General features: G+C 37.0%; 3 protein-coding genes across 3 annotated transcripts in view; 2 read left to right on the top strand and 1 right to left on the bottom strand.

Moving 5' to 3' along the window:
* LOC140168571 (cysteine and glycine-rich protein 1-like) overlaps positions 1-2,385 on the top strand; it is a 49,231-nt gene extending 46,846 nt beyond the window's left edge. Inside the window, exon 6 of the mRNA XM_072191972.1 lies at positions 1-2,385. This exon is cut by the window's left edge and continues 2,888 nt beyond it. The gene's annotated coding sequence lies outside the window, so the exon portion shown is untranslated.
* A 10,584-nt stretch (positions 2,386-12,969) lies between these two features.
* On the top strand, positions 12,970-30,067 carry LOC140167786 (lymphocyte antigen 75-like). Its single transcript, XM_072191078.1, has 9 exons — positions 12,970-13,002; positions 14,502-14,649; positions 15,070-15,530; positions 18,121-18,298; positions 20,908-20,991; positions 21,240-21,302; positions 28,302-28,407; positions 29,228-29,319; positions 29,823-30,067. Exons 1-9 carry the CDS (start codon positions 12,970-12,972, stop codon positions 30,029-30,031), a joined length of 1,374 nt encoding a protein of 457 aa, XP_072047179.1. The 3' UTR covers positions 30,032-30,067.
* Positions 30,068-34,645: 4,578 nt separating this feature from the next.
* Positions 34,646-71,560, bottom strand: LOC140167784 (uncharacterized). Its single transcript, XM_072191077.1, has 12 exons — positions 71,544-71,560; positions 70,598-70,653; positions 69,025-69,100; positions 67,283-67,422; positions 65,661-65,752; positions 54,945-55,004; positions 52,839-52,905; positions 51,752-51,827; positions 49,998-50,137; positions 48,376-48,467; positions 38,732-38,798; positions 34,646-35,096 (listed from the first exon to the last, which is right to left on the bottom strand). The coding sequence occupies exons 1-12, from the start codon at positions 71,558-71,560 to the stop codon at positions 35,074-35,076; spliced, it is 906 nt and encodes a 301-aa protein (XP_072047178.1). The 3' UTR covers positions 34,646-35,073.
* Positions 71,561-72,089: the final 529 nt, after the last annotated feature.

Below are 72,089 nucleotides of genomic sequence, written 5' to 3'. Positions count from 1 at the left end.
TCCCAAATTATGAATATAAATATGTAAACAGTAAACTTACATAAAATTTGATATAGAAACACCAAACGTTTCTGAAATGTTAAGGTGCTATTTGAGGTAGTGGTGACGATATTGAAAGTAAGGACATTAATAATGCTTTGTATGTGGTTTTAAGGTATAAACTTGATGTTTTAGTCAAAGGAGTGTTTAATTGATACGGCTTTCTTTTGATTAATTACTTCATAGTTTTTATTATCTTAAAATGCACATACTTCAGGAGAGAGTGATTTACTAGATATAAGTGTGGTGTATTTCATTTTATGTGTGATATTTGTGTTATGTTTTGTTTTTCAAATATAGTAATGTTTATGATGTTGTACAATCAAGTCTTTAGGCGATTTTGATAGTCTGATTGTGTGAGTGTGTTCTACCAAATAAATTATTGTTAAATATAATATAATGAAGAAACAATTAAACCAATTTGTGTAATGTGCGAAATGAAGTTGTCCAGAAGAAAACAAACTTAAATAAATTGTGTCAAACTTAAAAAAAGAATCTATATTTAAACTCAAGGTTATTTCAATGCTCAGCAATGGCACATACACAATGTATTTCCAGATTTTGATTGTCATTAATTTATGTTTAATGTTAACAGAATCGTATCGTCATTAGATCTTCATTCAGCGAAATATGTAGATCTACGCATAATTTAAATTAATTATGACTGAAGATATTATAATGTGAACAAGTTCATGGTCATGTATGTTTGTAGTAACTTTGTAGTTTCTGTGGACGTTAGAGCACAATTAATTTGGTCATTGGTAACAAACTTTCACTTGTATTCTACAATTGGTCAACTTATATTGGATTATTCTCATTACTATAAATGAATAATTTGATAGCAAATTATAATACACATGTATTGTGTTTTCTCGGAATGTTGACGCAAATTCCAAAAATCCAACTAATTTTGCTCCAATGTCCTTGTTGTTTAGGCATATAATTGTGTCTTTTATATATGGTGTTCTTTGAATAAATTTGATATTATTCCTTCTTTTCCACATAGAGTGTAAAACGCTGTACACAATCCACAATAAGTGTCGCTGGAGAATAAACTGTTATGTAGAAATTAGGTCAATATTCCACAAAGTTATTGTTGTGCATTAGATTTTACATATAAGTTCAATTATTTTACAATATGTTGTTATTTATTAGGTTTAAAATACTACGCTATATCTGCTATACAAAAACATATCTAATGATTATATAATTATATAGATTGTTAGAATTTTATCGTATTAGAATTTTAGCATATTCACCACAGAGTGCCTTATGAATATGTGTAGCATAGTAATAAGACATGGATGACTTAGGAGATGCTTAGTTTGCTTTCAAAATGGGCTGTTCCAGTTGAAATCCTTACACCCCATATGGAAGTCTTAACCATAATCTCCCACACAGGGGATGTGAATTTCAAATGGAGTCGCCTAGTCGGGTAATCTCATTTGAAATTCACACTCTCTGTGTGATCAAGATAATATCTTCCATATGAATTGTATGGATTTGAACTGGAATAGTCCAATATTTTCAAATAGTAAGAGGCATTAGTCACAATGTAGATTTGATTTCATAAACATCACAAAAGTCACTATCCTTTTTAAGGCCACATTTCCAAACACAGCAATTATGCAAGACTGCATCCCTTCCCAAGTAGAAAGGTAGTATTTAACAAATGTGTACATCCATATCAAAAGGATTGCCGACTGCTATTATGTGTCACTTTTTACATAATAGCTAGGAATAAATACCAGATTCATCTAAAGTGGAGGCCACTTCAAATCATCCCCAAGTCACATGGTGTAGGAATACAGAAAACATTCCTAAACAGGACATGGAAATGGTTTGAAGTGACCTCCACTTGAGATGAGTCTGGTATTTATTCCTAGCTGTAAAGTAATGGTCAACAATGTATACTTTTATATACTTATCTTCATTATTTTTAGAGATGGAATAAAAAACAATATCTTAATTACTGCCTTAAGGGAGGTATACAGGTATAAGTAAGCAACATAGCAGATACTACATGTTGGTTTAAGAGGCAGGTATTATGAATCTCTGCTTCCAAAGTGTATTGCAGTATCTGCCAGACATTAACAAAGCAGATACTGTGCATTTACTTTGAAGCAGAGAAGCTGTTAGGCTACCAGATTGTTTTCTTACACCTGGTTATAGTGCACTTTTACTAAATGGCTTCCAACATATCATCCATGCAATTTATATCTATGCAGTAAATTTGATATCTATGCAAAAGAGAATAGAGATAATTTTATATGACTAGTTGGCATGCTGTGCTGTAGGCTAGAAACAAGTAACTGTCAATAAAATATTGCATTTGTTGATAGTTAAGTCACGTCTTTATGTGTATTTTATCATGGTGTCATGTCAGGTGGTTTCCTAGGAGCATGGAAGAAAGAGATGAGAAGGAACCACAACGACTTCGATCGGCCAAGTTTTAATCCACTTATCTATTGACGCATGAAAAGAAAAGCTATCAATGGTACTTACTTTCATGTATGATCCATTTACCGCGATCGATGCTTGGCGAAAAAAATTAAAAAAAAAAACTATAACAAACCCATCCAAGAACAAACAAACGCTACCCAGAAGTAAGATTATGGAATTTCACTGATGCTCTGAACATGTATAGTAGCTTTGTTTTGGGATCTACAGTCAAACTGTTTTCTTGATCGTGTTGTGTAGAAAATGTCCTTTAACACATCGAAAAGGTCATCAAAATCGGCCGTTGTGGTTCCTTCTTATCTCTTTCTTCCATGCTAGGAGTGTGGTCCGATTTTTTTTGTCAAGTTCTGTTATTTATCAGACATGAGGTCCTATCATAAAAACATTGTTTTCCAACTTTTGAGTTGTAATACTCCAGCAGTTTGATTTGCAAAAATGTGTTTAACAATGCGCCATGTAATAGTACATGCTTCCGGTTGTGGTTACCATAATTTGCCCAATTTTGTTCACACATCTAAACGAACCATGTCAGGCATTCAATTTTACTGTGTTTATAAGCTTTATTCTAATACCGACATCTCAGTTTTGATAGGAAAAATGGAAGAGACAGTTTGGGATATTATTGCCTAATGATTTATAACAAGTTGAAAAAAGATCAAATTGATCACTGGCTTCCAGTTCCCGGGCCAGTTCCTTTTCCATAGTGCTTTGTTTCTTCATTTAAAAAACGCTCTCAAAGTCTGTATTATTATTATCATCATAATAGCTCATACATATTTCATAAACATCGCATATTAAAAAATTGGCATGTTTGGTTTATCCAGCATCGACTGCACTGATTGTATGTTAACTATGGTTTCAAAATGTTTAATTTGGGCCGTTGGCACACCAATGTTTGATCAAAATCTCAATTTTTGAATGTGTTGGTGTAACAGGTGGGACCTTCTTCAGATTATGCTCTCAAGAAAGTTGATATTTTTTTCTTAACTCGCTAAAAAAATGGTACCCAAGCAATAATGTTGTTATTCTATATTATAGTAGTGTCTATTTTGGACATGAGTTTATAAAATTATAAAAACATACTGATGATAATTATAAATAGCTCCAATGTAATTAAAGGAGGATTTCGTGATCCTAGCATCCTCTTTTTAAGGCATTTTTCAGTACATATCCACGAAAAAAGCCTATTCCCAAAATTTCAGTTGCTTCCGATTTTTGCGTTTGCGAGTTATGCATGATTATGTGTATTACACTGCTCCATAGACAATGCGTTGTAATTTCGTTCTGGTGCACCAGAACGAAATTCAAATTTCACGATATCTTTGCAAAACTAATTAATCTGCAAGAAATATTTTGTACATAAACATTATGTAGCCAGAGGTTTCCAGTGATATAAAAATCTCAACTTTTTTTGAGAAAAGTGGGGGATGAGGCTGTGGATCACGAAATGCCCCTTTAAGTGATATAAAAAGTTTTTTTTTAAAATAAATTCATATATTTGCCACCATCTTGGATTTTATACCCTTAGCCCGTTTTTACAAAATAGCACCTTAATTTTAATCAAAGACAGAAGAATTTAACAAACATTCTGCACAAAATTACATATCAGCGTACACTACATACGTTGATATAATGGATTACAATACAGGAGAGAGGCCAGGCCCGTGATTTGTTTGTGTTGTTGAACATAATTGTTTCAAAAGTGCTTCTGAACACTCTGATGAGCTCTGATGTGCGGCTTGTACATAAGAGTGTTCAGAAGCACTCAAGTCCGGAGAATCTTTTTTGCTATGTTGCCAAATTTGTAACCCGCATGTTCTATTCCATTTAATATTCTTATTTTTTAGCCCCCACATATATGTGGGGCTTATGTTATCATCCAAATGGTTGCCTGGATGTTTCTTTGTTTGTTTCTTTGTTTGGCTGTCGGGCAGAAGCAAATTATTGAATCCACTCTGCAGCTCCAACGCAATCACCGATTAACTTTATTATTATGTCTTCAGAATCTTGGCTCCTATACTTTGTACATAACCTGGCTGTCCGATAAATTTGTGTATCGGTCCCCTGGAGCTACAGGGTTTTTGTGTATCGGTCTGTAACCTCTTCATAGAGTGCACAGTTCATATATGCAGAAGTAACCATGTATGTCTATTTAGGTGTGATTTTTTTGCAATGCCATGACCAAAAATCACATTTTTGACCAAAAATCACATTTTTGACCAAAAATCACATTTTGGACCAAAAATCACAATTTTTGGCCAAAATCACTTTTTTGACCAAAAATCACATTTTGACAAAAAATCACATTTTGGACCAAAAATCACATTTTGGACCAAAAATCACAATTGTTGGCCAAAATCACTTTTTTGACCAAAAATCACATTTTGACAAAAAATCACATTTTGACCCAAAATTACATTTTTGACCCAAAATTACATTTTTGACCCAAAATCACAGTTTTGACCCAAAATCACATTTTTGACCAAAAGTCATGTTTTTTACTAAAAATCATGTTTTTGACCAAAAAAGATTCTGAAGACATAATAATGATAAAATTGGACGGATACTTTCACATGATACCTGAATTTATCGATCTTGCTAGAGTTTTCAAATATCACGCTCGACTTTGTCTCGCGTGATATTTGAAAACTCAAGCTCGACCGATAAATTCAGGTATCACACTCAATCCGTCCAATTTTATATCAAACTTGGTACGGTGATAGGATATATGATAATGTATAGTTTTGTGTTATTTCATTTGCATATTTATGAATATTAATGAACTCATTTGCATATTTTACCTTTCATTAATCCACTCTGCAGCTTAAACGCAATCACTGATCAACTTCATTATTATGTCTTCAGAATCTTGCATCCTATACCTTTGTACATAACCTGGCTGTCTGATCGATTTGTGTATCGGTCACCTGGAGCTACAGGGTTTTTTCATATCTGTAGCCTCTTCATAGAGTGCATAGTTCATATACTTTATGTGTAAAAGTCTCTTTTGGTGTGATTTTTTTTTGTAAATGTGACAAGCCATGACCAAAAAAATCATATTTTTGACCAAAAATCATATTTTTGACCAAAAATATGATTTTTGACCAAAAATCACATTTTGGACCAAAATTCACATTTTTGACCAAAAATCAAATTTTTGACCAAAAATCAAATTTTGACCAAAAATCACATACCAGGCATTTTGGACCAAAACCAAAAATACATTTTTGACCAAAAAACACATTTTTGACCAAAAATCATATTTTTGACAAAAAATCACATTTTTGTCCAAAAATCACATTTTTCACCAAATATTACATTTTTGACTAAAAAAATCATGTCGAAAATCATTTTTGACCAAGAGTCGCATTTTTGGCCAAAAATCACATTGACCAAAAATCATGTTTTTTTACTAAAAATCATGTTTTTGAAAAAAAAAAAAGATTCTGAAGACATAATAATGATAAAATGGACGGATACTTTCGCATGATACCTGAATTTATCGATCTCGATAGAGTTTTCAAATATCACGCTCGACTTCGCCTCCTCGCATGATATTTGAAAACTCTAGCTCGACCGATAAATTCAGGTATCACACTCAATCCGTCCAATTTTATATCATTATTATGTCTTCAGAATCTGGCATCCTATACTTTGTGCATAACCTGGCTGTCTGATCAATTTGTGTATCGGTCCCCTGGAGCTACAGGGTTTTTGTGTATCGGTCTGTAACCTCTTCATAGAGTGCACAGTTCATATACTTTATATATGCAGAAGTCACCATGTATGTCTATTTAGGGGTGATTTTTTTGCCATGCCATGACCAAAAATCACTTTTTTGACAAAAAATCACATTTTTGACCAAAAATCACATTTTTGACCAAACATCGCATTTTTGACCAAAAATCACACATTTGACCAAACACATTTCTGAAAAGAAATCACATTTTTAAGCAAAATCATGTTTTGACCAAAAATCATGTTTTTTACTAAAAATCATGTTTTTAACCAAAATATATTCTGAAGACATCATACTGATAAAATTGGACGCATACATTCGCATGATACCTTAATTTATCGATCTCGCTTGAGTTTTCAAATATCACGCGAGACGAATATTTGAAAACTCAAGCGCTCGACCGATAAATTCAGGTATCACACTCAATCCGTCCAATTTTATATCAAACTTGGTACGGTGATATGATATGATGGCGTGATGTGCTGTATAGTTTTGTGTCATGTAATTTTGCATATTTATGAATATTAATGAGCTCATTTGTATATTTTGCCTACATTGTCTTTAATCCACTGTGCAGCTTAAATGCACTCACCGATCAACTTCAATATTATGTTTTCAGGGTTATTAGGAGTTAAGAAAACCTAATAATGATAATATTGGATGGCTTATTTCACATGATACCATAACATATCGGATTCGTCATACAAATATCGAACTCGCCGTTGGCTCGTCCGATATGTTATGGTATCATGCTCAGCCATCCAATATTATATCAAACTTGGTACAGTGATAGAATATGATGGCATGATGTGCTGTATAGTTTTATGTCATGTTATTTGCAGTTATGAGTATTAATGAGCTCATTTGCATATTTTGCCTACATTTTCATTAATCCACTCTGCAGCTTTATCACAATCATGGATCAACTTCAAACTTGGTATGGTGATTGCATATGAATATTAATGACTTCAATTGTATATTTCTTTTTGTATTTACCAACCTTTGTTGTGGGGGCCACCTTAATTACGAACCGCATAGTTCTAGTTTTATACAAAAAAAATACATTTTGACTTGCTATTTCTTTGAAATTAATTGGCAGTAGAATATGATACAGGGCTGTCAACTCTCACGCATTGGCCGTGAGTCTCACGCATTGGGTCACTTTCTCACGGTCTCACGCCAAGGTAGTATAATCTTACGCCAAGGTAGTAAAGCTCACGCAAAAAGCTGGAAAATGAGTAAAATCTCACGCATCGTCATGAATAATTTGTTGCAACTATTGATACATGACATGACACATGGATTATTTATATTTGTGAACAAAATCATCACTTCATAGTAGATTTTCGAGTGAAAATGTAATTTTGAATTTATTTTTAAATGTCTTTTTTAGATAAACCGGCCCCGGATACGGTGGCTAAATTCCGGTTTTGCAGATGCCAAAGCAATGGAATGGCTTCCAAATATTAAAAGGTTCGATTTTTGGATGTCCCTCACTTCCCCTAAATAAAGGCATGCGTACAGGCTTTGACCCCATTTGTTCCCGAAGATTCCACATTTATCTTGTTTCCCACCCAAATGCCCATATTTGCTCCCAAGACCTAAAGTTCTTACTCCTTTACCCAAAAAATCTTGTAGAAAAAGAATATACATATTAAACACGTTTGAAAACTTGATGCAAAACATTCTATTACAAAGTATGTGCTTTTGCACAAAATTTTTGTCAAAATTTTCATAAAAACGTCAGTATAAAAAATATTTTCATGACGTTCACATAACCCGACACTTAATTGTTATTACATGTAAACGGTTTTGACCAAAACCAAAACGCGTTTAGGGCCCTATATAACGTTTTAAAAATATTTTTGTGTTTGCTGGGTACTCACGATGCCCGTTTATAACTTTTCGAAGTTCAATTAAGGGCTGGGGTATGAACGTTTGGACAGTATTTATTTTGGGACATTAGAGCACATCAGACATATCGAATTGCATTCTGAATACGAAGAATGTCATTCTGATATCAAATAATTTTGTTTTTTGAAATTCGCAATTTAATACACATTTTATGGCAAATCATTAAAATTGATATTTTTGATATTTAACAGTACTCGAAGTAAACTTTATAAATCTGATGATTTATACTTAACGTGTATGTAGGTGGGATGAAATGCCGACGATCAATTGAAAATTTTGACCTTTTTTGTATTGAAGATATGGATTTTTTTCCCAAAACACCAAAAAAATTAGGTCTTTTTGGGAAAAAAAATCTATATCTTCAATATGAAAGGTCAAAATTTTCAATTGACCGTCGGCTTTTTCCTCCCTGCTACATACACTTTAAGAATATATCATTAGATTTATATAATTTACTTCGAGGACTGTTATTTATCAAAAATTTGAAAAATATCACATTTTTATAATTTGTCATAAATTTTGTATTATATTGTGATTTTCAAAAATGAAAATTATTTGATATCAGAAAGACATGCTTCGTATTCAGAATGCAATTCGATAGGTCTGAGGTGCTCTCATGTCCCACAAAAATACTGTCGAAACGCAATAAACGCTCATTTTAGATCCCTTAAGAGCAGATTCGCGTTGTGTAAAAATAGTAGTCGGGTACTGTGTTACAAACTGGTTAAGTATCTAGACCATCTGGATACATATACTGACAAGATCGCCATTATCAAGATGCATCCAAAGATTCGTCTAATTTTAATTTTAGATCAATTGTCATAAAAGGTCACAACCAACGCACTGCAGGGTTTATTGTTCTATTGTGTCTGATTAGAGCGCTGACATATTGGAAAATGTTAACAATCAATATTCATGAGAGTGTACATTCAATGTCTAATTTTCGAAATTGGGTGACTTGTGAGCTCTTAAGTTTAGCAGGTGTGAAAAACATCTGACTGGGTGTTTTAATACGTAACGCATTATTTAAAGGTTTGGGCATCATTGAGTGGCCGCCTAGTGCTTTTATGTGTTTAGTTTCTAAAATAATTTTCTTTATTCATTCCTTTCTTTCCCTTATGCCTTCACTTTGGGGGTCTGACAAAAACAACATATTACATCAACAACGTCGGGAATATATTGATGCTGCGACGACGTTTTACGTGATGTAGGCCTAAAGGGCGTAAATTATGCTAGCATAATTTAAGCGGGAATATCAGGCATAATTTGAACAATTTGTTTCGATATCCTCTTGCAAAGCGATATCACTAAGTTCGCGGAGTGGCCTCCAGACTAAACCAAATCATTTATTAGGTTCAGTATCTACTTTTAATATCCATGATTGTGGTCGAGTAATTTTTTAGTACACCGACCGACCTACCTCCGTGAGTGATTTCATTTATAGCACTTATAACACAGTGATGATACAGATCTCCTCATACCTCGCATACCATTGACATTGGAGACGTTAAAGAGATAAAAGCAAAAGGGAAAACAACATGAACACATAACATGGTACATACGATATGTGATGAGGGATGAGGATGATACGGGGGTGAACTATCGGAGGAAAGTGCTTTAACAGCATCAGTGATAACTTCGGGTTCCGAGCGAGCCCAAGACTAAGGTCTTCTGGAGTATTTTTAGTCTTTAAAAGTGGACCCGACAAATTCTACACTACACTGTTAAAACGATTTGCTTAAAATACATGTTTAAAATATTTCTAGCTTTTATCTAATAAAATTTACATAAAGTTTGGTAAAGTTGACATCAATTCTTAAAAATCGGTCTACTCTCCCTATATACCAGCTGTTTTTGGGAGCATGATTTCAGTAGACGAGTTGTATCTACACAACCTCTGTTGACATACCACGATATGCCTTGAGTAGCTAGCATGGTCAAACCAAGAGAGCATTAAAATAATTTAAAAGGGAAGGAAATCTTAACTAGAAGGCTATATATTTGTACACAAATACGGCTATACCCGCATGTTATCGGTGTACCCAAACTTACAGTCCTTATTTGCTGAATAAAGAAATGGTAAAAAGTCGACCAATTGGGCAGAAAATGTGTAAATGTGTAAAATGTGTAAAAAGTCCAAGTCACAAGCTTTACTTGAATGTAGGTTGCACTGTCGTAGCACTTAAAATAAAGAAATTGTAAAAAGTCCCCTCCCAGGGGAGTTGTCTCTCTTACTCTCTATAGGTTGCTGTTGTCAGTATCTCTTACTCACAGTGAGGCTATGTAATATGATTAGGGGAAAACTATTACAGAGTGAGTATGTAAATTAAATGGAACAGACATTTCAGAGGGAGTATGTAAATTATACGGAACAGCCTTTTTGGGGCCATTTCAGAGGGAGTATGTAAATTAAATGGAACAGTCAATGGGTATGTAATTTAACTGGAACAGCCTTAACGCTTCACGCTGGTATTTTCAATTATGATGTAATACGATCTGTCTGTTTAGTCCTACGTGTGTGGGGTGGATGGGTGTGTGGGTGTTATAATTCTCAGGTGCTATCTGTGTACATATTCTGAGCCCGGAAGCTGCTTTCTTTGATGAGAAACGGCCCGCCCTTTGTTTTAACATTTGGGCCCTGGGGCCCATAATATTTGACTTATGAGGCCCATGTACATAATTATGTTGACGTATAATTCTCTAGTGCTATCAGTAGACTCAGTGGCCACTGTAGCTACTTTATTTACTGAGTAACGGCCGGCCCTATGTTTTAGCGTTTGGGGCCCTGGGGCCAATATTATGTGATATATGGGGCTCATATGTACATATAACAATGTGATTCTCAGGTGCAATCCAATCTGTGTACAAACTCTGAGCCCTGAAGCTGCTTTTTTTTGATGAGAAACGGCCGGCCCTTTGTTTTAACATTTGGGGCCCTGGGGCCCATAATATTTGACTTATGGGGCTCATGTACATATGTTGAAGTATAATTCTCAAGTGCTATCAGTAAACTCAAGCTAGGCATTGTAGCTGCTTTATTTACTGAGTAACGGCCGGCCCTATGTTTTAGCGTTTGGGGCCCTGGGGCCCATATTATGTGACATAGGGGGTTATATATACATATGATAATATAATAATAAATACCTATATGTGTACCAAATCTGAACCCTGTAGCTACTTTATTTGCTGAGAAACAGCCGGCCCTTTGTTTTAATATTTGGGCCCCTGGGGCCCCTAGCCTTGTACATCTGGGGCCAAAATGGGAAAAAGGCACATCTACAAGTGGCCTTGTAGCTTTAGAGCTAGCCTTGTCAATATGTTGCGCCTTATTTTTAACATTTGGGGCCCTGGGGCCCATAATATATGATATATGGGGCTCATGTATACTTGTATTTATGGAGTACCCATGGGGCTATCAGTGTACCAACTCAGGGCATGATTTGTGTTTTTACCCTTCGACCCCTGGGGCCCGTGACCTTTTACCTCTGGGGCCGAGATGGGCAAAAGGCACATCTACGGGGTAGGGCCCATAAGTATACCACATATGGGCCCTGTGGCCCTTGTAGTTTTAGCGCTAGCTTTGACAGAATGATGTGTTTGATGGACGGAGGAGGAGGAGGAGAAGAAACCACAGGATGGGAAGATACCCGTCCATGCTTCGCATGCGGGTATAAATATACCCGTCCATGCTTCGCATGCGGGTATAATTGACAAAATCAAGGAAGGCCATATATCTTTTGAAGTAACCGAGCGAAGCTACATCTCCTTAAACCAATCTTATTCATGTTTCTAAGGCACAACGTCGAATTTGGTCCAATAGCGCTATCGGTGGCCCGATAGGTGGCTCGTTCTATCGATCAGACCCTGGTGATGTAATCAATTGTATCAAACATAATAATTAACATTGGCATAGCTCCATTTGAATAAAACACGTAACGAGTGCGGGAGCCCTTAGTTAAGTCACGTAGTAGGTTTCTTTCTTTTTCTTTTCCTTGTTCACAATTATATGATTATTACTGTGAATACATTCTTACTTTCACCGTTTTTAATAGTGAATAAAATATGAATCCCAAACATGGAAATGTTTTGTTTATGGTCACGTCTGTTTCCTCAAATCTGGGAGTCATTTTCAATTGTCTGAATCACGATTGAAATAAATCGATATGAATGCCAATAAAGCTGGTAAATACGATGGCGCGTGTGTGTGCAACTTGTTTCATTTTTTGTTCACACCATGTACCAATTAATTAAATTGGTGTTGCTATAAATACCGGGGTAATTAGTGCCATTTCAATGATAAAAACACGGTAACTAGATCACGAAAATATTGTAAATTGTAACTAATTGCTATCGTGAAATTAGTAATGATTTTACATGTTTTAAGCTTGCATTATAATTCGCGAGGTTTCTCATAATAGGCGTTGCCAAGGTAGGAAAACGTACACTATATGATTATGATCTGCATCAGCTTAATTTATTGCTTGGTCCTTATGTACTATGCACATAACACAATATCACATATTTAAATTCGAATATTATTTACATTTAGATAAACTGTATTACCTAACGAATTTATGAACTTCAACAAGGCTCACAATGGTGAAGAGCAGAAGAATGATTTTGAATATAGCTATTTTAATTATTGTTTCGCTACTATCGACATCTCCTGGTGTATCACTACAAACCTTCTGTTGTTCTACAGCTAAACGATGGCTCTTCAACCCCGGGGCTATCTCACACATGAACAATAAAGCGCTGCCTTCGGAATACGTTATTAGACGTTATCAAGTTTATGGACTATTTGGTTGTGCCGAGATATGTCAGTCAATGTCAATGTGTTCATCGTTTGGGTATGACTACGCGCCGAAACAATGCCTATTGTATTCCAATACAAGTTTACAAGTAGCTTTAAAAAACGTGACAGGCATACAATATTTTGATAGAGACGCGTTTGTATTGAAGGTAAGTATAATAGGCTATACGTAAGATTATTTTACTTTTTTGGTCGGTTTTACCGCAGACCTTTCGCCCTATAACCTCTAATCGTAATACAATTAGTGATATGGAACCTTAGAACTAGCGAACCTTATTCTAAATTAGCGATATCGAACCTTAGAGATAGCGGGATTCTGATCTCCATAGACTTTACACAACACATTAGTGATAGCGAACCTTAGAGATAGCGAACCTTAGAGATAGCGGTCCATAGAGATAGAGGGATGTCCCCCCAAAACCAACCCCGTCAGATACCAATGATTTCATGATTGTATGCCAGACTTCTGCCCTTACAATTCTGAAGGATGCGTTCATCTCGTTTACGTATCGAGTGCTATAGCGTCCCAGGACAAATCACTTCAGTACAGCTCAACTGATCATACTTTTCCTACATTCGACCTTTTATGATTTTTGAGTTGACACAGTCATGAAAATAACTATAGATACTTGACAGACCATTAGTAGCCCAGTTCTGAACCTTTACATTGATCATTCATAACAATAGGTATCTGATGGATCAGTGAAGATAAGAAGGGATTATAATATATCCGTAACCTTGATATTATAGTATATCTCGAGGAAAAAGTGCAATGGACATGTTTTCATTTTATGTTTCAAATATCCCGCGCATGAAAATTGAGTATTTAACCCAAAATGGAAAATGGAACAATTTATTGGAAATCTGTTTAACAGATTTTTTGACATCTTTTTCTGCACTGTATTATACCTAAATTACGATTTTTTAAAATTAATATTCAAAGAAAATATAGGTCATCCAAAAATTGTGATTTTTTACACATTTTGGGGCAAAAAAGGAAAAATAAGCAAACATATCAAAATCTGTTTAACAGCTTCATTCATCAAGTCATAACAAACGGCCTACATGCTTAATTTCTAATAAAAATATTGAAATTGTGAAAAATATAGGTATTTATTGATTTTCATGTTTTTCTTGCAAATATGCTAATAATATGCAAATTATGAAATTGCAAAATAAAGTTTCTACATAGCATACATCTTTCAAGTGTGATGTTCAAAATGACAGACATCAAAAAGAGATTCGATGAAATGTAAAGGTGTAGTAACAATTTTGGCATGGACTGTCTGGTCAGGAAAAGTACGGTAAGTTGAGCTGTATACATTCAGTTTTACTCTATCTCTCAGTATGAAAAATATATAGCATCGTGTTCTCAGTCTTTGAATTGCTTCTTCATGCACGCCACTTCTTGTACGGGCACACTTCTTCAGTCTATTCGAGCCCCTCTCGTCTTTCTTACACACATGTACACGCGAAACATACTCCACAACATCATTTTAGCGTTCATTAATATTTTACGTTTTCCAAATTATACAGGGTAAAGACAGCACGGGAGGATGTACTTCATACCCATGTGAAAATGGAGGAACATGTCTGGAAACATGTGGCAAGCCTGTTGAATACTTCTGCGTATGTCAAGATGGTTTCCGTGGCGACCGTTGTCGGCTTAACGATGAATTGTCATGTAGGTTCATTATCTGAATAAAATTGATCATAAATATATACTTCGGACACGTCTTAGGGGGATCAGCCATACATTTGCTCCCAAAGTTGTAATTCTTAGCCAGTGGGCGTGGTCTAGTTGGCCGGGCCGCACGGTTTCGTTGGCCAGGCCAGCGAAACATACGTATACCGGTCGCCGACCTAATTCTTGGTACGCGAGTGTTCTCGGGTTCGAATCGTACCAAACAAACAACTTTTGTGTTTGTTTTCTCTCTTTTTATTCCTTCCTTCTTTCCTTTCCAGTCGCCAAAAACCACTATGGCGTTTAATGATAAGACAAAATAGATCAATGTAAATCTATGTTAAGAATAAGATCAATGCGTTAGGGATCAAATAACACAATGGATCCAATTTGTTCACACATATTTTTTCTATGTATCAGCAAGTTCAGCAACAACATCAAGAACCACAACTGATTTGCCAGTAACTACTCCTGCTCTTTCCACAACCTCGTTTGGGCTTTCCTCAACCACTGCTTCTCCCACAACCGAGACAGATCCGTCTGCAACCACTGATCCTGCTACAACCGTGTCTGATCCTTTTTCAACAGCCACTACTCCTCCCACAACTGCGGTTACTCAATCTACAACCAATGGTTATGCTCCTCCTGTAATAACCGCTGCTGGTCCTTCTGCAACCACTGCGCATGCTACAACTGCGGCTGGTCCTTCTACGACTGGTGTTCCAACGACACCCTCACCAGTACCAGAATGTTTCATGGGTGCTAGACACGGAGATAGGTGTTATGGACTTTTTGATGACGCTAGGAGCTGGTTTGGAGCAAATAGTGTGTGCGCACTTTTAGGAGGACATCTTGCTACAATAGATGGTCAATCAACGCAGGTAAACTTATAGAATTTTATTTCTTTTGTACATGGTTAGTAAAAAAAATGACAATCGCACCATTTCCGTTGTTCGGTCAGTAAAGGTTGTCTGATGGATTCATCACTGTGAAGTCAGAAGAACGTTCCAAGACAGGTGAACTAAACATACCACGACTACTACTTTTTGTCGCAAAAAATATCAGTGCAATGTCTTCACACTGTGAGAGTTCCATGTATGAAAATATCGTGCCTGAATTTATTGAAGACTGTGTTATATTTATAGGGAATTAGTGCTACTGAACCAATAACGCTTTCTATAGTACGAGGGTCATTCAAAAGTTCTACCTCCGTCGTCACATCTCTGTTACCTTACGTGATAGGAATTTAAAATTATCCATAGTATAGTTATACTCTTGCATTCTGGTTATAAAATAGTAAATATTTGATGAAAATCTTGATTTTTGGTTGTTAACATGTGTTGGTTAAAGCGAATACAGATTTGGTACAGCTCAACTTACCGTACTTTTCCTGACCAGACAGTCCATGCCAAAATTGTTACTACACCTTTACATTTCATCGAATCTCTTTTTGATGTCTGTCATTTTGAACATCACACTTGAAAGATGTATGCTATGTAGAAACTTTATTTTGCAATTTCATAATTTGCATATTATTAGCATATTTGCAAGAAAAAACATGAAAATCAATAAATACCTATATTTTCACAATTTCAATATTTTATTAGAAATTAAGCATGTAGGCCGTTTGTTATGACTTGATGAATGAAGCTGTTAAACAGATTTTGATATGTTTGCTTATTTTTCCTTTTTTGCCCCAAAATGTGTAAAAATCACAATTTTTTGGATGACCTATATTTTCTTTGAATATTTATAAAAAAACTCGTAATTTAGGTATAATACAGTGCAGAAAAAGATGTCAAAAAATCTGTTAAACAGATTTCCAATAAATTGTTCCATTTTCCATTTTGGGTTAAATACTCAATTTTCATGCGCGGGATATTTGAAACATAAAATGAAAACATGTCCATTGCACTTTTTCCTCGAGATATACTATAATATCAAGGTTACGGATATATTATAATCCCTTCTTATCTTCACTGATCCATCAGATACCTATTGTTATGAATGATCAATGTAAAGGTTCAGAACTGGGCTGCTAATGGTCTGTCAAGTATCTATAGTTATTTTCATGACTGTGTCAACTCAAAAATCATGAAAGGTCGAATGTAGGAAAAGTATGATCAGTTGAGCTGTACGTCGGAAACGGTCTGAAAAGAAAGGCTAATTTTGATTAAACAGGTAGCCCACATCTATGTGGAAATCATTGTAGATTTATTTCTGAAAATATGATTAAATTGCTTTATTTTTGTTCAAATAATTATTTTAATCAATATCGTGTCTTTTGCACATCAAAACCGATACATGTTCATAATAGCCTTCATATTGAACTTTTTCCAAAGGTTGTTGATTTCGATCGGGTGATCACTTGTTGGTCCAATTCGTATTAATTGGGTCATAGGTTAAAATCAAATAAGTCGTATGCAAATTGTTCATCTTATTTCCACGTTAAGATGCACCTATTGCTTAAAATAAGGACGTAATTTACCCTCAAACGTGGTCTAGTTGAAATCTGGCAATTGTCACTAATTTTTGTTTGTCTGTTGAACCCTTCGATGTTTTCTTCTCATATAAAACATGGTTTATTTTGTTTTGTTTTAAAGTCCCAAGGCATGTCAGGTAGCTCAAAATAGGAACAAAATATTTATTTTGAGTAAGCATTTGGACAACTGCATCTTACAAAAGTTTGAAGATTATCCAAAGGTACTATATCATGCTTACTAAACTTTTGGCTTCAGTTTTTAAATCTGTATTCGCTTTAACTAACATATCTAAACAACCAAAAATCACATTTTCATTACTTATACTTTGTAACCGAGATGTAAGAGTATACACTATGAATTTTTTACACTGAAAATCGCACTGAAAATGACAGGGTAACACTGAAAATCATCAGAACAAAAGAAATTGTTAGACTGAAACTGTTTTCAGTGGTATTTCAGTGTATTTTTCAGTGGTATATCAAGTGGTTATTGTCTGCTATAATGAGCAATGATCCAGGGCACTAATTTCCATAACAATAAAACAAGCTAGCTCATTTCAGTGTGATTAAATCCATTTCAGTGGGATTAAATCCATTTCACTGGCCAATGATTTTCAGAGGAGTTTCAGTCCATTTTTCAGTGTGGTTGGACAATGGTTATTTGCATACAGAATAACAAAAGAACTATTTCAGTGTTATTTTCAGAGGTGCTGTTCATTGTGTTAAATTTTCAGTGTCCATTACAGATATCAGTGTGATTTTGAGTGTAAAAATTTCATAGTGATAATAGTGGGTAATGTCAATATCCTGAGACTTGCGATAACAGAGATGTGATGATGGAGGTAGATCTGTTTGAATGACCCTCGTAATTAGCTGACAGTCTCCTTTTCCGATTGTTGTGGAAACATTTTTACAAACAATCAAATTGTTTTTATCATGTTTGGTGTTTTTTAAACCTAGCTCAAACTGTTGATTTTTCAATCTCACAGGATTTTCTAGCTTCGTATAGTGATAACGCCCAACGGTGGATTGGAGTGTTCGAAAACCTAAACCACCCTGATGGACCCGCCCAATTTGAGAACGTCGATGGCACCGTGATAACTTACGAAAACTACTTTGATGTTAAGTCTAATTTTACGCCTTTATCTCCATGGGAAATATGTATAGGTAGGTATGCTGACGTACACTTTCAAAACATTACATAGGAATGTCTGACCCGATATTGAGTTAACTTTGAACAACAGCCAAACTGTTAAGGAAAATCACATTGTGTTGTTTCCAATGCAATGATTTAACCAACAATTAATTGTTTTTCATAATTCCCAACATTAGGTCCAAAGTATTATTTTATAACTATAATACTTGGACCAATTCGGTTTTTAAACTGGCTATGACACTATGAAACAAGAAAAGTGATCCCGCCCGGGAATTGAACCCAGGACCTAAGTTTTACGAGATCTGCGCCTTGGTATGGATCACTTTTCCTATTTTCTCCTTTAATAATTGGCATTGCTCGACGGCGAAACTGATAAGATATTATCACCGTTTTTTATGTTCCTCTACAGTGAGGACAGCTCTACTATGATGGAGACCCCAGGTTGAATTTCCAGTCTGCATAATCATGAAACTTATGTGTCCAAGTGGTTAAGGGATCTGGAATGAGCGTTTCGACAGTATTTTTTGTGGGACATGAGAGCACATCAGACATATCGAATTGCATTCTGAATACGAAGAATGTCTTTCTGATATCAAATAATTTACATTTTTTGAAATTCACGATATAATACAAATTTTATGACAAATTATTAGAATTTGATATTTTTCACATTTTTGTTATATAACAATCCTCCAAGTAAATTTTATAAATCTAATGACATATTCTTAAAGTGTATGTAGCTGGGAGGAAAAGCCGACGATCAATTGAAAATTGTGACCTTTCATATTGAAAATATGGATTTTTTTTGGTGTTTTGGGAAAAAAATCCATATCTTCAATACGAAAGGTCACAATTTTCAATTGATCGTCGGCTTTTCATCCCACCTACATACGCTTTAAGTATAAATCATCAGATTTATAAAGTTTACTTCGAGTACTGTTAAATATCAATTTTTAATCATTTGCCATAAAATGTGTATTACATTGCGAATTTCACAAAATCAAAATTATTTGATATCAGAAGGACATTCTTCGTATTCAGAATGCAATTCGATATGTCTGATGTGTTCTAATGTCCCACAATAAATACTGTCCAAACGTTCATACCCCAGCCCTTAAGGCGCAGGTCTCATAACCTGATGTCCTAATTGGTTCAATTCCCCGCCGGGATTACTTTTCCTGTTTCCTGCTTTAATAATTGCTCGACGGCGAAACTGATATCAGCTAATTACAGTTCTTTGTCAAGAAAAAAGAAAAAAAAATGCGTTTTTCTGCTGACAGTTTTGCCAGAAACCTTGTGGCCAGCTCAAATGAAGCGTTGATGTTGTTATTGATCTACCTGCTTGGAGCTGGAATCCCGACCGGGATGTTATTCTTAGTCACATCTTCGTTGACTTCGGTGGAGACAGGAGGACTCGGTCGGGATTCCCGATCCAAACAGATGGACAACAACATCAAAGCTTTGAGAAAGCACTAAACCATAAGGTTTCTAGCGTAAGCAGAAAAAAAAAAGATTTTCCTTTAGGTTTGACATATCGACAAAGAATTTGAATCAGCTCCCGTCGAAGAAGCCATCGTTTTTCATGCTAAAATATATTCCCCAAGCGTATCAACATGTTCAATATTTCTGTATTTCTGAGACTGATATCTGACTCAAACTTCAGAAATTATACGTACCGGGGTACTTATACAAACCAATAAATTGTTAATGTCAGCAGGGGCGTCGCTAGACCAATATGATTCGGAGGGGTGCACAGTATGGTTTGCCGACGGATTTTTTTTGTAATTTGTTGACCCAATTTTTTTTTAGCCAGGACGGCGCTCAGAAATTTTTTCAAATTTTTTTTAAAAACTATAGTAACTACTATACCATTAACAGTATGTCTATACGTTACAACAACACAATTTCGTAACACATTAATCTGTTATATGGCTCTCACAATTTGCCGACAATCACACATACCTTTGACTACATTTGCCGACAGTCACATGGTTTTGCCGACAGCAGTCAAATTTTGCCGACAAAATTGTGTATTGGGGGAGGGGTGTCACACCCCCATACCCCCCCCTCTAGCGACGGCCCTGAATGTCAGCGAATCAGAAAAACAACGCAGCAACTATATTCCAAGCTACTCCAATTCCAGGTACTAGGTTCACCCCGAAGACGCAGCGTCATCTATGTTTTCGATATATTGTTAGATCACTTTACCTGAACATAAATGAATAGGGCAGCCGGTACTGAAATTCACAGCCAGGTGTGGAAGGAGGCCAACCTCAGGTTGCATTTAAATGTCTTCATGTCAGGCCCGTACGCAGGGGGGTCGCACCCCCCAAATTTGACAAAGTCTACAAAAAGTCCTACAATTTTAGAATTTGCGAGCGTAGCGAGCAAAAAAATCAGGTTTTTACGTTTTTTTCGTCAAAAAAAGTCCACTTTTCACAAAATCGCCCCCCCCCCTTGGGAAAAAAGTCCACTTTTTCAAAATCACCACCCCCCCCCAAAAAAAATCCTGCGTACGGGCCTGCTTCATGGTTCTTGCTTGCTCTTCAATAAAACAAACATCATCATGTTGATGCGAGGAGCAAGGATTTGAATGTTTTTTGATTTCATCAATTTTCAGCCATGGATCCTGGAAGTAGTAGTGGTTTGTGGAGGCCCAAGAGATGTACAGACGAAACGTTCTTCATCTGTGAGATGCCTTTGTGTAAGTATATCGGTATGAATTTGGCAGGATGCCGAATAACGATTCTCCTCTTTGTTAAATTAATGTTACGCATACATTATCTTGAATTAGAGTACAGATCAGAAGTAGAGAGCAAGAGGGTAGGATATCAATCATTTAATGTAAAATGTAAAGACTTGCTAATAAAAAGGAATTTTTGTTGGTGCAATTATTAAGGGCAACGACTGGTTCCATTGCAATCTTTTATTATGTTCATTTTTCCGAGACAGATTGTCAACCTATTCAACATCTTTGTGATGGTATATCCCCATTGTTGACATGGAGAAATGAAGGTAATTATTTAATAATTTTTTTTTATTTTGATCAATTAATTGTAAAAGAGACACGATTGTGAAGATTATCATTCATCGGGCATGCCAGGCAAAATTGAACATTTTAATGGCTAAGGTTTGTACTGTGAATTTATTAACACTAAAACGTGAGTAAAATATGAAGATGTTTATGTTATTATTAACACAAGATAGTGTTAACTAGACTTAGCTGTGGTCTAAGACCACGAACACAGCCGTGTTGTGACCTTTTAATGACCTTTGACCCCAAAATCTACGAAAACCCCACAGGCATTGCATTATGTCAATGCATGTGTGCACATAGTATCACTCTGCCATGTTATTTGTGACAGAAGGACATTTTGAATGTTTTTTGTCTTGGACCGGAAGTGATCCCTTAATGACCTTTGACCCCAAATAAAAATATATCACATATACATTAGGTAAATATAATTCATGTGTGCACATACCGTCACTCTCCTTTGTTTTTTTAGCTAATAATTTTTTTTGAAGGAATTTGGTTTTATACCGGAAGTGACCCCTTAATGACCTTTGACCTCAAACAAAAAAATACCACATATACATTAGGTAAACATAATTCATGTGTGCACATACCGTCACTCTCCTGTGGTTTTTCTTAGCTAATTAAAATTTTTGAAGGAATTTGGTTTTATACCGGAAGTGACCCCTTAATGACCTTTGGCCTCAAATTTGTGTATGATTCATAGACACTGGGTAATAGCAATGCATGTGCAAGTTGCGTCACCGTCCTATGTAATTTGTGGGAGAAGTAGCATTTTGAAGGTATTTTGTTTTATACCGGAAGTGACCCCTTAATGACCTTTGGACCCCAAATAAAAATACCACATATAAACTGGGTACTTAGTAATCTCAATTCATGTGTGAATATACCGTTACTTTCCTTTTTTTCTTAGCTAATAACAAAATTTTATTTCGATTTATACCAGCAGTGTGGGGGCAGGGATTGCAATTGACAGCCTGGGTGAAGTATGGGGGGCAGGGATTGCAGTTGACAGCCGCATTTTAATATCAGTTACTGGGCTGTGCAATAATTATTTGTAAGGGTGGGAAGGATAATTTTCAAAAAGTGAATCCAGACCCCTCTATAAATATTTCATGAGCGGTGCATGCATATTTACCCTCCAATCTGTTTAATTATTCACCCCGCGAGGTCATATATAATTATTGCACCAGCCCTTAAGGGGGTACCTGCCCAATTCTGTGCCTATTTTTGCATTTTTCTTAAAAATTATAGCACATTGATGACAAGTGAGCTATGTATATTATAGGGGCAAGGACTACACCTACTGCACTGGAAATAATTTTATTTCAACACAGACAACAGTTGTGGAGTTACAGTAAAAAAAGGAGGGAAAACCAGTATTTTGATCAATAAATCAATAACTACTTGCCTTGAGCTGCTGAATTTTCAGTGCAGTAGTTGTAATCCTTGCCCCTATAATATACATATCTCACTTGTCACCAATGTGCTATAATGTTTGAGAAAAATGCAAAAATAGGTACAAAATTGGTCAGGGGTGTAGTACCCCCTTAACCTTGTTGGACAACAAATATTAGTTACTCAATACTATACAACACACCAGTTGCATAGCCAGGGTGCAAGGGGTAAAGCTGCCTACTAATTTTAGGCTCTTTCTGTTTCTGATTTCTGATCATTACCTCCCCATAAAAGTTGCCTCCCCCCTCTTTGAAAAAGTTCAGGCTACACTACTAACTGCAACACACTGAAAGACACATTGATTCCACACTTAATATTTAATTGCAGTTATATTATTTTTTAATGTTCAATGTACATGAGTGTATTTTTATGCAACACATATTTAATACTGGGGGGCCCAAATGTTTTGGCCTGAGGCAGAACGTGAACTGCTGAAGGGGTGGGTGCATCCCTCAAGATTTTGAAATCATACATTTTACATGAATTCTACCTTACATTTTCACTTATACCTAAAATTATGAATTTTATCTTAAAATTATGAATTTTATCCTAAATTTTTGAATGTTACCCTAAAATTATTAATGTTACCTTAGATTATTAGGAAGGGGCCTAGGGTACTTGGGCGCCCTCACCAAAATGAGCAAAACGGGACGGTACCATATTTAAAAGATAACAGTTTCGTCCTGAAAAAAAAAAATCTAACTGACCCGAACTTAAGTTCCAGCCCCCCATGGAAGTCAAATGGTACATCCCTATTCAGTATTCTTTTGCACTGGAATGTTTAAAAATTTGGGTCGGTACCGGTCGTGGCGGGCAACAAAATAATATTTTTAAACCACAATGTTCCACCTTTTTCACAGAATTCATAGAAAATTACACGTACATGTAGAGGGACCTACCACAACTACTGCATCTATTTGTCCATTGCACGGTTCCACAATATGCAATATGCAAGAGGAGCCATGGCAATTAGACATGAAAGGGAGAATTACTGGTATGTAATTTTACACAATGATATACGATTGGTTCATTTCCCATTCATGTATGCAGACCTGATTGATTTGTGTGAAATTAAAAGTTCATGCTGTAGCTTTTTGCGTAGGTGGTGGAAGCAACTCCAAAATGTTTTCATGAGGGGGGTATGGTGCACTCGGAAATCAACTTCTAATCGGCGTAAAAATGTGTAGAAAATGATACAGTAAAGGCGTAAGCTATGTTAAAAATTAAAAAAAAATGTCCCTAGGGATCAAAATTCATACAACAGGGTCAAATGTCCAACTTCCTCAGATTTCAAAAACATGCCACATCATTCCTCTGGTCATAACGATTTAGAAAAGTATAGTTTGACCTATCTGTGACATACCGTTCCTGAGTTCAAAAGGTCAGAATTGGGACCAGACTCACCAGCGGAATACTTTGCAGTTTTTGACAAAATCCGAGTAATTTTGAAATTTGGACCCTGTTGTTGGACATTTGACCCCTGTTCACCCATAAGGACATTTTTTAATATTTTAACATAGCATCATGTATGGTAGCTATTTTTTCTGATCTGCAGACATCGATTAAAGGGTGATTTTCGAAAGTGCACGATACCCTCTTTTTCCAATTTAACTACATCTGGAACATCACCCTGTGGTTGCTGAAGTCAGAGAAGAGCCCAATCTACTTTGCTACATTTGTATTGTGATGATATGCAGCTCAAGAGTCTTCCATGGAGGGAGTTCCAGTTGTTGTGTGTAGTCTTTGGGAAGAACTTTTGCTGGAAGCAATCCATTATGATATGATAGTACAAAAATAATGTACCGTTTTTTGATAGTACTTTTGAGAGAGAGTGGATTGGGATTTATGGTATTATCATTGGTGTTACGTTGATGAAGTCGAGGTATTTCACAAGCTGAAGGCTTAAAACTGGATATACATTCTCCGGTCACCATTTTCCATGTGACGACGGTCTGAAGCCTCCCTAGGCCGTTTCATGGTTGGTTAATCATCTGTGTATACAGTAAAAAGGAAACAAAGAACAATTTAGTATTAAATCATTAAATTTTTAAAATAGAATTAGAAAGTAATTTTAACCGTTTCCTTGCAGATGCTAGTGAATTACAATGATATTGTGTACACTGCAAGTCAGAATGAGTGGCCTCGCATCATAAGGGCACTGGGGCATGTGCCCCCCCACCACCACCACCAATCGATTGAAAAAATTAGGAAATCCCATAGGAAAATTGCTGAAAATCTGTGAATCTACAATAGCTTTGTGGGGAAGGAAAATTGCAGCACATAATTATTGTCTGATCACCATTGGCAGCTCCATTATTTTTTTTTCCAGGGGGGGGGGCACTTACTCGAGAACTCTAGCTAGAATATGAATTCAGTGAGCAAATTCTTGGCTAAACTTCTCGGGCAAGGGGACACTGAGGGTAAAAATGAATTTCGGGTGGACCAAACGATCATGAAATTTACACAAAATTGCCATGGGGGGGAACTTGAGGGGTAATCTGACTCGGAGAATCCCCCGGCATCACACTGCCGTGCTGCTGACCACACAATTTTACCCCTTCCTACATGTACATCATGCAGTACATTAAACCAAAGATCGCAAACAAATTTTAGGATTTTACATGATATGTGCATACGTGACTGACATACAGCTGATTTATCATGACATGATTTAGTAGCTATGAAAGGCAAACCTCAGTTAACACATTTGCTAGTCAGCCAAATTGGCTCAAACTGGGTCCCACACAATTTTACATAATTTACATAAAATTAAAAGAACAGATTTTTCAAAGAAACCTACATAAACATGTTGTCTATACTTTACTTGACCCAAGTATATCAATTTCTTTTTGTGATGAGATAATTCCACATGGAATTTTAGAGGGATTTTGATAGCAGTTCTACATAAAAGCTGCGCTATCATGAGATGCATTTTAAAAAGTTGGCCGAATATTTTTGATGAAAGTCAACCTTTGACAAGATGTAACTTTGCTGCGGAATGTGCTATGACAAAACGGTTTTCAGTTTTGGCTTTCTTTATTCAAGGGCTTTAACTTGATATAGGCCTATATAAAATGATGTGGTTTTGGCAAATCTGAATTCACCTTTTATACCTACATTCAGCATGTTCAGTGAATATATGATCAGTCGACATGACATTTTTAATTCATGATTATCATTCTTTGTAGGGATCCGGGAAGTCATCTCATCTCAGAAACGTAAAGGATGTACTGTAAAACATCAGAATTAAAACCCAAACCACCAATTCAAATATTTGTTCGGAAAACTAAGGAAATAAAATTCATACATTGTATCATTTATGGTACATGATATTGCGATCGACACGGCTGATAAACTCTAACATCACCTGGTGCTCCTGGGTTATGACAGCTACATGTACTGACGACATGGCATGCATCATGCATGCATGCATGTGAAATAATAATTATCCACATCTTCACGACCCGGGCTCAGACCAAGAAAGAATCGAATATTTATGTACACAAAGAATCATACTTACCAATATAGCCCAAAACATGCAATCAAACTTGATTCTGACCATTCTGACGAGGGGAAATGGGTCTGGTTTACACACGCTGTGTGCAATTCCCACTCGCGATGACTTGCCGGCATATTTACTGTACAGAAACCCCGGGGGGGGGTTCTTCCTGGTTGAAGGTATACGGGGATGTGCCACGGTTTTGGGGTACCTTTTCAGCAATTTTGGTATATTGATGGGTGGGTTATCAGCGGAGACCAATGCGCCCAATTGGGCGCATTTTGGAAAAATTGCACTTAAAGCGCCCAATTATGGCAAATTTGGGTGCTTTTTGGGTGCTTTTTCTTGAAAATTGGTATGCTGATGGGTAGCAAAAACAGCAAAAAGTAGGTATAGAGAAAGTCAGCATCCGAAAGTCTGCGTGGCACACCCCCGTACAAATTTTTTCGAAGAACCCCCCCCGGGACAGAAACAGGACGTGTATGACAAACATGACGTGCGATCGCTGCCATAAATGGACAAATTGACATATGTCAATTTCTTTCAGTGAAATCGACATAATTATGTTGATTTCATCCAATAGCAGAACTTGTAATCGACATAAGTAAGCTAATTTTCGTAAAATATACATATGTCAATTACCTTAGGAGAAATCGACATATGTTCATTATGTGAAAACTAGTGTCAAATTTATTACTGTTTATTGGTTGCTGCAACCGGCCTTCACTTTTCTTGGAAATGTCACAATGTCGATTTTACGTAAATTAGCTTACTTATGTCAATTACAAGTTCTCCAATTGGACAAAATCAACATAATTATGTCAATTTCTTTCAGCGAAATTGAGATATGTCGATTTGCCTATTAATGGCAGCGCGATCGCACGTTAAAGACGTGTTTGTACTTTTCTCGCCGCGATTTGTTTTGTGCTAAAGATGGTATTTTTAGCATATGACGTAATGTTCGTCCAGCCAGCGACGGAAATCTGAGTATGCTTGCACGATAATACACCACCAAGCAATGATTTAATTGGAGCACTGTCTGAAAATCGCTCTAAAACTGTTGACCACGTGTCAATTACATGCATAGCATAACTCGGCAGTACGTTTGTGTGTGATAGTACAGTACGTGCCATTGACGACCTGTAGGTGGGGTAACATGTAGATCTGTTGTAGAGATTGCAATTTTTTGAAAAAAAAAGGCCAAAAGACCCACTTAACCTCAAAATTTCAAAATCTGTGTACACCCTGTAGACAGTAGCTACAGCCAATGCTTATGTGCAAGTAACGTGTTTGAATAATGTGATCTGTAGAAGAAGATGCATTTTGAAACAGAAAATGCTAAATTTTAATTTATTGAACCTAGTCTGACCTTTGACCTCCCAAAGTTCATGTGCAGTTATGGTCAGTGATTCTTGTGACCAAATTTGGTCAAAATTGATGGAAGTATGTAGGAGCTAGAGCACAAAATAGATTGGGGTCAAAAGGTCAGGTTGACAGAAGAAAAATCTGTGTGACTGAGATTTCGTACGATACAAGACACAGCCGTGAGTCACGGCTGTGTAAAAAGTACACTTTTAACACTATCTTGTGTAAAACCACATCTTCAGTGAGCGTTTTGTGATATTGATACTCAATCCAGGAGCCCAGTTTTACCGCTATATAGTCCCGCACGAACATGGGAACCTAACCAACCCCCATCAGTATGAGACATTTATAATAGTTGCCAGCACATTAGAATAACACCCAATTTAGTCCATAATAAATTCAATAATCCATTTCATCATAATTAAGAGGTTTACAGTACCGAGTTTGGATTCGTCTTTAAAAAAAAAAATCAATATCTAATTGACTTAGCGAACAGGGGATTGACCGCGAGGCGCTGCACTAAGCAACCCTGGATCACCTTTAAATAATTGATATGCTGCCCTCATACCATGTTCGGAGAGAATTTATGCGTAGCACAAATTTAATAATGAGACGAATCCAGATTCGGCAGTCTGCAAAACTCGTGTGTTTTATACAGAGTTGACGGGATTTATCAATGTCAGTTTACCAGGCCTGAGTTGTTTCTTTGGGTTTCAAGTAGCAAGTCCTGTTGATTTCCACGACGCTCGTTATGTTTGCGCACGGTAAGAAATCATCTGCCTAATCTGGTATATATCTGCATAATCTGGTATGAAGATGTTATAAAACTAATTAAGGACCCGGTAGTCTATCTTTATTCCAGAATTTGAGAAATATCCGATCTAAGATGATAATTATAATGTATAGACGACGGAATTGTTATAAATTATGGTTAAACGACATTCTGCTGTTAGGCCTACTGCTACATGTTTGTGGGTGGTGTCAGGGAGGTGGATGTGGAGGTGACTGTGGTGTGCTGTGGTGCGTATCTACACTGCAAAAACGCTGTTTAAAAATCGAGTTAAGGTTGGTCTTAACCCTGGAATTATGGAAACTTCATAATTATCATGATTATTAGATCTGATATTTCTCATATTCTGGAATAGAGACAGACTACCGGGTACTGAATTTATCAAGTCTTTGCCATTCTTAGTAAGTATACTTTTAAGTCTTAAAAGACTAACAATTTAGCAGTTATGAGGCCCAAAATTTTCCATAATTTCAGGGTTAAGATCACCCTTAAGTGCAACGCTTAAACCCGGGGCTTAAACAACATGAAAACATGCTTAGACAACTTTTATGTTGTTTAAGTAGGGCACCTTAAAGTAAACAACCCTGGTTGTTTAAAAGCTTTAAACAGCGTTTTTGCAGTTTAGGTCTGCATGCGAGGTGCGCTAAGGGATGCTTTCACAAGCACGCTAACAAGGCGTTATACTTTCGGGGGTATATCCAAGAGTTTCGGATCATTGTCAGATTATTATAATATAACTATTATCTCTGGCATGTCTGGCGTAAAAATGTTTTTTCCTGATCTATCCTTCGCAGGCAAGGAGGGATAGTAGCAACGTTTTCATACACAAACGAACTTACCGCTCTGGAGGACATTGTAGGCGTCAGTGCAAGAACCGTATGGATAGGTAAGGGCTCTCCAACACAGTCCAGTGATTAAAAAATGCGAAAGGTTGCATCCAACTTGAATTGCATGCCAAAACTGTCTCCTTTTTACATATTTACCAAACGTTATATGGACTACTACATTAGGCCTACAGTGCGGCTACTAATGCCCCATCGGACTGCCAAATAATGCTGTCGTCGATGATCGGTCCAAGTTTGACACTTGTAGGTAAAAATATATATCTTCAACTGATGCTGCATGCAGAACAGCTTTAACTTACAGAAAAGATATTGTTTGTGATCATGAAAAACATACATGTCTGATGGATTGAGCCCATATTTATGGGTCGAGCTATGAGTTTTAAAATATTGGACGAGAGGTAGCCGAGTATAACTCATAGCGAGACCAATAAATATTTTATCATTATGTTTTGGATCCAATATTTTCACACACTTGGATTCATCAACGCATAATAATGGTAATAATTGTCCGCGTTTTATCTTTACGATTCTAATTTCTGTATAGGTTATTCTCGATCACACGGAAATCCGTATATAAGTGAGGAGCCGAGTTCGCTATCTCTTTTTGTCTCCCCTTGTGTTGATATGGGGGACTCACCCGGCACCCAGAAATGCTGCCGACGCGACCCGGGTGTCAACATCGAGACAGATTGCACGCATGCACAAAGTTATGTAATGGTAGTCTGCAAGATTCCAGGACCGCTTTATCTTTAGAATGAATGGAATGGCCAAGGAAAGTAAAGGAAAGGAAAAAAAAGAACGAATGGGGGGTGACTGAATTGATGACTCAACTAATCAATCCCTGTCTATATCGACCAATTATAAGAATGTTGTTGCAGCTATTGAAACATCATGAACTAACTTTTTTAAATCCTGTGTTTTTATAGGCCTAATAGTCTTTATATTAAACATTGGTAAAAATACAAATCTATTAATACTAGACACTGATCCTGAAAATATTTAGACAGCATTTTAACAGTATACAATGTATCTCTAAAAACGTGTTGTCCTTCACTCTTTTAGAGTGGTTTTCACTCTTTTTTGAGTGGTTTTAAAAGTTAAAAAACACATCCCACTCTTTTTTGAGTGGTTTTATAAGTGAATCACTCTTTTGGAGAGTCAGCTTTTCACTCTTTCACATTTTAACATCACTGTTACCATAATATCACTGGTTTTTATACAATAATAGGTTTCATAACTGGGCTTCATAATAGTGGCTGATTTCTTAAGAACTGTCTTTAAAAAAGACAGCACAGATGAAGATCATAAATTATTGCATTGATATTATGCCTGGAATGCTGGTGATTTGTTTCAAACTCATCTCAAAATAATTATAATTTCTATATTATGCGAGGTCTGATTATATATTTATACAGAGGAGAGTTACACATATATCTAAGCACATTTTCATAGTGGTGTCATGTAGCAAACATTCTTGGCAAACGTCGGGGGGGGCACAAACAATTTCAAGTCGAAAGCAGCAGCAAGCAATTTTGGCACAAATATTTTGGGCACCTTTTTTGATATTATGCCCTAAACATACTAAATTGACATGAAAATGATCAAATGCAAAATTTCCTGCTCCCGTCAATTGATAAGACTAATATGACCGCCCCTGTGTAACAACACCAAGCTTTGAAAACTAGTTATTGAATTTTGAATAAAACCATTTAAAATTGCTACTATAACATTCACATCTAATGAAATAGGCTCACAACAAAACCCACAAAAACAAACAAACACACAATAGCAATTACCTTGAATCAAATGATTTTATTCACATATTAATTAAAGGAGTTTACAAACAACCTTTAAAGGGCAATTATTTCATTGCGCAAAAAAATAACACTACTATGAGATTATAAATATAGCTTCTGTACATATTATATAATTATTTAAACAATTGAAATAGTTGGCTTAGCTCGAGATATTGTATTAGATTGTCTCAGCTTCCTGTGTGCAAAGATTTTAAAATTTGCATATTATTAACACAATATTTACTTCTTTTTTTCTAAATCGTCAGGAATTACTTTAAAATTTAAAAAAAAAAGTGGGCCAAAATGTAATTAAACAAGAAATGAAAGAAATACTGGTAACCGTTCAGCACATAAATACTTTGCACAAAGGAACTTTGCTAAATATTATAATCTGTTATTGCATGTTGGCTACACAGTGAATTAATATGTAAATGAGCTCATAATCATTGATATTCATAAGTATGCAAATAACTTGACACAACACTATGCGGTACATAAGGTCACCATACTCTATCATCCTACCAAAATGGGTGACCTCCATTTCAAATCCATCTCGCCCAATAATCATTTTGTTTTGCTGCCCATTTTGCTGCTGCCACCCAATGACCTCCTTTTAAAGGCCCATTCAGTGATTTGCTCATCTGGGCGATGGTAAAAATTATCAAAATTCAGATTTTGGTAGATTTGTTACTGTCATAGATGTGCTAACATAGCCTGTAAGTAGTTCAGCCGAAAGCCATGTATGAAAGACAAAATCAGACATTTTATACATAATTCTGTAATTTATATACTGATAGTATATAAATAAGCTGCATGTATTTTGGCAACTTTGTCAATAATGCTGTTTCCTTGGTTTTTTTTTATTTGCCACATTAATGTCATTAAATAAAAACTATTTCACCCTCTCCTTTTCATATGCCAACTTTGAGTGACTCCACCAATTTTGACTAAAATGTGATGCAAGCACGGCAAACAGGAGATTTTGCATAATTTATCGCTCGGATGAGTTACTGGCATATCAGCCATTTTTGACAAAATGAGATAATATAAATAAAAATTCCTTTAAAAAAGGAATGTGGCGCCCAATGTGAACTTGGACGTGATATGGTGAATTCCATGGTGTGTAGATTTGGTATTATAATGATTTTTCTAGGGAAGAGTAGAAGATGATCAAATGCAAGAGAAATGTGTCTGATGGGGAAGGTGTTCTGACAATCCAAATATAAACTTAGTCCACCTCAAATGACCTGTAACAATTTGTGATTGACATTACTTAATTCACCTCGGATGACTTTGATCTGACATTCAACATTTTCGCCCTTACACCAATCATATCCATAACAATTTAACTCTTGCAACTTCCTGTCAACTCTCTAATTTAAAACTCTAAATTTCTGTCTGTTTGCCTTTTCTAGTCTTGTACCATTTATAGTACACTACAGTTTGTTACAATTATTAAGATAAGCAAACATTGCTGGGTAGATAACAGGATTTAGTTATTTACTTAATCCAATCATGGAGGTAGTAGCTACAACCTTGGCGAAAAATGTTGCCACACCTGAGCGTTAATTGGCCAACATCCTTCCCCGCTCCCCTATTGCAATGTTGATTTGGACAAAATCGTCATCATTTCTACATTACAGTCTCCCAACATTGGAAAATGGGGGGTGGGAAGGGGCAAGTGTAATCTGAATGTGCATTTGCAACTATTATACAAAATAATACGGAACTATCACATATTTAGCTTCGATTGCGTGCTTTTAACACCAGAACGTGCTGGTGTGGCCCTGGTGTGGCAACGAATTTCCGCCAGAGTTGTAGTACTACCTCCATGATCCAATCATGGCAATAACGTCAATTTTGGTCTTCAGTGTTTTAAAATACAACAATGTAGAACATGTATAATTAATATGCCGTGTTGTTTGCATACAGTTTGCCGCCCAATTGTGCCACCATATTGCAACTTTGGCAATAACCGCTATATAGATTCTATGGTAATTAGCAAACAAAAGCCATCAGTTTAATTGATCTTATCACTATGGACCACAAGAGTCTCATCCCAATGGCATAGTCCAATAACCTCAATTACATAATCATAGTGCAAAATTTGACCTCAAGTTGCAGAGTATGAGTTTGTGTACCCAAATTTTCAAAGGATGAAAGTACAAATGTATTAGGGCTTAAGAACTGTTCCCATGATAGATGAGCATGTTGTGGATCCTAGTGTATGGTCAAATGTCACCGTCTATCAGGTTCTAAGGCACACGGTAAACTGGTTGAACCCATACAAAGGTCAGGATTTATTTGGTGTTTTTATAAATCCTAATTTTGTATTTTAAACACAGAATATACGCTCACCATTTTATCCCGTGCATATCAGAAAACAATAATAAAATAAAATCCAAGCAAATTGTGGTTTTATTTCTGAGCTGGGCATAATTTTAGCAAAACAATTGCGAAGTCAATCTAGCAAGAGTGAAATTAGAAGCTTTTCACAAAGTCATGCCTATATTTTGGCGCCTCCGTAGAGGGCGCCAAAAAAGGAAAATCTGTTCCAACTGACCAGCAGGGAACCAAAGTGTGGATCCAAAAGGATACAACATGACATTGTCACGCTAGCAACGGATAAAATTAAAAACGGGAAAATGAGATGCAACATCCAATAGGGGAATAAACACAAAAGGTATAAACAAAGTTAAAAAACTGACATTTCAAAAAGACAAAACTTTTCTTTTTCAAGGAATACAATTAGAGACCAGCTCTCAGTAAACAACTAGTAGAGACCAGCTCTAATCATAAAAAGAAAGGGAACTCTCAATGCAGTGGCTTTTTATGACAAACAGGTAGAAGTTAAGTTGCAAAAACTTCAAATTTATGCAATTATCTCAAAATGGTCTTTTTCGTGATACACCATGTCATCGGCGAAATGGTGTCCTAAATAGATGTGCCCCACCTTAACCTGACAAAAATTAACCATTTCATTCCCAGGGGACAAATAGAATTATTACACCCCTCTGAATGAAGATTCACATTTACATGTAGGTTATGATGTAACTATGAGCAGGCCTGGATTTAAGATATATAACACCTTTGTATGTTGTATAGGCTACCCAGTAAATTTTACAGAAAACACCTCAATAAGGTATAAAACATTTTCATAGCATTCAAAAACATTTTTGAAAACTTACTGCAAAACATTCTAACATGTTATTTAAAGCCATATTATAACATTTGCTGAGGAGAACGCCCTCAAATTTTTTTAAATTCTGGTATTACACGATTGTAATGTACTTTAGTCAATAAAATACTCTGCAAAAATCAAGACTTTAGGTGCTGTAGTTTTGTCAAAATCCGAGATTTTGAATAAAATGATGGAACCGGCGTTTTATTATTACGATGGAAATATTCACAGTTACGATGGAAATATTATTACGATGGAAATATAGTCGAACACGTATGCACATATAAAAAAATATTTTTCATAAATACCTTGTCACAACATTTTTTAAATGTCATTGTAGTGTTTTCTCATATTAAACATTTTGAAAACATTTTCACGACATTATATTATCCAACATTTAAATGTAATTACCAAAACCTAAACATGTTAATAATGTGGCGGAAACTATCTGGTAGCTAGCGTCTAAGGCAACTTGTGGCGGAGTGTGCGGCCAATCTGTACAGTCTTCAGAATACCTGGTCACACTAATAAAGTCAGACATGGAATCGGATCTATGTTATGTTCTTATCATTTATTGGGAGTTATGGGCAGATCCAAGTGATCGGATTCCAGAGCGGTAGTAGTGGAATTGATGCAGAGAGAGAGGTATAACCAACCTCGACAGTCTCAGGGTACGAAAGAGCCCCAAATGATCAGCGCATCGGTTTATATACCCTGATATCATCTCTTGTCTGAATCTATTTCCGTTACAATAACAATTTATAAAACATTTTTGTGTCTGCTGGGTATGCATCATTTTCAATCCTCCTCCCAAGGTCTTACTTCCATGGCTGGAGTACACCTGCAGAATTAATTAAAGAAAAAGAAAGAAATGAAGAAACAAAATATATATGATTTATTGGATGAACTAGACCTCCAAAACGGGGTGTTTTATTGAATCTCCTTTTCAGTAGTGCAAGGTGTGAGTATAAACTATCGTCAGTAGATAGCAAGGTGTGAGTATAAACTATCTTCAGTAGATAGCAAGGTGTGAGTATAGACTATCTTCAGTAGATAGCAAGGTGTGAGTACAAAACTATCTTCAGTAGCTAGCAATGTGTGAGTACACAACTATCTTCAGTAGATAGCAAGGTATGAGTGTAAAACTATCTTCACTAGATAGCAAAGTGTGAGTATATAACTATCTTCAGTAGATAGCAAAATGTAAAACTATCTTCAGTAGACAGCAAGCTGTGAGTATAAAACTATCTTCAATAGATAGCAAAGTGTGAGTATAAAACTATCTTCAGTAGATAGCAAGGTGAGTATAAAAATATATTTAGTAGATAGCAAGGTGTGAGTATAAAATTATCTTCAGTAGATAGCAAAATGTGAGTATAAAACTATCTTCAGTAGATAGCAAAATGTGAGTATAAAACTAGTAGATAGCAAGGTGTGAGTATAAAACTATCTTCAGTAGATAGCAAGGTGTGAGTATAAAACTATCTTTAGTAGATAGCAAAGTGCGAGTATGAAACTATCTTCAGTAGATAGCAAGGTGTGAGTATAAAACTATCTTTAGTAGATAGCAAGGTGTGAGTATAAAACTATCTTCCGTAGATAGCAAAGTGTGAGTATACAGGGTGTAACAATAAACTTTATACAATTGCATTTTGACTTCTCAGGAAAAAACTAAAAGAGTTACGGCACAAATGATATATGCAATAGAATCAGTAATATCTTGGCTAAAAGAAGACGTTTAGTTGGTTTCTTTACTAGCTTGGGTTCAAAAGTTATGCCCGATTAATCAAATCGTCCAGAAAACGTGTTGGGCCACTTTTGCCATGTTTGCGTATATCAAGTCTGAACCGTGTAGATATGCGTATCGTGCATTAAACATCAAAGAACTGACACAAAAAAATTATAAGTGGCGTTTCTTTATATAATTAACATGAACTTAATAATAATAATGATATTTCTTTAAAATCTATAAATGAAGTCATGAAATTTCTTTCAAATTATCTTATAACTAAAGTAATTTCTCATATCTCCGAGATATCATTGGTAAAACTGAAAACAGTTTTTGCATTCAAAGTACAAAACAATAAAATTTTGAAATTGAGTTCAGCTGGGCTTTAGTTGTTCTGGGGCGACCACTAATGCAAGCATTCCTGTTAACAAATTCTACATACTTCTCATACAAATATATAATTGTATGCCTTGATGGAAGACGTGAGTTTGGAAAATGAGCTATAAACAATTTTATGGTTTCTGCTTGACTCCATGTGCTACCGAATGTCACAACCATAAAAATATGCTCTTCCAACGTGAATTTGGGTTGAAGGTGTTGAGTTGCAGCCACGATTTCTAGTAAATGAGGTTGTTATGTCAGTGCTTAGATGTGACTTTCAAAAACTCAAGGAGATATTCTATTATGTAATCATTTCTACCACTTCGAATACCCCATTGTTTAAAACTACCAATCATAAGAGGACCGTCCAACTGGTCCATGGTTCAACTCTATTCAGTCACTTTTGTAACACTTAGACAAAAGTGGCCCAAGTGGTTTTAAGACTAGGTTACATAATTGGCCATGTCATCACTTGTATATCATCGATGTTATTAGAACAAAGCTTATCTGGTGGGTAAAGAAATTATCTTGATAGACATATAAATATAAAACCAAAATATATGCGGCATACTTGTGTCATTCTATTTTTAAAATTGTACAAATTTTATTGTTACACCCTGTAATACTATCTTCAGTAGATAGCAAGGTGTGAATATAAAACTATCTTCAGTAGATAGCAAAGTGTGAGTATAAAACTATCTTTAGTAGATAGCAAAGTGTGAGTATGAAACTATCTTCAGTAGATAGCAAAGTGTGAGTATAAAACTATCTTTAGTAGATAGCAAGGTGTGAGTATAAAATTATCTTCAGTAGATAGCAAATTGTGAGTATAAAACTATCTTCAGTAGATAGCAAAGTGTGAGTATCAAACTATCTTTAGTAGATATCAAGGTGTGAGTGTAAATCTTCAGTAGATAGCAAGGTGTGAGTATAAAACTATCTTCAGTAGAGATAGCAAGGTGTGAGCATAAAACTATCTTCAGTAGATAGCAAAGTGTGAGTATAAAACTATCTTCAGTAGATAGCAAGGTGTGAGTATAAAACTATCTTCAGTAGATAGCAAGGTGTGAGTATAAAACTATCTATAGTAGATAGCAAGGTGTGAGCATAAAACTATCTTCAGTAGATAGCAAGGTGTGAGTATAAAACTATCTTTAGTAGATAGCAAGGTGTGAGTATAAAATTATCTTCAGTAGATAGCAAAGTGTGAGTATAAAACTATCTTCAGCAGATAGCAAAGTGTGAAGTATCTTCAGTAGATAGCAAAGTGTGAGCATAAAACTATCTTCAGTAGATAGCAAGGTGTGAGTATAAAACTATCTTTAGTAGATAGCAAGGTGTGAGTATAAAATTATCTTCAGTAGATAGCAAAGTGTGAGTATAAAACTATCTTCAGCAGATAGCAAAGTGTGAAGTATCTTCAGTAGATAGCAAAGTGTGAGTATAAAACTATCTTCAGCAGATAGCAAGGTGTGAAGTATCTTCAGTAGATAGCAAAGTGTGAGTATAAAACTATCTTCAGCAGATAGCAAGGTGTGAAGTATCTTCAGTAGATAGCAAGGTGTGAGTACAAAACCAAAACTATCTTCAGTAGATAGCAAGGTGAGAGTATAAAACTATCTTCAGCAGATAGCAAAGTGTGAAGTATCTTCAGCAGATACCGGTAGTCACATGTACATGAGTAGAAAGCCAATTTTAGCATTATACATTCAGGTAAAATATCTTCATAACCCCATTGTGGTCACCCCACACGCTTTGACATAGGTCAATCTTGTGTCATATGCATATTCCCCAAGTTATTCTAATACACAGTGCTTGATTTATTTATATACAATAATGTGTCAACAGGCCAGCGCAATGCTAACTTCCAAATGGAATTTCCCCTGGTACTAAAAATACATCACTCATTATATGTGACATGATCAAGGGGAATGAGTCACATGTCGGCAAATTATTTCAATTAGAAGTTTTTTACATTATTTTCTGGCAGTTTACGAATGCTACATTATGATGCAAACCCCATCAAAATTGGACACCTGGTTACCGAGTTATGAGCAATTTATCAATGGCTAAAAATAATATAACACAAAAGAATTTGATGCAAGTTTTTACCAGTATCTCAAAAGCAATATAAGCAACATCCGACTCATTTCCCTTGATCATGTCACATATCTATACACGTAGTCCAAAGACCCAAGGTAAAAATGTGGGAACATAACAGTTACACTGAACCAGAAACTATGCCAAAATAATTGAAAACACAAAACCTGCAATAATGGTGCAACTACAGCAAAGCTACTTTTAGACTAGTGAACATTCAGACTGGTGGTCCTTTGGACAAGTGGGTGCCCAAGTATGATACTTACCAAGAGTGACTCCCACAATTATTAAAACTATTACCAGACACACACAGCATAGGAAGAACTTCCATATCTGGAAAATGAGAAGTAAAATGAGAATAACAATTTCTCCCTTTTAAACGGCCATTAATTTAAAATCAAAGTAGCTGGTCAGTTTGTGGCTAAAATTTCTCGTTCAGCTTGTGCTGTTTCAAAATTAATTCTCGCTTCACTTGAAATGGAGTCTAAACTGCGTGAATGATTCAGTTTTCAGACACTGTTCTTCCCTATGATCTCCACAGCAGGAGTGGACAACCGACTTTCTTTTATTCAGATGGGCATGAGAGTGCTGACACCCCACCCCATGGCTATAATGGATCATAGTATGGTTTTGGACAGGTTATACACACAGCAAACACAGTTACCCTTATTGGCACCAGTTTTTGCCTACACTGGGATGGAACCCAGGACTTCTGGTACCAGACAGTCACAAACATCAACCACTGTGCCACACTTGATGAAAGGATGCAACTTTTCTATCCTATACATCTGTTTAAGTCCTCCTTTTCAGTCTACTTGTTTAGATGAAATTGGATAATTCTAATTAATGTTGGACTTTTCCAAAAAGCGCAGCCTATAATATAAATCTATCTGAAGCTGTCCAGCATGATAATTAAGTTGTACACCTGTGATTATAAATCAATAATAAATTTATCCTGATATATATTTCTTATTATACCATATACTCACCAAAGTCCAGGGCCGTTCCTAGGGATTTTGCCGCCCTAGGCAAAGCCTCTCCCTGCCGCCCCACCGAAGCATACCAAACAAGAAATGTCTTTAAAAAAAGACAATGCCTCCAAGATACCAGTGGGCAGCTTTTGTTATTAGTTAAGGAGACACTTATAATGCTAGCTTTAAGGGATGGGTTTATATGTGTGTAAATGGAGGAGAAATGGGAGGATTTTGGCATGTTTGCTGTGATTGTTTGCCTAGCAATATTGATCACAAGTACACAATTGATGGTGCATATCAAGGACCAAACTCTATAGTTTTATATTTGAGCACGATCACTTCTGTAAGGTCATGGGAAATTATGTAAATCGGCTTTTATATTTGATGTTGCATATCGGCTCACACACTTTTTTTTTGTACCCAGTATTTCACAAAGTCCCTGTACTCTGATGACCCTATGACCTTTTGCTGGTATGTTGAGCCCTTTAAACAATTAATTATAGTACTTACCTCCTACTTTAGGAACATGCATATGCCTTAATGTATGTCGACCATGTCAACAACCCAGTGTAGTTTTACATGGTTGGAAAAGTCTATTTCCTTTCGCTATTTTGCCAATCATAATTCATAAATTGTCCAACTTTTTTGACTTAAAAGAGTTTTGCAACTATTCCGCCAGCAAGGAAACACAAATTTATGTGTATCCAATGCGTCCTTTACGTTTAAATAGTTCAGTTTATTGTCAAGTTGTGCCTCTATACGCCATATTTACGGAATTGATGATACGAGCTGATACGGAATTTTTGAACCCAAATTTCTTGAAATATACATTACCTTTTTAACTTCTCGTCACGAAATTGGATTCATAAAAAGGTCAAATACAAGCCTTCCATTATGGCTGGTATCATCATCTCGATTGGTGTCTTGTGTTAGTATTATTCCATATTTTGCTGGTAGAAGTTCAATGAAACCCTCCATAATTCACGACTTCTGTCACTTGTGTTATAAACTCGATGTGTTTACTATATTGTCGCTCGGGTCCGCGACTAATCGCAGGGACCGGTCTATCATTAGCTATTCTATACACTTTTCAATAGCCTTATTGTGACGTGTGGGAGTTTTAAAAGCCGAGCCATGAACAAAATATAATGCGAGCACCCGGGGGGGGCATCAACTTTAGAGGTGACGGTATGTGCCTGTCAATATATGCCCCTCTTTTGAAGCCGACTATACCCGATGACCAGGCACCTTCAGTTTTCAAAATATTATACCCAATGAATGACCCCTTTTCTTTTTTTTTGTACATATGACCCTTTTTTTTTATTAAAAAAACTTAATGTTGTGTACTGATATGCGCCTACTTCGCGACGCTTGTAGGCACATATACCCATCAATTCTAAAGTTGAGTGCCCGGGGCGAGAGCGCATACTGCGGGCCAATGAACAATGAGATAGTGGCTTTTCTGATATAGCTTTGAGGAACTGTTGAAGTATAAATCAGCCAACGAGTAGGTGTGTCCAAATTGCACATCTTGAATTGAGACCAAGACATGCTGTTATTTCAATTGTTATACCGTTCCGGTTGGTTTATTACCTACCATTGCCTACGAGATGCAGTTCTAAGGTGACAGAGGGACAGGTCTGCAATTCGATTCCACAACCATTCATACCTTTCATCTGTTTTATTGTATTATCGTGCGAATTGCTCCGTGGTACCTTACGGGTACCTGAATTTTATTTGAATGAAGATGACTCTGTCATGCTCGACGTCATATTGCATAATTTCTATACAGTATAGAGGCCTTGCATGCGACGTATCATCCCGTAAATATGGCGGACTACTCAAATGCATTCAACAAAAGCATGATTGCAATCTACCGTGACAGTTCGTCTCACACACATAATCCTGCACTACGATCAAGTAGGTTGATGACAACATTTGATTGAATGGACTGCACTCCGCCATAACTACGGTGAAGGACACCGGTTGAAAACCTTTGTTTGGAGCCAATCAATAATTTCATGCAGGGCCTCTATATGCAATAAACCAACCAGAACAGTATAACAATTGAAATAATAGGCAGTTCTAAGATAGGTTAAGAAGAATATAACGTCACAATTCTGTATTATTCTTCAAGGTTGTAACGTGTGTCTATGCTGTCATGTAGGCCTACCTGGCAACAGACACGCCCCCGGTACAAACAGATGAAATTTGTAGAATAGTGTGATTATGACAAAAAACATTAAAAAATGATACTTTGAGGTATTGTTTTTTTAATTTTTGTATGGCAGATCATACAGGCTGAGTCAAAAAGAAGTAAACTCATGTTTGAGGGGCTGTAACTCGAGATCTACAAGGAATCTACTAACAATGAAAATACCACTGGAAAGAGCGAATTTTACACGTCTAAATACCGTAACCACTCGGGTATAAGCCCACCCCCCTAGATAGCTGATTTCACTTCAAAAATGGGGGTGGGCTTATAACCGGGGAGGGGCTAGTACTTGAATTTAAAAATAAGAACAATCATCCCCATTTGCGTATGCCTGGTGTTAATGTACCAATATTTTCTATCATCTGTGTCAATTTTTTTAAATTATAAGTATGGAATGTTAATGATCAACTGATATTTTTTATACATGCTTTTAAAAGTGTTGTGAACTTTACAACTGGGCCTATACCCGAGTGCACCCTTGTTCCCAGAATGTTTTGAAAAATAGGGGGTGGGCTTATAGCCGAAGGTGGGCTTATACCCGAGTGGTTACGGTAAATAAAAGAATTGTTGCAATTGCTCACAGCAAACTAAAGTTATACTCATTTAAATACAACCACCCATTTTTGTAGCTGCACACGGCTGATTGATTTTCATCCATTTCAATGTCGACGAATCAGCAAAGTGTTAACAGGATTTATTGTTTAAAAGACAACTCTTGCTTTTAATTAATATTCAACAAAGTCCATGACGGTAATATAGTTTGTAGGGGTACCAATTCAAGTCTTTACGAACGATCCGGCAGAAGCTTGATTGGGGAATGTTGGGTAAAGGATTGAGCTGATCTTTGGTCTTGCTGTAACGCATGTCTAACTCTAGCAATGTTCACTTGTGATCTAGCAGTTCGTGGTCTGTCTGAAGCTTCCGGCAGTCTGTTCCTTAGTGTCCCATACACATTGAGCTTGTTCACATTCTTATAATACTGCTCATTTACATGAAACCCGGTTAGCTATAGGAAATTGGACACGAAAAAGACGCTGAACTTCAGTGGGACTCTTAACAGGGATTTTTCTCGACACGGACTTAAAAAAATCCACTTTTTTTCTTAAATTAAAAAAAGGGGAGAAAATGGAGAAAAAAATACATCTGCAAATTGCAACAGATTTTGATGATTTAGGCTACTAGGTCTAGAGTTCTGGCTATAAGACATAAGGTTCGGGTTTGAAATTATGATTTAGGGTTAGGGTTTAGATTTAGGGTTATGTCATAGAGTTAGAGTGTAGGGTTATGATTTAGGTTAGGGTTTAGATTTAGGGCTCAATGCTCTAGAGATAGGATTACACCCCCCTGTATAAAACATTGTTCCATGCATCTCACAGGTACATGTATGCATGGGTGCATATTGCCTGGCTATAGGGCTATATAAACAATGACATGTATCTGTGTGTTGACACTGCACGAAAAGGTGTGAAGTGGCTAGAGTTCATGTTGGCTATTACATAACAAAGCTAATACTGATATAATGGGAAAGTCAATGACTTTGAAATTTTTGTTGCAAATTTGCACTCATTTTTAAATAATTGTCACTCTGACTGTGTGTGTTTTTTGTTGTAAATCCACAGGCCTTTTGCCAATGACTGGTACGTCAATGTTTTCCGAGTCGTAACATTATGCGGCATGTTGAACCGTAAAATTGTGCGTATTTTCTACAGAATGACGAAGCACCTTTACACGAGTCGTAACATTACGCGGCATGTTGAACCGTAAAATTGTGCATATTTTCTACAGAATGACGCAGCACCTTTAAAGCGAAGTCGTAACATTACGCGGCATGTTAGACCGTAAAATTGCGCGCGTATTTTCTACAGAATGACGCAGCACCTTTAAAAGAGTCGTAACATTACACGGCATGTTGAACCGTAAAATTGTGCGTATTTTCTACAGAATGACGCAGCACCTTTGAACGAGTCGCAACATTACGCGGCATGTTGAGCCGTAAAATTGTGCGTGTTTTCTACAGAATGACGCAGCACCTTTTTTTGAGTCGCAACATTACGCGCGGCATGTTGAACCCTTAAATTGTGCGTATTTAGCAGATATGCTCATTATGCACTCGATTTCACATTGCTATGGCAAGCTATTATTCATCTAAATAACATTTATAAGGGGGGTCAGAAACCTATAAGCTTACCAAATATTTGTGTTCAGCCCTGTCATACCCCTACACGATCCTAGTTTATAATACTCACATGCCTATAGCAGACTTCCAAATGTCCGTAAATCCATCATGAACATGGAATTTAACAGGCTTTTATAATGGTTATCCTATCTGATATCACGTCCATGTTCATACACTTTGTCATGGAGCTGAATTCGGCAGCCGCGACCTCCACAACCGTATCAAAATAAATTTTGATTTTCCAACTGAAAAATATTATGTCAGTCTGATTGCAAATAATTATAATCATGCATTATATTTGAAAGCAAAACAAAATCACCAAAATGCAGATTGTGCTTCAATTCAATGAGTTTAAATTCTGCACTATACGAGTTGCACAATTTTGCATTTCCGGTGTGGAAGCTTGCCCATTTCCCCCCCCCCCCCCTTCACTTGCTTTTAATACGCTACGCACACCATTAAATTCTTTAGAGTAATTGCAAAGATTTGTGCCAAGTCTACATATTTTACAATAAGCAATGAACTTTTTAGACTGCGACAAGCCTGTTTTAGGCTGATTACATGTCTGTCCTTTAAAAATATAAACTTTTTTTCATTTTTTATATGATCAAAATAAATTGCAATTTTTAGGTAATTTTTATGTTTTGATTTCAAATCTGGAAATTTTTGAGTCCGTGTTGAAAATAAATTCTGTTTCTTAGTTTTATGATACTTCGTCGACAGAAACGTGCGCTCCCGTGCGGTAAATTGTGGTGCCATGTTGTCATTTGGCCCGTTTTATTATAAGGTAGTGCAATGAGGTAAAATTCATATTGAAAAGAGCCCTTTAATATGTAGGAATTATTGATCGAAACCACACCTGCCACAGAACTCTATTTGCATTTGAATATCGCCCCTTACCAATACATATAATAGGTAGGCCCCTACTTGGGAAGTGAAACCGTGTGCAGCTACAAAAATGGGTGGTTGTATTCAAATGAGTATAACTTGAGTTTGCTGTGAGCAATTGCAACAATTCTTTTTTGTATTTAGACGTGTAGCATTTGCTCGTTCCAGTGGTATTTTCATTTCTAGCAGATTCCTTACAGATCTCGAGTTACAGCCCTCAAACATGAGTTTACTTCTTTTTGACTCAGCCTGTACATACACATGTGCTGAGGTCAAAAAGGTAAAAATTTTGTTTTTGACCCCTGACTCACCTGTCATTCCAAACAACCCCTTAAGGTAACGCTATTGGATATAGATTTTTGTCTGATTGAAATATGTGAGCCCGTTCTCTCCTGATTACAAAACTGAAAATTTTATTTTAATCGGATATTCGGTTACCAAAATATGGCCTGTCAAAATGGCACGTAACCAAGAAGTTGGCAACAACTTTCATTTATTTTTGTTATGCAATGTTGTCAGGTAGGCCTTATTTTCTAATTATATATGCAAGAATTATACAAAGTAAAATGTTCAGATCGGCTACAAAATAAAATGGATGCCTTTGGCAAATTTCCATTTGCATAATTAATTAGGGCCCTAATCAACTTTTCTAATAAGTGGCCCTAATTAATTATGCAAATTGAAATTTGCCAAAACGCAACCGTAATTTTGTAGTATAGTGTGTGTTCTACCCATGTACCATGCCTCAGTACCATAGCTCTTTTAATTGTATCTGATTATCTGAAATCTTTACTTTGCATAATTCATGCATGAATTAGAAAATCATCTGGCAACTGGACTTGTCAAAAATATAGAAAATAAAAAGAAAGTTGTTGCCAATTTTTTCTTTTGGTTTCGCGCCATTTTGACAGGCCATATCTCAAGAACCGAATGTAATCTACAGGGCATTAGTTTTAACATACTATAGTATTATTTAAATAGAAAGAAAATCTAAATTTGTGCATTAGCCAATAGGGCCATGGTCACCTAAAGCCATCTTGCAATCTTGCAAATAATTCTGATGTATGAAATAAGACCTTCAAACTCTCAGATATGAAGAGTTCCAGATGCAGGCAGCCGTTTCTGTTTTTTAAATATAGGCCTAAGTTGTATCAAGAGTCATTTCTTGTGGATTTTTTGACTGAAAATTACGATTGTAACGTTTCAGAGTAACACATTTTTGTATCAGATTCTTTTATGCTTGTTTATTATATTTTGTATTCAGGACTAAAATAATATTAATATTAATATTATATTTAGGGGGAGTCTTTTCATAGGCCATTACTTTTTTTGTATGTGTAATTGAATAAAAAATCAAAAACATTATTGTTTTGTTTTCTTTCCTTCATTTGTGCTTTGTTTTGCATCGAAAGGGCCAATATCAACACCTTGTTTGTAAGAAGTATTGTGTGGGGAAAGATGATTCTTGCATTTTATTTTATAAACAAAAAGCAAATTTCTCAGTCATAGTTTTTCATGCATGCAAAAATATTGCAACAGTACTCAGTAGAATGTAAAAAACTGACATAGGCCTACATACCACCAACATGACCAACCACGTATGGGAATTGGGGAAGCAAATACTTTAGAACGAATTATTCCGAATTATATCAACGCAATAAAGTTGCAATACTTTACTACAGCAATGAAGCCGGCCATAGGCGCGGCTAGGCGTATCGTACCATACATTGCAAACATCATCATGATCATGACATGCCGTATGTACGTTGAACACGGCACTACAGCAGCACATACATCTCGTATGCAGAGAAATCAAATAGCTAGCCGGTCTTTTCAATCCCATCATTTCAACTATTATTATGATGTAGACACGCATGCACGATGATTGCGGCCTAGTCGAGCCTAGCATGCATGCCAGTCGGCCTGCTGACTCACCGCGTATTAAATGGCACAAAAATACCTCAATTTTGCACAAAACAATCCATGATGTCAAATTATCACATCCAAAGTGTCGCCATGAACGTCAGCTTCAACTTCTCCAGCCAAAATTTTTCCATTGATAATCAGATTTCATGTAGGCCTAATCATGAAATTAAACCTTGTTTGATGTGTATTCCCATTGTCACAGCATAACTGTTTTCCATCTTGCCTTCAACGATAAAGCTGCTGATGAGCGCTGAGGCTACAACCTATAATTAAAGACCGAATTAAAAAAAGACTAGTTTGCATCTGACGTCATGACAAAGGCGTGCCGTGATTGGTTGCTGGTTGACGGGACGGTATACGCAAGCTAGTCTTTTTAATTCGGTCTTCAATTATACAACATATGAGTTTGAAAAAATTCTAATGCATAATTCATGAACTTGATAGACCCGCACCATTGGCGCCACGTGCTAGGTGTTTCTAGAATCCCTATAGAATAAGATTAATTTTAATGCTAATTTATTGCACATGCTGAGGAAGCGTGATTATCTTTTTGAACATTCGGAAATGGCGATAGGCGAATTTATGTATGGCGCAGAGAGGTGGGGGATATATATTGGGCTCTCGATATTGGGCGGAAATTAGAGTACTTGTCAGAATATAAATTTGTACAATCGGCCTACATGCCGCGCAATGTGCGGCATTTTAGGTGTCAATTTCAAATCAAACTACCTCCTGGCGGAGGCAGAAAAAGTGTTAAAGGTGGTTACCCCCTTGAAAACTGGTCAATTTTGACCTATTTGTATACTGCCCACCAGTGGCGCAGTTAGGGCTTGTGACGCCCCCTCACCCCGATTCTTGAAACTATTGTGAAAATTTCCACAAATAGGGCCTACCACTAATAAATTTTGCCTGTAATTAATTATTAATTATCTTTAAAATGATTTTCAAGTGGAATGCGCGAAAATTTTGACTTTCATCGCTTGGAGGGGCGTAGAATCGATGCTGAATTGGTCAATTGATTCATTTTAAATAGGGTCTACCACAAATAAATTTTGGCTGTAATTAATTGTTGATTGATCTTTAATATGATTTTGTAGTGAAATGCGCGCGAGGCGCGCGAAAATTTTGACTTTCATCGCTTGGAGGGGCGCAGAATCGATACTGAATTGGTCAATTGATTCATTTTAAATAGGGTCTACCACAAATAAATTTTGGCTGTAATTAATTATTGTTAATTGATCTTTAAAATGATTTTGTAGTGAAATGCGTGCGAATCGCGCGAAAATTTTGACTTTCATCGCTTGGAGGGGCGCAGAATCGATACTGAATTGGTCAATTGATTCATTTTGAATAGGGTCTACCACAAATAAAGTTTGGCTGTAATTAATTATTGTTAATTGATCTTTAAAATGATTTTGTAGTGAAATGCGCGCGAAGCGTGCGAAAATTTTGACTTTCATCGCTTGGAGGGGTGCAGAATCGATACTGAATTGGTCAATTCGGCGCCCCCTAAGGATGGTGCCCCACCTGCCCCCTCCCCCATCGCTGTATACGTCACTGCTGCCCACGACCGCTTTCCTTCTTTTCTGTATTTTTTATCCCTCCCATTTTTTCTTTTTATCCGCCCTCATTTTTTCTTCCTTTTTCTTTCTCCATTCCCGTTTTTTTCTTCCTTTTTTCGCCCCCTTTTTTGCGCCCCTCTGCGTTCGCCGCCCTAGGCGACCGCCTTACCTGGCCTAATGGTCGGAACGGCCCTGCCAAAGTAGCTGGTAACGGTTCTGTATTACACACGTCTTCTGTAATAACTGAATTACACACGTCTTCTGTAAATAATATTAGAAATAATAGTAATAGTTACCCACAAGGATCGCAAATACTGGATGTGGGCCTCAAGAGACAGAAGCTCAGTGGCATCCCCAATTGGGGATAAGCGGACCAGCTAGGATTTTCTATCCTACATAAATCAACATATCTTTGGATGTATATGCTTAAACAAGATGGGATGAAAACATTCAAGTTGGGTTGGGTAAGCAAAGAGAGCCCTTATATAATATTTTGTCTCTTGATTGTAACATTGTTTGAGATACAACCTGTATTGTAGGCCTATGACAACTGAAATGGAGGAAATGGTCATGAGAAACCGGGATGTCCGCGCATCTTCTAATCGGGATGATCACGCACCTCCTATGTAACTTACATAGAAGGTGACCTGGGTGTTCATGCACCTCCTATGTAGGTTACATAGAAGGTGACCTGGGTGTCCATGCACCTCCTATGTAGGTTACATAGAAGGTGACCTGGGTGTCCACGCACCTCCTATGTAAGTTACATAGGAGGTGACCTGGGTGTCCACGCACCTCCTATGTAGGTTACATAGAAGGTGACCTGGGTGTCCATGCACCTCCTATGTAGGTTACATAGAAGGTGACCTGGGTGTCCACGCACCTCCTATGTAGGTTACATAGAAGGTGACCTGGGTGTCCACGCACCTCCTATGTAGGTTACATAGAAGGTGACCTGGGTGTCCACGCACCTCCTATGTAGGTTACATAGAAGGTGACCTGGGCGTCCATGCACCTCCTATGTAGGTTACATAGAAGGTGACCTGCAATCTTGTGCGAAAATCGTTGGGACAGATGATGTTTGAAAGATCAAATTCCTGTGAATTGAACATGACGCTGAAAATACATGATAGGTTTCATAGGTCATGTTATGTATTTGTTTGCTCCTCTCCCCCTCGCCCCCGAAACAATGTTGGAGCACAGATTGACCTCAACCACTTTCCACTATTTTTCACCATTCAACATTGAATAAGGGGAGCGGGGATGCGTGAAATAAACAAACTGTCCTAATATTGATAACGTGAATTTGCATACATCTTTATATTAAAAATAAAAGGATTGACAAGTTTATAAAACCGTGTATATAAAAAGATGGCAAATTTATTAATCTATTCATAGCTGAAAGAATGATCAAAATCGAACAACGCATTTAGGAGATATGGTCATATTTATGATGTTGTACTTCAACATTTAATAAGGGGAGTGGGGATGCGTAAAATCAACAAACTGTCCCAAGCTTTTCGAGCGGGATTGTGGGTGTCCACGCACCTCCTACGTAGGTGCGTTAGAAGGTGACCTGGGTGTCCATGCATCCTATGTAGGTTACATATAGGAGGTGACCTGGATGTCCACGCACACGTAAACTAAATAGGAGGGGCTATGTAGAGAGCTTATCGTCTAGCAGGATATATTACATTAAAAGGAAAGACTGCATTCATGGGGCATTCTTGCTGACTATAGGTCCTTTGTCTTAAATCCACCTCTGAAAGGAATTTTAACAGTAAGACGTACGTGTTTCTAGACCGGCGGTGATATCTTGGAAATCGATGGAAATCTGGTCCATCTCTGCCTGCAGCTTCCTACGCCATACTCTGCCTGCAGCACTCTCCATCTCATCTGTGATCTCCGTATCTGACTCTTCACATGATGACCTGAAAGCAAAATCATTGCATTTCATTATATTTATGATTCATCAATTAATTAACAATCAGTATTACAACCAACAGCCATTTCCATTCAATTCAATGCAACATTTTAAAAGCTTATATCATTCAAATGACTTACAAGGGATAAACAGTCATTTTGGCAGCACAATGGACTTTTTAAAGGGTGCTCTTTTAATAACTTAAAAATGTAATGTAGAAAATGGTTTTGAGTCACATTCAGCAGCAGGATCAAGATTTTTTAACATCAAAATATTGGTAAGTCGGTCTTACATTTTGGACTCAGTTTTGGGTGTCAAAATTAAATGGGCTTTGTGAGATTTCATGAAACTTAATACTACCTTAATTTTGGTCAAAGTCCAGTTTTTAACATGTTCCCGGGTTTGTGCATATAACTAAACTGTTATAGTCAAGTGTCGTAGTCCCCCCCATCGATCTGAAATTTTAAAAAATTCCATAGGAAAATGGCCGAAAAACGGCTTGTGCCCCCCCATCAGACCCGGTGCCCCCCCAATCATGATCAGTGCTCCCCCAATATGTGGCTACACCACTGATGAGTGTGCATATGTGTATCTGAATATTGAAGTTTTTACACAAACGAAAAATCTTCAAAAATTTTTATTTGCTGAGAAAAACATAGAACAGTAACGGTATATTCACACATAAATTGTGGTTACCCAGTGTATATGTGTTTTTTTTTTATTTAGGGTCAAAGGTCATTAAGGGGCCACTTCCGGTATAAAACGAAATACCTTTAAAATGCTTCATCTCCCACAAATTACGTAGGACAGTGACACCACTTGCACACATGCATTGCAGTGGCGTACCGTGGCCGCCCCAACCCCGGGGGGCTGAAGAAAATTCAATTTTGCCGCCCCTTCCTCAAAAGCCCGAAAAGGTTGACCCAATTTTTTTTTCGGTCGTTTGAAAAAGTGAAGAGCAAAAAATTAAAAAACGGTTTCAGGCGCTAGCGCCCTAAAAGCAGCACATTTTCATGTATAGTACCATTTTTCAAAAATTTTATGCTTTATCAAATGTTGCCGCCCTTTTTTTTATTTACTAATTCTTTTTGCCGCCCTTCGTTTTTGTCGCCCCTGTTTTTGCCGCCCCTTCTTCTTCCGCCGCCCCTTCTTTTTGGCCGCCCCCTGCTTTTACCCCGGGGGCTCGCGCCCCCAAAAAAATACGCGCATGCATTGTTATTACCCAGTGTCTATGAGGTCCTCACAGATTTGGGGTCAAATGTCATTAAGGGGTCACTTCCGGTATAAAAGGAAAAACCTTCAAATTTTTTTATTTGCTAAGAAAAACATAGGACAGTAATGGTATGTTCACACATGAATTGTGGTTACTCAATTCATATGTGGTATTTTTTATTTGGGGTCAAATGTCATTAAGGGGTCACTTCCGGTCTGAGACGAAAAACCTTCCAAATGCCCCTTCTGCCACAAGTAACATATAGCAAAGTGGTGCCACGTACGTGCACCCATGCATTGACATTAACCAATGTCTATGGGCGTTTTCATATATTTTGGGGCCAAAGGTCATTAGGGGTCACAACACGGCTGTGTTCGTGGGTTAGATCATAGCTAAGTCTAGTTATACCTTTCTTCGGTTGGTAAGAATGGCATGTCAAACTCCACTTCAACAACTGGTGGTAATTCTTCATATCTGGTATCACCTGTAGAAGGAATTTATAATCAAATTAATATCAATAAACAGCAAAATTAAAAACAAGCAAAATGTCAACATTTTGGACAATAATTGTCCAATTTTAAAGATTTTTTAGTTTTGCATATTTAATCGTTTCAGAACTGTTTAGTTTAGCCTTTTCAGACATTTAATTTAGCAGGTGCCCCATGGATGTGTGCCAAAAATTGGAGCGATTGCTGAATAGGGTGCAACTCTACTAGTCTTATTACAAGACTGCCCTACCCCAACCCTAAACTTTGTAAACGAGGACTGGACTCAAGTCTAGCAAGTTGCACCCTATTCGGTAATCATACCCAAAAATTGCCACCCCCCTCAGCTTGCCAAAAAAAAAAATCTTCATAACCCCATTGTGGTCACCCCACACGCTTTGACATAGGTCAATCTTGTGTCATATGCATATTCCCCAAGTTATTCTAATACACAGTGCTTGATTTATTTATATACAATAATGTGTCAACAGGCCAGCGCAATGCTAACTTCCAAATGGAATTTCCCCTGGTACTAAAAATACATCACTCATTATATGTGACATGATCAAGTGGAATGAGTCACATGTCTGCAAATTATTTCAATTAGAAGTTTTTTACATTATTTTCTGGCAGTTTACGAATGCTACATTATGATGCAAACCCCATCAAAATTGGACACCTGGTTACCGAGTTATGAGCAATTTATCAATGGCTAAAAATAATATAACACAAAAGAATTTGATGCAAGTTTTTACCAGTATCTCAAAAGCAATATAAGCAACATCCGACTCATTTCCCTTGATCATGTCACATATCTATACACGTAGTCCAAAGACCCAAGGTAAAAAATGTGGGAACATAACAGTTACACTGAACCAGAAACTATGCCAAAATAATTGAAAACACAAAACCTGCAATAATGGTGCAACTACAGCAAAGCTACTTTTAGACTAGTGAACATTCAGACTGGTGGTCCTTTGGACAAGTGGGTGCCCAAGTATGATACTTACCAAGAGTGACTCCCACAATTATTAAAACTATTACCAGACACACACAGTATAGGAAGAACTTCCATATCTGGAAAATGAGAAGTAAAATGAGAATAACAATTTCTCCCTTTTAAACGGCCATTAATTTAAAATCAAAGTAGCTGGTCAGTTTGTGGCTAAAATTTCTCGTTCAGCTTGTGCTGTTTCAAAATTAATTCTCGCTTCACTTGAAATGGAGTCTAAACTGCGTGAATGATTCAGTTTTCAGACACTGTTCTTCCCTATGATCTCCACAGCAGGAGTGGACAACCGACTTTCTTTTATTCAGATGGGCATGAGAGTGCTGACACCCCACCCCATGGCTATAATGGATCATAGTATGGTTTTGGACAGGTTATACACACAGCAAACACAGTTATAGTCGGGCTCTCATTCACGCGCGGATGGGAAATAGTGTTCACTTTATGTTTGATACGGTTTCTAGACTGAAATTTTGCGTAGAAGACGCTCCCGTAGTCCACTTTAATTAAAAATGTGCCCAAAGTGCTTTTTCCGGGGGGTGCCCCTACAATGGGGGTCAAAATTACTAAAAATGTATTCTAAGGCCAATGGTGGTAATTTTGGTGTCTAAATATATGTTAATGGACATGAGAAAGTCATTTAGACAGTTTACGAAATCCAAAATGGCTTCCTTATGTTCCAAAATTCAAAATGGCGGCCAAAATGGTGAATTTTAGCCAAACTTATTTGAACGGCTTTTTTAGGCCGATGGTGGTGATTTGAGTGTCTATGAATATGTCTGTGGACATGAAAATGTTATTTACATAGTTTATCAAAATCCAAAATGGCTGCCTTATACAAAAAAATTCAAAATGGCCGCCAAAATGCCGAAAATTATTCTAACTTATTTGAACGGCACTCTCGGGCCGATGGTCGTGATTTGGGTGTAGGTATATGTTTGAGAACATAAAACATTCCTTTATATTGTTTATAAAAATCCAAAATGGCTGCCCTATGCCAAAAAATTCAAAATGGCGGTCAAAATGTCGAATATTAGTCTATATCATTTGAACGGCATTCTCAGGCCGATGGTGGCGATTTTGGTGTCCAGTTATATGTTTGGGGACATGACAAAGTCATTCAGCTAGTTTACAAAATAAGAAAAAATTGCCCTATGGTCCAAAATTCAAAATGGGGGCTAAAATAGTGAATTTTAGTAAAAATTACTTGAAAGATATTCTTAGGCTAATGGTAGCGATATTGGTGTCTAGATCCCTATAGTGTACATGACCAAGTCATTTAGATAGTTGATGAAATCTAGAATAGCTGTCCTATGCTAAAAAAATCAAGTGGTGGCCAAAATTGCAAATTTTATATTGATTTTATCTAATTATCATATAGACACCCCAGCTCTTGTTTGTTTTAAATCTTAAGTCGCCGTGTCACAATATAATCACTTTTAAATGGAACATTTATCACACTAACATTTATCATAACTAACACTATCACATTTGATGTCCATTGATCTATTATGATTTAAAAAGGTAGTCCAAAGACGATTTGAAGTTACTGAGTTCGAATTTTGAATTTGGCTGGCAATAAGGAATCAGTATCGGTTGACCTATCTGTGATGCACCATTTTTGAGTTAGAAGTAAAAATGTAAAAATTATATTTTTGGTGACTCCAACTAATTTTGTGATGGTACCTATGTAACGAGATATCCTATGTGGCATAAGCTATTCTTTATGTAAATTGTTTTTGCAACAGGAACAATTTCAGACAATTTTAAAACAAATAGGATAATTTAAAAAATGTTGATCCCTATAGCGCCAAAAACATGACATTTGACCTTTTCGCTTTTTAGTTAACGAGTGGTTTTCAACAGGATTTGAGCAATTCTGAAATTTCACCTGTACCCTGTATCACTTTCTCCTAAATTAAAAATGTTACATGCAGTTTCATGGATTTGAACTCAGCACCACGTCAAACACCTCCCATATCTTTTAGTGTAATAGTATCTTGTGTATGGTTGAACCGTTTCTGTAGCCCATTTGGCTTGGTATCCCCAAGAAAAGAGTGACATTAAAGTATAGCAACGCCCTCCATACTAACTCGTGTATATATACCTGGTTTGGGTGCTTCAACTTCCCTATTTTCGTCATCTTTCTTGTCAGTTTCAGCAGGTCCTGTTTCAAAAGAAAAACAAATAGGACTATGGTTATTATCATTTTACAATTAAACATGTATTCAACCATTTAAACTTCTAAATTAAATTCTCATATTGGACTACTCAAGCAGTCATATAGTTTTTTACTGAAAGACCGGGAAAAAATGCTGTTATGAGCGCGAGATTCAATGTTAACCAACCAACCAACCGTCACACACGCGAGATTTACCAAAGGCAAAATTGTGCGGTGGTAAAGGTTCAAAAAAGAAATATAGAGGTATTGGACAGGGGTGCCGTTAACCGTTTATATTCAATGCATCTGTATGGGGAGCCTCGACTAATCGTGGCTCCCCATGGCGGAATTAATATTAATGTTCATCCCCTAATAGTGTATGTTCCGTGTTTTGTTTGTGCATGTCCTTCTTTGTCTTGTGCATACTATTTACAACTCATACCATGAAGTCTCACATAGGCCTACCTATTGGCTGCACGTAATCTGAATTGTTATCATAATTAGTCGGGCTCTCATTCACGCGCGGATGGGAAATAGTGTTCACTTTATGTTTGATACGGTTTCTAGACTGAAATTTTGCGTAGAAGACGCTCCCGTAGTCCACTTTAATTAAAAATGTGCCCAAAGTGCTTTTTCCGGGGGTGCCCTACAATGGGGGTCAAAATTACTAAAAATGTATTCTAAGGCCAATGGTGGTAATTTTGGTGTCTAAATATATGTTAATGGACATGAGAAAGTCATTTAGACAGTTTACGAAATCCAAAATGGCTTCCTTATGTTCCAAAATTCAAAATGGCGGCCAAAATGGTGAATTTTAGCCAAACTTATTTGAACGGCTTTTTAGTCCGATGGTGGTGATTTGAGTGTCTATGAATATGTCTGTGGACATGAAAATGTTATTTACATAGTTTATCAAAATCCAAAATGGCTGCCTTATACGAAAAAATTCAAAATGGCCGCCAAAATGCCGAAAATTATTCTAACTTATTTGAACGGCACTCTCGGGCCGATGGTCGTGATTTGGGTGTAGGTATATGTTTGAGAACATAAAACATTCCTTTATATTGTTTATAAAAATCCAAAATGGCTGCCCTATGCCAAAAAATTCAAAATGGCGGTCAAAATGTCGAATATTAGTCTATATCATTTGAACGGCATTCTCAGGCCGATGGTGGCGATTTTGGTGTCCAGTTATATGTTTGGGGACATGACAAAGTCATTCAGCTAGTTTACAAAATAAGAAAAAATTGCCCTATGGTCCAAAATTCAAAATGGGGGCTAAAATAGTGAATTTTAGTAAAAATTACTTGAAAGATATTCTTAGGCTAATGGTAGCGATATTGGTGTCTAGATCCCTATAGTGTACATGACCAAGTCATTTAGATAGTTGATGAAATCTAGAATAGCTGTCCTATGCTAAAAAAATCAAGTGGTGGCCAAAATTGCAAATTTTATATTGATTTTATCTAATTATCATATAGACACCCCAGCTCTTGTTTGTTTTAAATCTTAAGTCGCCGTGTCACAATATAATCACTTTTAAATGGAACATTTATCACACTAACATTTATCATAACTAACACTATCACATTTGATGTCCATTGATCTATTATGATTTAAAAAGGTAGTCCAAAGACGATTGAAAATGGTGTATATCCCGTAAAATGTAAACTAGTTCTATCTCTAAACCTGGGCACTTGAAGACCTTGTCGGCCATAATATGAAACATCATGATCATTATAACGCAATAAGTAAAGTGATGAACATTAGAACTAAAGGGGTTGCACCACCCCAAAGGTTTTTCATCCGCCATAAAAAAAAATACGCGTATTTACGTCCAAACGACTTAAGCTAATCGTAGATCCATCCATTGCGCTCATTTTAGTGATAAAATGTTTGCCCAAGCACCTCACCCGGGGGTAGGACCGACCATCAAAGATGGCCATGGGGTGGGGGAGGTGAGGCCCATCATGAATTTCATTTCACTCTTGTAAAATTATTCCAAGATATATTGACTTTTTACTTGTTAGGTTGAAATAGTTGCAACACCCCACCCCTTCGTAGTCCGTGTTACAAAATATGGCTCAGTAGTTATAGGGTTAAACTTACACACGTTTCCACTTTTGATCTGTTATGAGTGAAATTAATTTGCTAAAAGTGTAAATTATTGTTTATCATCTATCCTTGCTCAATGGACACTCGCCTTTATCAGAAGGATATCAGGGCTTGGTCAATATTATTACCAAACAAGCGAATGTGATGGCTTTCTAACAAGTTACCTACTGACTCCAAGGAACAGTCGCTATATACCATCATGGTGATAAGAGGCATGAGGAAGAAACGCCTAAAAGTTCACTCCCTCGCAAAGGCTCCTTGACCATGCAGAAAATCGTCGCAAATGGCATGGTTAACTGCTTTTATGGTTTGTATAAACAGACATATCCTCTCAACTACAGCTGGTTGCTTGAAAACGGCATCCCTGGACGAAGGCTCAGCACCCCTTTAACAATTGTTCTACGATTAGCCCAGTTTACCTTGGACATGTGCTGAGCTACACCAGTTAAAAATGGTGAGCAAGATCAATCTGTGATTGTTGGATCACAGCCTCAACCAACCATCGGAAGAGGAAGTAACATATTGAGAGTTGCATTTACACTCAATTTTTTGGCTGATGAAGGCGAGTGTCCATTGGGAGAGGAGAGTACAGATATGATGAACAATAATTTTCACTTTTAGTAGATTGGACATTATATTAATTTAATTCATAACAAATCAAAAGTGGAAACATGTGTACGTTTAACCCTAGAACTACTGAGCCATATTTTGTACCACGGACTACGAAGGGGGGGGGAGGTGGGGGTTATGACCCTAATTGATTAGGTACCAATGTATAACTATGGGTCTCGTCTATCCAGTGATACCTAAAGAAGTACAAACATTCCCCTCATAATATCGCTATGACGTCATAATGTGAGCACACGCTTGCTAAATTCAATATATAATGAATGCACAACCCACCCAAGTCCATACCATGGCCAAATTGAGTTAAGCATGGGAAATTGTTGTTTATACATAGGTCTATCATATGTATAAAAGTTTAACCCAAATCAACCCTCTACGTACGTGGGTCTATTAGCATGTGAAATCCAAAATGGCCTATACACGGCATGTATGATACACATTTGTTTTTTAGTTTTCTCAAAATCACTTTCGATGGACTTGGGTGGGTTTTGTATTCAATTCAGGTTATTTTGATCTTCTTCCAAAAATTCTACGAAAATGCGATTTTCACCGAATTTTCTCCTAAATATAAAGGAAAATGACTATTTCAACCTAACTAACAAGTAAAAAGTCAATATATCTTGGAATAATTTTAAAAGAGTGAAATGAAACTGTATTTACTGTAGAAACCTATGGTGTGCCTCACCCACCCCCCTCTATGGTCAATCATCTTTGATGGTCGGTCATACCCCGGGTAAGGTGCTGGGGTAAAAATTGTATCACTTAAAAGAGCGTACAGGATGGATCTACGATTAGTTTTAGTCGTTTGGGCGTAAAGACGCGTGTTTTTTTATGGCGGATGAAAAGCCTTAGGGGTGGTACAACCCCTTACGTAATTCTAGGGTTAATCACTTGCCTTAATTGTGTTATATTAATGATTATTATGTTTCATATTATGGCCGATCTTCAAATACCCCGGTTTAAAGATAGAAATCGTTTACCTTTTACGGGATATACAACAGTTGGTCACCTTTTAAAATCATAACAGATCAATGGACATCAAATGTGATTATTTGGTTAATGGCGCCATTTTGAATAATTTGGGCATCTGTGTACAAATTACTAGTGATTATATTGTGACACGGCGACAAAAATTAAGTCCCAAGAGTGTCTATGATAATTATGTGAAATCAATATAAAATTTGCAATTTTGACCACCACTTGAATTTTTTAGCATAAGGCAGCCATTTGAGATTTCATCATCTAAATGACTTGGTCATGTACACTATAGGGGGCTATATGTCACAAACATATACCTAGACACCAATATCGATACCATCGGCCTAAGAATATCTTTCAAGTAATTTTTACTAAAATTCACTATTTTAGCCTCCATTTTGAATTTTGGACCATAGGGCAACTTGTTTGGATTTTGTAAACTAGTTGAATGTGTTTGTCATGTCCCCAAACATATAACTGGACACCAAAATCACCACCATCGGCCTGAGAATGCCGGTCAAATGATATAGACTAATATTCGACATTTTGACCGCCATTTTGAATTTTTGGGCATAGGGCAGCCATTTTGGATTTTTATAAGCAATATAAATGACTGTTTCATGTCCGCAAACATATACCTCCACCCAAATAACGACCATAGGGCCAAGAGCGCCGTTCAAATAAGTTAGAATAATGTTCGGCATTTTGGCGGCCATTTTGAATTTTTTTTTGTATATGGCAGCCATTTTGGATTTTGATAAACTATGTAAATAACTTTTTCATGTCCACAGACATATTCATAGACACTCAAATCACCACCATTGGCCTGAAAAAGCCATTCAAATAAGTTTGGCTAAAATTCACCATTTTGGCCGCCATTTTGAATTTTGGAACATAAGGAAGCCATTTTGGATTTCGTAAACTGTCTAAATGACTTTCTCATGTCCATAAACATATATTTAGACACTAAAATCACCACCATGGGCCTTAGAATACATTTTTAGTAATTTTGACCCCCATTGTATGGGCACCCCCGGAAAAAGCACTTTGGGCACATTTTTAATTAAAGTGGACTACGGGAGCGTGTTCTACGCAAAATTTCAGTCTAGAAACCGTATCAAACATAAAGTGAACACTATTTCCCATCCGCGCGTGAATGAGAGCCCGACTATTACCCTTATTGGCACCAGTTTTTGCCTACACTGGGATGGAACCCAGGACTTCTGGTACCAGACAGTCACAAACATCAACCACTGTGCCACACTTGATGAAAGGATGCAACTTTTCTATCCTATACATCTGTTTAAGTCCTCCTTTTCAGTCTACTTGTTTAGATGAAATTGGATAATTCTAATTAATGTTGGACTTTTCCAAAAAGCGCAGCCTATAATATAAATCTATCTGAAGCTGTCCAGCATGATAATTAAGTTGTACACCTGTGATTATAAATCAATAATAAATTTATCCTGATATATATTTCTTATTATACCATATACTCACCAAAGTCCAGGGCCGTTCCTAGGGATTTTGCCGCCCTAGGCAAAGCCTCTCCCTGCCGCCCCACCGAAGCATACCAAACAAGAAATGTCTTTAAAAAAAGACAATGCCTCCAAGATACCAGTGGGCAGCTTTTGTTATTAGTTAAGGAGACACTTATAATGCTAGCTTTAAGGGATGGGTTTATATGTGTGTAAATGGAGGAGAAATGGGAGGATTTTGGCATGTTTGCTGTGATTGTTTGCCTAGCAATATTGATCACAAGTACACAATTGATGGTGCATATCAAGGACCAAACTCTATAGTTTTATATTTGAGCACGATCACTTCTGTAAGGTCATGGGAAATTATGTAAATCGGCTTTTATATTTGATGTTGCATATCGGCTCACACACTTTTTTTTTGTACCCAGTATTTCACAAAGTCCCTGTACTCTGATGACCCTATGACCTTTTGCTGGTATGTTGAGCCCTTTAAACAATTAATTATAGTACTTACCTCCTACTTTAGGAACATGCATATGCCTTAATGTATGTCGACCATGTCAACAACCCAGTGTAGTTTTACATGGTTGGAAAAGTCTATTTCCTTTCGCTATTTTGCCAATCATAATTCATAAATTGTCCAACTTTTTTGACAAAAAAGAGTTTTGCAACTATTCCGCCAGCAAGGAAACACAAATTTATGTGTATCCAATGCGTCCTTTACGTTTAAATAGTTCAGTTTATTGTCAAGTTGTGCCTCTATACGCCATATTTACGGAATTGATGATACGAGCTGATACGGAATTTTTGAACCCAAATTTCTTGAAATATACATTACCTTTTTAACTTCTCGTCACGAAATTGGATTCATAAGAAGGTCAAATACAAGCCTTCCATTATGGCTGGTATCATCATCTCGATTGGTGTCTTGTGTTAGTATTATTCCATATTTTGCTGGTAGAAGTTCAATGAAACCCTCCATAATTCACGACTTCTGTCACTTGTGTTATAAACTCGATGTGTTTACTATATTGTCGCTCGGGTCCGCGACTAATCGCAGGGACCGGTCTATCATTAGCTATTCTATACACTTTTCAATAGCCTTATTGTGACGTGTGGGAGTTTTAAAAGCCGAGCCATGAACAAAATATAATGCGAGCACCCGGGGGGCATCAACTTTAGAGGTGACGGTATGTGCCTGTCAATATATGCCCCTCTTTTGAAGCCGACTATACCCGATGACCAGGCACCTTCAGTTTTCAAAATATTATACCCAATGAATGACCCCTTTTTCATTTTGATTGTACATAATGACCCTTTTTTTTTATAAAAAAAACCCAACGTTTTGTACTGATATGCGCCTACTTCGCGACGCTTGTAGGCACATATACCCATCAATTCTAAAGTTGAGTGCCCGGGGCGAGCGCATACTGCGGGCCAATGAACAATGAGATAGTGGCTTTTCTGATATAGCTTTGAGGAACTGTTGAAGTATAAATCAGCCAACGAGTAGGTGTGTCCAAATTGCACATCTTGAATTGAGACCAAGACATGCTGTTATTTCAATTGTTATACCGTTCCGGTTGGTTTATTACCTACCATTGCCTACGAGATGCAGTTCTAAGGTGACAGAGGGACAGGTCTGCAATTCGATTCCACAACCATTCATACCTTTCATCTGTTTTATTGTATTATCGTGCGAATTGCTCCGTGGTACCTTACGGGTACCTGAATTTTATTTGAATGAAGATGACTCTGTCATGCTCGACGTCATATTGCATAATTTCTATACAGTATATGCAATAAACCAACCAGAACAGTATAACAATTGAAATAATAGGCAGTTCTAAGATAGGTTAAGAAGAATATAACGTCACAATTCTGTATTATTCTTCAAGGTTGTAACGTGTGTCTATGCTGTCATGTAGGCCTACCTGGCAACAGACACGCCCCCGGTACAAACAGATGAAATTTGTAGAATAGTGTGATTATGACAAAAACATTAAAAATGATACTTTGAGGTATTGTTTTTTAATTTTTGTATGGCAGATCATACATACACATGTGCCTATTTCAAAATGGTAAAAATTTTGTTTTTGACCCCTGACTCACCTGTCATTCCAAACAACCCCTTAAGGTAACGCTATTGGATATAGATTTTTGTCTGATTGAAATATGTGAGCCCGTTCTCTCCTGATTACAAAACTGAAAATTTTATTTTAATCGGATATTCGGTTACCAAAATATGGCCTGTCAAAATGGCACGTAACCAAGAAGTTGGCAACAACTTTCATTTATTTTTGTTATGCAATGTTGTCAGGTAGGCCTTATTTTCTAATTATATATGCAAGAATTATACAAAGTAAAATGTTCAGATCGGCTACAAAATAAAATGGATGCCTTTGGCAAATTTCCATTTGCATAATTAATTAGGGCCCTAATCAACTTTTCTAATAAGTGGCCCTAATTAATTATGCAAATTGAAATTTGCCAAAACGCAACCGTAATTTTGTAGTATAGTGTGTGTTCTACCCATGTACCATGCCTCAGTACCATAGCTCTTTTAATTGTATCTGATTATCTGAAATCTTTACTTTGCATAATTCATGCATGAATTAGAAAATCATCTGGCAACTGGACTTGTCAAAAATATAGAAAATAAAAAGAAAGTTGTTGCCAATTTTTTGTTTTGGTTTCGCGCCATTTTGACAGGCCATATCTCAAGAACCGAATGTAATCTACAGGGCATAAGTTTTAACATACTATAGTATTATTTAAATAGAAAGAAAATCTAAATTTGTGCATTAGCCAATAGGGCCATGGTCACCTAAAGCCATCTTGCAATCTTGCAAATAATTCTGATGTATGAAATAAGACCTTCAAACTCTCAGATATGAAGAGTTCCAGATGCAGGCAGCCGTTTCTGTTTTTTAAATATAGGCCTAAGTTGTATCAAGAGTCATTTCTTGTGGAATTTTGTGACTGAAAATTACGATTGTAACGTTTCAGAGTAACACATTTTTGTATCAGATTCTTTTATGCTTGTTTATTATATTTTGTATTCAGGACTAAAATAATATTAATATTAATATTATATTTAGGGGGAGTCTTTTCATAGGCCATTACTTTTTTTGTATGTGTAATTGAATAAAAAATCAAAAACATTATTGTTTTGTTTTCTTTCCTTCATTTGTGCTTTGTTTTTTTGCATCGAAAGGGCCAATATCAACACCTTGTTTGTAAGAAGTATTGTGTGGGGAAAGATGATTCTTGCATTTTATTTTATAAACAAAAAGCAAATTTCTCAGTCATAGTTTTTCATGCATGCAAAAATATTGCAACAGTACTCAGTAGAATGTAAAAAACTGACATAGGCCTACATACCACCAACATGACCAACCACGTATGGGAATTGGGGAAGCAAATACTTTAGAACGAATTATTCCGAATTATATCAACGCAATAAAGTTGCAATACTTTACTACAGCAATGAAGCCGGCCATAGGCGCGGCTAGGCGTATCGTACCATACATTGCAAACATCATCATGATCATGACATGCCGTATGTACGTTGAACACGGCACTACAGCAGCACATACATCTCGTATGCAGAGAAATCAAATAGCTAGCCGGTCTTTTCAATCCCATCATTTCAACTATTATTATGATGTAGACACGCATGCACGATGATTGCGGCCTAGTCGAGCCTAGCATGCATGCCAGTCGGCCTGCTGACTCACCGCGTATTAAATGGCACAAAAATACCTCAATTTTGCACAAAACAATCCATGATGTCAAATTATCACATCCAAAGTGTCGCCATGAACGTCAGCTTCAACTTCTCCAGCCAAAATTTTTCCATTGATAATCAGATTTCATGTAGGCCTAATCATGAAATTAAACCTTGTTTGATGTGTATTCCCATTGTCACAGCATAACTGTTTTCCATCTTGCCTTCAACGATAAAGCTGCTGATGAGCGCTGAGGCTACAACCTATAATTAAAGACCGAATTAAAAAAAGACTAGTTTGCATCTGACGTCATGACAAAGGCGTGCCGTGATTGGTTGCTGGTTGACGGGACGGTATACGCAAGCTAGTCTTTTTAATTCGGTCTTCAATTATACAACATATGAGTTTGAAAAACTTCTAATGCATAATTCATGAACTTGATAGACCCGCACCATTGGCGCCACGTGCTAGGTGTTTCTAGAATCCCTATAGAATAAGATTAATTTTAATGCTAATTTATTGCACATGCTGAGGAAGCGTGATTATCTTTTTGAACATTCGGAAATGGCGATAGGCGAATTTATGTATGGCGCAGAGAGGTGGGGGATATATATTGGGCTCTCGATATTGGGCGGAAATTAGAGTACTTGTCAGAATATAAATTTGTACAATCGGCCTACATGCCGCGCAATGTGCGGCATTTTAGGTGTCAATTTCAAATCAAACTACCTCCTGGCGGAGGCAGAAAAAGTGTTAAAGGTGGTTACCCCCTTGAAAACTGGTCAATTTTGACCTATTTGTATACTGCCCACCAGTGGCGCAGTTAGGGCTTGTGACGCCCCCTAACCCCGATTCTTGAAACTATTGTGAAAATTTCCACAAATAGGGCCTACCACTAATAAATTTTGCCTGTAATTAATTATTAATTATCTTTAAAATGATTTTCAAGTGGAATGCGCGAAAATTTTGACTTTCATCGCTTGGAGGGGCGAAGAATCGATGCTGAATTGGTCAATTGATTCATTTTAAATAGGGTCTACCACAAATAAATTTTGGCTGTAATTAATTGTTAATTGATCTTTAAAATGATTTTGTAGTGAAATGCGCGCGAGGCGCGCGAAAATTTTGACTTTCATCGCTTGGAGGGGCGCAGAATCGATACTGAATTGGTCAATTGATTCATTTTAAATAGGGTCTACCACAAATAAATTTTGGCTGTAATTAATTATTGTTAATTGATCTTTAAAATGATTTTGTAGTGAAATGCGTGCGAATCGCGCGAAAATTTTGACTTTCATCGCTTGGAGGGCGCAGAATCGATACTGAATTGGTCAATTGATTCATTTTGAATAGGGTCTACCACAAATAAAGTTTGGCTGTAATTAATTATTGTTAATTGATCTTTAAAATGATTTTGTAGTGAAATGCGCGCGAAGCGTGCGAAAATTTTGACTTTCATCGCTTGGAGGGGTGCAGAATCGATACTGAATTGGTCAATTCGGCGCCCCCTAAGGATGGTGCCCCACCTGCCCCCTCCCCCATCGCTGTATACGTCACTGCTGCCCACGACCGCTTTCCTTCTTTTCTGTATTTTTTATCCCTCCCATTTTTTCTTTTTATCCGCCCTCATTTTTTCTTCCTTTTTCTTTCTCCATTCCCGTTTTTTTCTTCCTTTTTTCGCCCCCTTTTTTGCGCCCCTCTGCGTTCGCCGCCCTAGGCGACCGCCTTACCTGGCCTAATGGTCGGAACGGCCCTGCCAAAGTAGCTGGTAACGGTTCTGTATTACACACGTCTTCTGTAATAACTGAATTACACACGTCTTCTGTAAATAATATTAGAAATAATAGTAATAGTTACCCACAAGGATCGCAAATACTGGATGTGGGCCTCAAGAGACAGAAGCTCAGTGGCATCCCCAATTGGGGATAAGCGGACCAGCTAGGATTTTCTATCCTACATAAATCAACATATCTTTGGATGTATATGCTTAAACAAGATGGGATGAAAACATTCAAGTTGGGTTGGGTAAGCAAAGAGAGCCCTTATATAATATTTTGTCTCTTGATTGTAACATTGTTTGAGATACAACCTGTATTGTAGGCCTATGACAACTGAAATGGAGGAAATGGTCATGAGAAACCGGGATGTCCGCGCATCTTCTAATCGGGATGATCACGCACCTCCTATGTAACTTACATAGAAGGTGACCTGGGTGTTCATGCACCTCCTATGTAGGTTACATAGAAGGTGACCTGGGTGTCCATGCACCTCCTATGTAGGTTACATAGAAGGTGACCTGGGTGTCCACGCACCTCCTATGTAAGTTACATAGGAGGTGACCCAGGTAATCACGCACCTCCTATGTAGGTTACATAGAAGGTGACCTGGGTGTCCATGCACCTCCTATGTAGGTTACATAGAAGGTGACCTGGGTGTCCACGCACCTCCTATGTAGGTTACATAGAAGGTGACCTGGGTGTCCACGCACCTCCTATGTAGGTTACATAGAAGGTGACCTGGGTGTCCACGCACCTCCTATGTAGGTTACATAGAAGGTGACCTGGGTGTCCATGCACCTCCTATGTAGGTTACATAGAAGGTGACCTGCAATCTTGTGCGAAAATCGTTGGGACAGATGATGTTTGAAAGATCAAATTCCTGTGAATTGAACATGACGCTGAAAATACATGATAGGTTTCATAGGTCATGTTATGTATTTGTTTGCTCCTCTCCCCCTCGCCCCCGAAACAATGTTGGAGCACAGATTGACCTCAACCACTTTCCACTATTTTTCACCATTCAACATTGAATAAGGGGAGCGGGGATGCGTGAAATAAACAAACTGTCCTAATATTGATAACGTGAATTTGCATACATCTTTATATTAAAAATAAAAGGATTGACAAGTTTATAAAACCGTGTATATAAAAAGATGGCAAATTTATTAATCTATTCATAGCTGAAAGAATGATCAAAATCGAACAACGCATTTAGGAGATATGGTCATATTTATGATGTTGTACTTCAACATTTAATAAGGGGAGTGGGGATGCGTAAAATCAACAAACTGTCCCAAGCTTTTCGAGCGGGATTGTGGGTGTCCACGCACCTCCTACGTAGGTGCGTTAGAAGGTGACCTGGGTGTCCATGCATCCTATGTAGGTTACATATAGGAGGTGACCTGGATGTCCACGCACACGTAAACTAAATAGGAGGGGCTATGTAGAGAGCTTATCGTCTAGCAGGATATATTACATTAAAAGGAAAGACTGCATTCATGGGGCATTCTTGCTGACTATAGGTCCTTTGTCTTAAATCCACCTCTGAAAGGAATTTTAACAGTAAGACGTACGTGTTTCTAGACCGGCGGTGATATCTTGGAAATCGATGGAAATCTGGTCCATCTCTGCCTGCAGCTTCCTACGCCATACTCTGCCTGCAGCACTCTCCATCTCATCTGTGATCTCCGTATCTGACTCTTCACATGATGACCTGAAAGCAAAATCATTGCATTTCATTATATTTATGATTCATCAATTAATTAACAATCAGTATTACAACCAACAGCCATTTCCATTCAATTCAATGCAACATTTTAAAAGCTTATATCATTCAAATGACTTACAAGGGATAAACAGTCATTTTGGCAGCACAATGGACTTTTTAAAGGGTGCTCTTTTAAAAAAAAAAAATGTAATGTAGAAAATGGTTTTGAGTCACATTCAGCAGCAGGATCAAGATTTTTTAACATCAAAATATTGGTAAGTCGGTCTTACATTTTGGACTCAGTTTTGGGTGTCAAAATTAAATGGGCTTTGTGAGATTTCATGAAACTTAATACTACCTTAATTTTGGTCAAAGTCCAGTTTTTAACATGTTCCCTGGTTTGTGCATATAACTAAACTGTTATAGTCAAGTGTCGTAGTCCCCCCATCGATCTGAAATTTTAAAAATTCCATAGGAAAATGGCCGAAAAACGGCTTGTGCCCCCCCCATCAGACCCGGTGCCCCCCAATCATGATCAGTGCTCCCCAATATGTGGCTACACCACTGATGAGTGTGCATATGTGTATCTGAATATTGAAGTTTTTACACAAACGAAAAATCTTCAAAAATTTTTATTTGCTGAGAAAAACATAGAACAGTAACGGTATATTCACACATAAATTGTGGTTACCCAGTGTATATGTGTTTTTTTTTATTTAGGGTCAAAGGTCATTAAGGGCCACTTCCGGTATAAAACGAAATACCTTTAAAATGCTTCATCTCCCACAAATTACGTAGGACAGTGACACCACTTGCACACATGCATTGCAGTGGCGTACCGTGGCCGCCCCAACCCCGGGGGGCTGAAGAAAATTCAATTTTGCCGCCCCTTCCTCAACAGCCCGAAAAGGTTGACCCAATTTTTTTTCGGTCGTTTGAAAAGTGAAGAGCAAAAAAAAAAAAAAAAACGGTTTCAGGCGCTAGCGCCCTAAAAGCAGCACATTTTCATGTATAGTACCATTTTTTCAAACTTTTTTATGCTTTATCAAATGTTTCCGCCCTTTTTTATTTACTAATTCTTTTTGCCGCCCTTCGTTTTTGTCGCCCCTGTTTTTGCCGCCCTTCTTCTTCCGCCCCTTCTTTTTGGCCGCCCCTGCTTTTACCCGGGGGCTCGCAAAAAAAAAAAATCTGGCGCATGCATTGTTATTACCCAGTGTCTATGAGGTCCTCACAGATTTGGGGTCAAATGTCATTAAGGGGTCACTTCCGGTATAAAACGAAAAACCTTCAAATTTTTTTATTTGCTAAGAAAAACATAGGACAGTAATGGTATGTTCACACATGAATTGTGGTTACTCAATTCATATGTGGTATTTTTATTTGGGGTCAAATGTCATTAAGGGGTCACTTCCGGTCTGAGACGAAAAACCTTCCAAATGCCCCTTCTGCCACAAGTAACATATAGCAAAGTGGTGCCACGTACGTGCACCCATGCATTGACATTAACCAATGTCTATGGGCGTTTTCATATATTTTGGGGCCAAAGGTCATTAGGGGTCACAACACGGCTGTGTTCGTGGGTTAGATCATAGCTAAGTCTAGTTATACCTTTCTTCGGTTGGTAAGAATGGCATGTCAAACTCCACTTCAACAACTGGTGGTAATTCTTCATATCTGGTATCACCTGTAGAAGGAATTTATAATCAAATTAATATCAATAAACAGCAAAATTAAAAACAAGCAAAATGTCAACATTTTGGACAATAATTGTCCAATTTTAAAGATTTTTTTAGTTTTGCATATTTAATCGTTTCAGAACTGTTTAGTTTAGCCTTTTCAGACATTTAATTTAGCAGGTGCCCCATGGATGTGTGCCAAAAATTGGAGCGATTGCTGAATAGGGTGCAACTCTACTAGTCTTATTACAAGACTGCCCTACCCCAACCCTAAACTTTGTAAACGAGGACTGGACTCAAGTCTAGCAAGTTGCACCCTATTCGGTAATCATATCCAAAAATTGCCACCCCCCCTCAGCTTGCCAAAAAAAGCTCTTGGCTGCCCAAAATATTCTTTCCCCCCAAATTTTACCCTCCCCCAGTGCTCATAATTGTTGCACAGCCCCTAATTTTATCCTAGGGAGGGACATGGGGAGGGATAATAATGGACATAAATGTGAGATTGGTGGTTTTCATTTGCCTTTTTTAAATAAAACAATGTGTCCTGTTGTTTTATTTATACTTATACATACGCAATGTTCATAACACTGTACATACATGTAAATGGCGTATGGACATAACACATCATGATCAACGGAGTGACCCCCATTGTTGACATAAGCACTAGCATTATATAGCGATTTGCTTTATTTTGTCTCATTTTTTCAGCTCAAAATAAATAGCGGACATATCCCACAATGAAAACTAATATTTTGTGGAAAAGCTATTTCTTAGGGAAATGTTACAGTTATTCAGGGCTGCCAACTATCATATCATGCATTTGGTCGCTTTCTCACACCAAGGTAGTAAAATCAAACCCCAAGGTAGTAAATCTTACGCCAAGAGTTGCCGAAGTGGTAAAATCTCATGCATTGGCAAAAAATTATATGTGGTGAAAATAACCAATAACTTATTAATAACAGTGTAAATATGGTGCACCAAATTGTTTCATTGGAACTTTCATGTTGGAGAATTTTACATGGTTCAGGGAGACACATCCTCCCTTAAGCATGCCGAGCTCGCACACCGAATACACATTTTTAATTGACAATATCTCACACCAAGCAATTCCAAAAAGTTGGCAGACCAATATTACTGTGATGACAACAAGCCAAGGTTGTGAGTATCCCCATACATATGCATACCCAACAGTGGCATAATTCTCGCTATTCACAATAAGGGCGCTGCCAGCGGTTTGCGATGTAATCGTGACGAATCGATACTCAATAATACTTAATAATGTGATTTGAAATGTGCACAATTAATTTTTTCTCTATCGATTTGCGTGTAATACCGTTATATTGACAAACTAAAAAATATTGTCACGTGTTCCTATGTAATAGCATGGTAATATTCGTATTGCGCGGACTTGGATGTCGACCTTTTCCCATGATACATCACGATTACATCGCAAACCGCTGGCGGCGCCCTTATTGTGAATAGCGAGAATTGCATGTGGTTCTTACCTGGTTTGTGTATTTCTTCATACTGAGTTGTTGGTTCCTCGACAAAAGACTTACACCTACAAAATAACAATTAAACCACCTCTGTAAAATTTAATATAGGCCTACACAATGCATCAAAATATACCAACATCAATTTTCATCCATGGGCCGTAAAATGTTAATGTTACCCTGGTCCACATTTTGTGACACTTTGTAAGACAAGATCAACAATTAGCTAATTGGGGGTTACATGTCTTCCCTTAGAATCTCAAATGCTTCCCTATATAGTTAGGAGTCCAAACTGAAAAGAAAATGGATTTTATATTAAAATACTAGTATGCAAAGCATAAACCAGATCCTTTGATCATATACCTAGATCATAGTATGGCCACTAGTCACTTTTGCCCAGACAGGGACAAATTACTGCTTTCCTGTTTTATGCTACACAGTGGCATAACCAGTGCAAGGGCTTGTGGCCTGTGGGGTTCCAGGGGAAAAGCCCCGGTGGTGTCCAGGAAGCAGAGCCCCCCAGGAGCTCCTGATTTTTGGAATATTAGAAGCTAAAAAATCAGTGTTTATGAGTACAAATTTCAAAATGAAAGTAGTATAGATATTTTCCACTTTTTTCTTCCCTATTTTTCTTCTTTCCCCTTTCTCTTTGTCCCTCTTTTCCTTTCCTTTTCTCTTTATCCTCCCCTTTCCTCTTCTTTCCTTTATCCTTTTTTCTTCTTCCTTCCCCTTTCTCTTCGTCCCTCTTTCTTTCTCTTCTCCCCTACCCTTTTTCTTCCGTCTTTTTCTCTCTTTCCCCTTCCCTATTTTTTGCTCTTCTTCCCATTTTTTTTTTGTGGGGGGCAGCTTGCCCCCGGCCCTCACTGGTTACGCCACTAATGCTAAAGCATTCACTGGTTTCCCTTCAAATTTTTTTGGATGGGGATGGGTTAACTTAAGGGACTGAGTATGTACATACTTATGATATATACCCATTATAATTCTCCCCCAATTAACACTTGAGTGTTCACTAACCCTAAAGCAGTCACTTCCAGCTAATTCAATGACCATTTATTTAATTCCAAAAATAGCCCATCTCCATATTATTTACATAATATTTGCTAGACTTTTCCCCCCTAAATTAGTTTATTTTATTTTAATCTTCTTTGACTCCTGTTGAAACTAGCTCTCTTACTTTTTTCAGAACACAAAATGATTCCCCAAAGGGGTAAGATTATTCCCTCCCCTTTGGGGGCATTATTCCCTCCCCTTTGGGGCGAATAACGGAAGCAATAGCCCCTGATATTATTAAATCCTTTTCTGGTGAATTTGTGTAACTAGGCGGTTACCCGTATCTCGCGGTTTTCGGCTATCATAATTATTGGCTTTCGCAGATCTCAGAATCAGGGTGCGTCCTTTGGCTAGGTCTGACAAAAAGGTCACCGTGAAAACTTTTGTTTGTTAGTCCAAGGTCCACTCACCCACCAAGTTTGAGCTCCATAGAGGCAATTTGAAATTTCTACTT

This window comes from Amphiura filiformis, chromosome 13 (genome assembly GCF_039555335.1).
Source record: "Amphiura filiformis chromosome 13, Afil_fr2py, whole genome shotgun sequence".
Lineage (NCBI taxonomy): Eukaryota > Metazoa > Echinodermata > Ophiuroidea > Amphilepidida > Amphiuridae > Amphiura > Amphiura filiformis.
This window is presented reverse-complemented; position numbering and strand designations above follow the sequence as displayed.

Excerpts from the sequence above, each read along its gene's own strand:
- LOC140167786 (XM_072191078.1), top strand. The coding sequence starts at position 12,970 with ATGTCAGTCAATGTCAATGTGTTCATCGTTTGG. Across the intron at positions 14,650-15,069 it reads GCTTAACGATGAATTGTCAT|CAAGTTCAGCAACAACATCA; the intron begins GTAGGTTCATTA and ends TCTATGTATCAG. Across the intron at positions 20,992-21,239 it reads CATCTGTGAGATGCCTTTGT|ATTGTCAACCTATTCAACAT; the intron begins GTAAGTATATCG and ends TTTCCGAGACAG.
- LOC140167784 (XM_072191077.1), bottom strand. Across the intron at positions 50,138-51,751 it reads TTCTTACCAACCGAAGAAAG|GTCATCATGTGAAGAGTCAG; the intron begins GTATAACTAGAC and ends TTTTGCTTTCAG. Across the intron at positions 35,097-38,731 it reads AATTGTGGGAGTCACTCTTG|GTGTACTCCAGCCATGGAAG; the intron begins GTAAGTATCATA and ends TTAATTCTGCAG.